This window comes from Brassica napus, chromosome C4 (assembly GCF_020379485.1).
Source record: "Brassica napus cultivar Da-Ae chromosome C4, Da-Ae, whole genome shotgun sequence".
Lineage (NCBI taxonomy): Eukaryota > Viridiplantae > Streptophyta > Magnoliopsida > Brassicales > Brassicaceae > Brassica > Brassica napus.
The window spans coordinates 31,092,997-31,162,783 of record NC_063447.1 but is presented as its reverse complement, the minus strand read 5'-3'; the positions used below and the strand labels follow the sequence as shown (position 1 = coordinate 31,162,783).

At 36.1% G+C, this 69,787-nt stretch overlaps 9 protein-coding genes, 1 non-coding gene and 1 pseudogene across 12 annotated transcripts; 4 read left to right on the top strand and 7 right to left on the bottom strand.

Moving 5' to 3' along the window:
* Positions 1 to 9,146: 9,146 nt before the first annotated feature.
* LOC106396819 (glycine-rich RNA-binding protein 1) lies at positions 9,147 to 10,854 on the top strand. The gene is made up of 2 exons (XM_013837310.3): positions 9,147 to 10,158; positions 10,286 to 10,854. Exons 1-2 carry the CDS (start codon positions 10,122 to 10,124, stop codon positions 10,600 to 10,602), a joined length of 354 nt encoding a protein of 117 aa, XP_013692764.1. The 5' UTR covers positions 9,147 to 10,121; the 3' UTR covers positions 10,603 to 10,854.
* Positions 10,855 to 11,213: 359 nt separating this feature from the next.
* Positions 11,214 to 14,693, top strand: LOC106396818 (guanosine nucleotide diphosphate dissociation inhibitor 2). The gene is made up of 13 exons (XM_013837309.3): positions 11,214 to 11,656; positions 12,029 to 12,091; positions 12,188 to 12,271; positions 12,356 to 12,463; positions 12,555 to 12,727; positions 12,818 to 12,929; positions 13,025 to 13,105; positions 13,208 to 13,270; positions 13,388 to 13,489; positions 13,615 to 13,739; positions 13,987 to 14,197; positions 14,274 to 14,348; positions 14,464 to 14,693. Exons 1-13 carry the CDS (start codon positions 11,570 to 11,572, stop codon positions 14,512 to 14,514), a joined length of 1,335 nt encoding a protein of 444 aa, XP_013692763.1. The 5' UTR covers positions 11,214 to 11,569; the 3' UTR covers positions 14,515 to 14,693.
* Positions 14,694 to 18,488: 3,795 nt separating this feature from the next.
* Positions 18,489 to 18,941, bottom strand: LOC106393319. The gene has a single exon (XM_013834032.1). The coding sequence runs from the start codon at positions 18,939 to 18,941 to the stop codon at positions 18,489 to 18,491; it is 453 nt and encodes a 150-aa protein (XP_013689486.1).
* Positions 18,942 to 19,441: 500 nt separating this feature from the next.
* Positions 19,442 to 19,515, top strand: TRNAV-AAC. Its single transcript has one exon. It is a non-coding gene; the product is annotated as a tRNA-Val (tRNA).
* A 657-nt stretch (positions 19,516 to 20,172) lies between these two features.
* On the bottom strand, positions 20,173 to 23,370 carry LOC106396820 (cysteine protease ATG4b). 3 transcript variants are annotated; one of them, XM_013837314.3, is made up of 10 exons: positions 23,112 to 23,325; positions 22,456 to 22,530; positions 22,125 to 22,355; positions 21,972 to 22,057; positions 21,848 to 21,898; positions 21,386 to 21,765; positions 21,124 to 21,262; positions 20,879 to 20,934; positions 20,724 to 20,794; positions 20,173 to 20,531 (listed from the first exon to the last, which is right to left on the bottom strand). In XM_013837314.3, exons 3-10 carry the CDS (start codon positions 22,330 to 22,332, stop codon positions 20,350 to 20,352), a joined length of 1,173 nt encoding a protein of 390 aa, XP_013692768.1. In that variant the 5' UTR covers positions 22,333 to 22,355; positions 22,456 to 22,530; positions 23,112 to 23,325; the 3' UTR covers positions 20,173 to 20,349. The 3 variants fall into 3 exon arrangements, with proteins under 3 accessions (XP_013692768.1, XP_013692767.1, XP_013692765.1); XM_013837313.3 differs by having other exon boundaries at positions 22,125 to 22,340; XM_013837311.3 differs by having other exon boundaries at positions 22,125 to 22,530; positions 23,112 to 23,370.
* Positions 23,371 to 26,969: 3,599 nt separating this feature from the next.
* Positions 26,970 to 27,308, top strand: LOC125585999 (GATA transcription factor 25-like). Its single transcript, XM_048755759.1, has one exon. The coding sequence runs from the start codon at positions 26,970 to 26,972 to the stop codon at positions 27,306 to 27,308; it is 339 nt and encodes a 112-aa protein (XP_048611716.1).
* A 4,535-nt stretch (positions 27,309 to 31,843) lies between these two features.
* Positions 31,844 to 36,571, bottom strand: LOC106394941 (GDSL esterase/lipase EXL4-like). The gene is made up of 5 exons (XM_013835479.3): positions 36,239 to 36,571; positions 35,973 to 36,103; positions 35,634 to 35,870; positions 35,300 to 35,546; positions 31,844 to 33,961 (listed from the first exon to the last, which is right to left on the bottom strand). Exons 1-5 carry the CDS (start codon positions 36,483 to 36,485, stop codon positions 33,798 to 33,800), a joined length of 1,026 nt encoding a protein of 341 aa, XP_013690933.2. The 5' UTR covers positions 36,486 to 36,571; the 3' UTR covers positions 31,844 to 33,797.
* Positions 36,572 to 37,692: 1,121 nt separating this feature from the next.
* LOC125585998 (uncharacterized mitochondrial protein AtMg00810-like) lies at positions 37,693 to 38,205 on the bottom strand. The gene has a single exon (XM_048755758.1). The coding sequence runs from the start codon at positions 38,203 to 38,205 to the stop codon at positions 37,693 to 37,695; it is 513 nt and encodes a 170-aa protein (XP_048611715.1).
* Positions 38,206 to 46,926: 8,721 nt separating this feature from the next.
* Positions 46,927 to 48,960, bottom strand: LOC106393321 (annotated as a pseudogene).
* On the bottom strand, positions 48,913 to 62,865 carry LOC125575538 (methionine aminopeptidase 2B-like). The gene is made up of 3 exons (XM_048753684.1): positions 59,877 to 62,865; positions 49,270 to 49,381; positions 48,913 to 49,070 (listed from the first exon to the last, which is right to left on the bottom strand). The coding sequence occupies exons 1-3, from the start codon at positions 59,946 to 59,948 to the stop codon at positions 49,021 to 49,023; spliced, it is 234 nt and encodes a 77-aa protein (XP_048609641.1). The 5' UTR covers positions 59,949 to 62,865; the 3' UTR covers positions 48,913 to 49,020.
* On the bottom strand, positions 55,508 to 58,388 carry LOC125585127. Its single transcript, XM_048753683.1, has 2 exons — positions 57,648 to 58,388; positions 55,508 to 57,562 (listed from the first exon to the last, which is right to left on the bottom strand). The coding sequence occupies exon 2, from the start codon at positions 56,569 to 56,571 to the stop codon at positions 55,534 to 55,536; it is 1,038 nt and encodes a 345-aa protein (XP_048609640.1). The 5' UTR covers positions 56,572 to 57,562; positions 57,648 to 58,388; the 3' UTR covers positions 55,508 to 55,533.
* Positions 62,866 to 69,787: the final 6,922 nt, after the last annotated feature.

Sequence of the window (69,787 nt, the reverse complement as noted above, 5' to 3'; positions counted from 1 at the left end):
ATTTTAATATAAATTTGATTTAATTAAACATAAAAATTATATTTAAGAATATGCATGTATATATTTGAAATTATAATCTTAGATAGATTTTTCTATCTATTTATTTTAATTAAATATATTAAATAAATTTGTAAAAGTTGCATATTACCAAAAATTAAAATTAAGCAATATTTATAAAATTTGTAGATATATAAGAAAATAATGATTTTACGATTAATTTTTAATAATTTTCTAAAAAAATTGTATACATTTAAAAAAAAAAATTAGTAATAAAATTGTATAATTTAAAAAATATATAATTATATTATATTTTGAAATTTATAATGCCATATTTGAATATATTTATTTTAATGATGATTTATGAGTTATTCCCATATTCTAAAAAAATTTCAAAAAATATAAATTGACATTAAATGTAATATATGAGTTATTACCATATTTTAAAAAGTTTACCAATAATATAAATTAACATTAAATGCAATTGTTCATGTCATATTAAGCCATAAGACATGTCATCAATTTCAGTAGTCATATCATATTTGTTTTGTGAAATTGATTGTAGAAAGGACATCTGGCAAAATCATTTCGCAAATATAGTTAAGGGGATATATATATATATATATATATATATATATATATATATATATATATATATCAACTTAGAATGTGAAACATATAAAACAGAGTTCCTTAACTTCTTCAAGCATAACACAAGACAATAAATGGTTTATATCAGACCTTGATCAGTTCGTCTTTAATCTCAAGGTACTCTAGGTTCCCTAGTACTTGCTCAGATACAGCATCTGCTTCAACCTTGAATGTGCTGAATATAAGCTCCTTAGTTAAACACCAAATCAAAGAGGTCATGCTAACCAAGCGTGGCCTGTAAATTGAAAACAAAGAGGTCAGTCAGAACATGTACACACCGCACATATCTGAGACTCAAACGGAAAAAGGAGCAACAAACCTGCTGCTGCTGCTGATGTTATCTAGAGACATGTCTTCCTTAGACACCATCCCTTTGGCTGTTCCCTGAAGAGGCTTAGCGCATTCTTTTTGTTTAGCCGGAGAGACTAGACCATCCTTTTCCCCTACTTGAACAGTTCTAAAATTTCCTTTTTTTCCAGGAACTGTTGGTTTGAAGAACAAAACGTAGAAGGACTCTGCCTGAATCCCAGTCACTGGGTGACTGAAGAGTTTGAACATACCCTCTCCGGATCTCTGATCACGTCGACCATTAAGATAGTATACAATATTACTCATGCCAAATCCCCGGACAACTCTGGTTTCACAGGAGTTCCAAACAGACCTGAATGCAGGAGAGCTGACTGTGGGACCATAGAACAGCCAATTCCTCTCTTGTTCCCCCTCTTGAAGATCTCGGTTGAAGTAAGTGTCCGACTGATGCCACAAATTCGTTTCCAACGCAGCAACAGGAAGAAAAGGGACACCACAAGGGATATCAACACATGAATCATGCATAGATGATCTAATAAACACAACAATTAAGATAAAAGCCATAAACGCGTCATAGCACTAATAGAAATAAGCAACCACATCTAAACAAATCTATGTATAGTTTTCAAAACATAAATGAGGTCTGTTAGTTTTAACTACATTACAATTTTAGTGCAATTCAAAACTTTTTTTTCTTTTTTAATATTTACTTTTTTTATAAATGTTAATGTATGTTTCTATAATTAATGAACAGAAATTTGATTATATATATATTGCTTTTCAATTTTTCTACATGTTCGTCAACCGCGAGCTTTGCGAATTGAAAGAAATAAAGATTGGATTTTCTTTTGTCAAATTAAGGTTGACACTAATATTTTTAATCCTTACCAAACAAAAAAAAAATTGTACTTTGAAGAATAGAACAAAAGATTTTACTTTCAAGATATAAAGAAGTCAAATTTTCGGGCTAACACAATATTCTTTCATGGAACTACAACATGCTAATGTTTTTTGTTCAAACCAAAAGTGTCTAGCAATAAATGTTTACTCATTAACTCAACCATTAGTTGCAAAATATAGTGGGAAAATACATGTTAATTAAAAATAAAATAAAATTTGTTGATAGTTGATCAGATGAATTAGTAATGTAACATTGTTTTCTTTTTCATAAAACACCTACTTTATTGAATCAAATCAATATTGCTTTTGCTTGCGTGGACCATGCCATGGTGGTTGGGTGTATCATATATTTTACTAGAGGTGTGTCCGCGCGAACAATATGTATTGTTAGTTGAATGTGTTTTTGATTCGAAAATTAAATGTATCGTGTGTATATGTTAATTGTTTGTGTTCTTGGTGAAGTTAGAGGAGTGGTGGAGATGATATATTTTTTTAGAAGTAGTGTGATTTTTTTCTTCTAGAAGTTTGGCAGTGTTTTTGTTTATATGAGAATATGTTTTGCTATTGAGCATGGATAAATTTTTTTTTTTTTTTGGACAGCAAACAACATTCACAGATTCATATAGACTCTGTAAACCAAGATGGTAACTCTGAATCCATGTGTACGACGAAAGACGGTTGTTGCCGAGCACTACGTGCCAAACTATCCGCCCTAGTTTTCTCCGTCCTAGGTACATGAACAATATCTGAGTTGACGAAACTTCTTCTCAAAAGCTTAATATCTTCCAGGTAGCTTTCAAATACTGGTCATTCCTCTGGTTCTGAAACCATCTTCACCAATAGAGAACAATCCGTTGCAAACGTAACTTGAAACTGTCTTAAATTTCTCATGCATTCCATTGCCCAAATCAATGCCTCCATCTCCGAATGGAGCGGTGAAAGACATGCTCTTACATTCATTGCCCCTCGTAAACCATCACACCCTGGTAATGTACTGAGCCAACCTTGCCCTGAAAATAGATCACTATCTTTCCATGAACCATCTGTGAAGCACCATCTGTGAAGCACCATCTTCCTGTGGTTCCTAAGTTAGGCCTCACTTGTACTTCCTGAGCACACCTATTGTTACTAACCTGTACCTCAGCCCAAAGTGTGGATTCTACTTCTGCTAGTCGAAGTGTTTCCCTGGGATCAATATCAATATTACTGAATACTTTATTATTCCGACCCTTCCAAATGTACCATAATATCCATGCAAACTGATGATCCTCCATCTTTGGATTAACTCTCCAAAATATATGGTTCATATTAGCAAAAAGATAACCAATAGGGAAAAGGTTCGGGTTTGATGGGATTTTAGATAGTGCCCAGACTTGACGAGCTGGGGGACATTCAAAAAACACATGGTTTATTGATTCCTCTGTATCGCCACACCGTGCACAGCAAGTATCTCCTTGTATTCCTCTTGCCCTTAGATTTTTCGTTACCGCTATACAAGCTGATATCAATTGCCATAAAAAATGCTTTAATTTTGGAGGACACTTCACTTTCCAACAAAAAGCATTGAGTATATCATCATTGGGCCCATAGAATTCTGGTGTTTGTTCCTTGTCAAGATAAATCCTTTCCACTTGATACCCTGATTGTACCATGTATTTCCCATTCTTGGTGAAATGCCATCCATTCCTATCCTCCATCCGATTTCTACTCAATGGTATACTTTCAATTATTTTTGCATCGTGTGGATCCACCAAGTCCCTAATTGCCTGTAAATTCCATGTTCGGGATTCCAGATTAATGAGAGAATCCACTGTGAGTTCCGGGTACCTATTATGAAGATTTTTGTTAGCTGGTCTCGGGCGAGTGGATGGGAGCCAGGGATCATTCCATACTGAAATAGATGATCCTGTTCCAACCCTTTTAATTAGTCATTTACAGACTAGAGATCTAGCAGAAGTAATACTCCTCCAGCCATATGACGGGGAATATGAGCGAATCGGATCCAGGGGTGAAGCATTCCTGTAATACTGTCCTTTAAAAACGAGAAAAAAGAGAATTTGGCTTCTCAGTCAGCCGCCACAATTGCTTCCCAAGCATTGTCGTATTAAAATCAGTCAAATCCTTAAAACCTAAACCACCATTATCCTTATGGACACACTTTGTCCCATGATTTCCAATGCATACCTCTTGTACTGCCTCCAAGACTCCACCCAAACTGCGCAACAGCACCCATTAGCTTCTTCACAGTTGTTTTCGGTAACCAATACACAGACATCACATGGTTTGGCAGAGCCGTAACCACCGATTTAATAATCACCTCCTTGCCACCCTTAGTAAAAAATCTAAAAGTCCATCCATTAACCTTATTATTTAACCGATCTTGTACGAAGCCAAACACTTGTACCTTAGAACCTCCTAGGCTTTCTGGCAGGCCTAAATAAGATCTCATTCCACCTAAATTTTGAATTCCCAAAAGATCCCTCAATTCTTGACGACTATCTTCATCGATCTTGTGTCTAAATTGAATTGAGGATTTCTGGAAATTAATCTGTTGTCCAGAGACGGTCTCATATTCCTTTAGAATCCTAAGTATAGTTTGACACTCTTCCTTATTTGCCTTACAGAAGAACAAGCTATCATCTGCGCATAGCAAATGAGAGATTGCAGGGCAAGCTCTTGCCACTTTCATACCAGTTAATTGTTTCATCCGCTCCGCCTTTTTGATATTTGAAATTAACGCATCCGTACACATGATAAATAAATAAGGGGACAAAGGATCCCTTGACGTAATCCCCGCTGGGGAATAATAAGACATCATGGCTGCCCATTGAGAAGCACTCTATATTGAACCGAAGAGACACACTCTCGCAATTTTAATTACAATTTTAATGTGTTTTATATTTTTGATGATTCACACCTTTTTAATATTATTTTTTATAATGATTTTGAAATAAAATTTAAATACATATTTTAGCTGTTAATATGGAATTTAAAACGATTTTTTTAATTTTAAAACCAAATTTTCTATGGCATATTATTGTAAAAAAATATGAAGATGTTTTGTTTTTATTTCACTTTCGGTACATTTATTTTAGAAAGTTTAAAAAATAAGTAAAGTTTGATCTTCTCATAATTAATATATTATTTTTTACATAAGAGTATTTTGAAACATTTTGTACTATTGGTTTTGAATTTGATTTTAAGTTATTTTGATATAATAATCAAATATATGATTTAGCTATTAATCCTTTTCGCATCATTTTTTTTTAAATTAATAAAATTAGTAAAAACTAAATATATATTCTTCTTTTTTTTCTGATCTGCAAAATAAATATATTCATGAATAATATATTAGTCTTTCTAGATTTTGGAATAAAATACAAATGACTACTTTGTATTATAAGTACATTTGACTTATATATTACTGAGTTATTTGCTTCTAAAATTCTAATTCTAATTTATTTTTATTTATTTTGTTTTCTATTTTTTTTTTCTAATTCTAATTTAAATTACAACTTTATAGGGAACCAAGTCGTTTGCTATGTATCCTCAATTCAACGGCACTTCACGCAAGGTCCAAAGGAGGGGTAATAGATTATACAAAACGTAACTCCGAGAAGAGACCAAATGAAGCTTTTATGCTTTTTCAATTTTTTTCTCTCTCGTGTAACTTTGTTTGAAGGCTTTTGTCAGTAAATATGGTTAGTTTGGTGAAGATGCTAGCATAGAATGCCTTCTCGCCGCTCTTGCAGAAGTTGCATTTTTCATTGGTCTTGAAAAGAAAATGTTTCTTCAGTTTTTTTTGTCTACCCAGGTCCCGGGCTTTTGATCACAACTTAAAACACCAAATGAGCAAAACATCTTTCATGCTTTCTTTGTTGCAGTGACATTGTGGAAATGGCGAGATTACATACACATAAAGGTACGTCAGGGAAAATATATGCAGAAAGTGTAGAGCCTGAGTTATCTGATTCTTTTAAAATGTGTTTTGACTTCCAAATTCGTACGCAGGCTGTAAACTTTGGAGCTACCTCAGTAAATATAAAGGTATTGATTAGTGGACTGGATCCAAAAGTGATGAGTTTCAGGACAAGACAATAATTACATCTACAAATATGATGGATGGAAATTCTTTCACACATTTGATCAATAAAAAAAAATTCCTTCAGACATCCAAAGAAGCTAAGTCAAGCCTATATCACAATTTTGAGTGTTTTTCCTCTGCTTACTGGTTAAATCTGATTTGATTATTGCAGGTTGTGCCGCACGAAAGCTAGCTGAAGAGGGCTGTGGAGGATCTGACAAGCATGTATCCAACAAACATAGTCATCTCGGTGAAGCTGATGGTGGTGGTGAAGTGACGTATGAATAGAGCTATAGAAGAAGTTTACACAAACAGAGTTCGGATGAGCCATCATCATCGAAGACAAATAATTTTTTTTTTTAAAACAGATCATAACATTGATAAGAAAACCGGTCTACTAATATTAGAGCTCATCTTCACCAACATGATACTTCTTAGTCAACTCATAGTAAAACACATTAGTAACATTTGTCTCAAACCCCATGTTGTTAGCTTGACTAATCTGAATACCATTGTAATTATTCAATGTTACACGTGACTGTTCACGTCCTTTAGAGATTATTGAGAAGCCTAACATCGCACATATGGTCGTCGTGGAAAACGAACTTGTATTTTCCATACCTACTTGATACAACTACATCTGTGTAGATATCTTTCATTGTTTTCCTGCCTTTGCACATGTATAGTCAGATTCAAGACATAAGTAGAAGACTCGAGAAGTATAAATAAAAAGCAGAACGAACCTTCTCATCTAGGTATGAAGCAATCATAGATTCAGATGTGAACAAATATCTTCTCATCTAATATAACCCTGTCCACCCCATAAGCTCTCCTCTCCACCCTTCTTCAGGTTCCATGCTTGCCAAAAAGGGAGGACCCTGTCACAACAGTCTCCCTGAAATTACCAACCTTTAAATCAGACATAAGCAATTGAGGGTTGGTCATGATCGAAGAGGATCTTACTGAGTTCAGAATTTTAGAAAATTGGGAGAGAAAGAGATATACCGATTCCTCTCTTCAGGTCCATATTTATAATGTATGAATAAGATGACAAACGCTTGGAATCAGGAAGGATAAGGCTGCCGATTCAGAGTTCATCTGATTGAATGCTATCATTATTGCAACCTGGAGATGTTACAGTCACTTGATCGACGACTGGAGATTTCGTCTGGAGATGCAAAGTTCGAAGCTGAGAAGAAGATGAAAACTTAGATTTCAATGGGCTGAATGTTATGTAAAAGCCCAAACGTAATTTCTCTATGATAAAAAAAATGCAAACCAAATGCCCAGTTCAGAAAAGGCACAATCATTCGAAAACTTGAAATTTTAACCATGACATGTGTTACAATTTGCCCCTCTCTCCATGATGACGTGGCAGTAGGAGAAGGGAGAATACTCTACTTTATTGTTATAGATATTTATTTTATTGTAATTTATGGTCATGATCTAATAACTCTTACTTACTCATATAAATTACAGTATTCACAATGTTTGTGAAGGTTATTTGATATGTGATAAATGGATGAGATGTTAAAATTTTACGATATCATACACTTTTTCAAATTGTAGATAGGAAAAGGTAGAAAAAGTATTGGATACTTTGAACCTGATGTGATCAGTTCTTAGTGAAGATTTCAAAGAAATGATATGAAAGATAGATCAATCTATGTCCAGTTGATTCCAACACATAGATGAGAGCATGATTACTTTTTGACTATTAAAGACTTGTGGAAGTTACGTTATAATGAACTAGAAGGTTTGAAAGTCTGTCTTGAAACTGTTGTGCATATTTTTCTAAACAACATTTCGATATACATCAACACATGTGGTTTAATTAAATTTAGTTTTATGTATTTTAAAAATTAAATTAATCAAAAAATTAATTTTATAAAAAATAATTAAAAAGATGCAAAAAGTTCAATTAAAATGTCTTAGGCTTCTCCAATAAGACTCTCTAAAAAATCTCTTAAAAGTAAAAAAAAAAAATATTAAGAAGAAACTCTTTTAAAATTGGAGGAATTTCAATTTTACCACAAATTTGATACCACCTTTAAAATTTACTTTAGATGATAATCATTTTCATAAACATTTTAAGTTTAAGATAAAAACAAATTAATCCTCCTAAATCATTTATAAATGTTTAAGAATAATTTATAAAAAAAATTATGTAAGTTTATAAATTTAATCTCACTCCCTAAATACTAAACCCTAAAATAATATTCATTAAGCCATGATTCCAAATATTATGGTATTTTTATTTGGATCAAGGATTTGAGAGGACTTAATTTTTTTTTCAAATCCCCTCTTATTGTATCTGCCATTTATAAATTTTACTAGATCTCGACCCGCACAACCGCGCGAGTTTTTGTTTTCAATTATAAATTGGTATATATTATAATATATATGTGTCTATCAATTTTTAAAATATAATAAGTTTACGGTATATTTTTTTCATTTAATAGATTCTTTCCAACTTTCACATGTATTTGTATCTTCTTCTATATATATTTTCGGATTATTATTTAAATATTAAAATAGTAACTATATATATAAGGATTAGTAAAATATTGTTTTATTGTCATATTCAAAAATATTGTAACATTTCAAAAATTTAGAAATTTTTTAAAAAATTAAACTTTTCGCTTCACAGATTTATATTATCGAGTAAATAATTAAACATTTAGTTTTTGTTTAATTTTTAAAATAAACCTTATAGTTTAAAATTTGTTTTCATTGGTTTAAGATAGTAAAGATTAATCATTGTTAGATAATATGATTTTTGTTATTTAAAAAAGACTCTTCATAAATTTAAAATTTAACTTCGACAAATATTTAAATAATTAACATATGGAGGTATAGTATTACAACATTAAATTATATCTATTTAATTTATACTATCTATAAATCCAATGTATCATCTATTGTTTAAATTCAATTATTGATAGCCCAATAAAAATTTGTGGCAGACCCAAAATTCAAATGATAAGATTAGAGATTAAATGTAACATGACTTTCTAGGAATATGTCCATTAGTTCCATTTTTTAAAAAATCATACATGAATCAAGGTTGTGACTTCTGTTTTAATATATAAGATATGAAATCCAAACTTATTGGATTAGTCATTTGTAAAAATTCTCCCAAATTTCAGCCTATCGGAAAAAAGAATAGATTTTGTCAATAAAAGCTCTCAAATGAGATTTGGAGGGGTTTAGATGATATTTTATAGTGAAAAAACAATGATCAAAATACAATCTCCTATGTTGGTATTTGAAACTTTTTTAAAAAATAAAAAAAATTTGGTTCACATTTTTAAAAAGAAAACTAAACTGTTTGGAATGAAAATAAAAAATTTATTCGAAAACTGATTTTAAAAAACTTTTATATATTTTATAAAACTATAAAGATATCCACTTATATTAATTTAAAATTTTATTTTATTTTAAATAAATATTTAAAATTTAAAAGATTTTTTCAAAAACTCTAAAAAAATTTCAAAAACCAATAAAGCTAGTAACAATCTTTTTAAGATATAGTCAAATCTCAGATTTTCTTGAATTTACTCAAATCTTAATATTTTTCAAATCCTTGATTCCATAGGCCCCCTTAGTGTATTTTTGAAAACGTTTTAGCCAACATATATGGTAGAACTACGAAAAAATTACACGGAAACATATGTTTTCATTGTCAATTAACACTTACACATATTTTTTACTTGCCATGTACTTTTGTTGAGTAAATTAACCAAAACCCACTTCTAATTTAAACCTCACACTTTCTTTAAAATTTAAAATCTTTATTCATGTCACATATGGCACGGAGGCGGAAACAATAGCAGATGCGGTGGAGAATTGACTTATGGTGGTGGCACATACTAGTGGTTACATGAGTGGATCTGGTGAAGATGGCTGAAGATCAACAAGTGTAGGATCTCATGGTGGTGGAGCTTACGGAAACGGTGAAGGAGGACCTGGAGGTGGATTAGCAGCTGGATGGTATGGAAGAGGTGGTGGAGGAGGAGCTTATGGCTGAGGTATAGCTCATAAAGGTGATCCTGTGTTAATCTCACCGGCAAAAATTCACCGGCGATTGGTGTCTACACCCAACGAAAGTTAATTCCTCTAATTCCGGCAGCTCAGTACCCAAAGCTTATGACGACGACTCCGATTTCCAAATACTTCGATGAACCGTCGCGTTGCGTCGAACAAAATAATGAAAGGTTTCAAGTTTTGTAATTTTATCTCTCGTTCGATGTTGCAAACTAAATTTCACTTATTATGTCCACATCTATCTACTCAAGACAATAACCACTCTTTTTGGCATTTGTTTGTGAAATGAATCTTAAGTCATGAAAGGAAGCTTTCTCAAGCTTATAGACTTTGTGTGGAAACATGGAGAAGTATGGTCTTATGGTGGTGGTGAAAGAGGAAGAGCTGGAGGTGGAACCGTGGAGGTGGATCAGAAGTCGAAAGGTAAGTACAAGGTGACGGTGGAGGAGCTAATGGCGGAAGTGGAGCTTTTGGAGGTGGATATAAAAGTTGTGGTGATGAAAGAAGTGGTTAGCGGTGATGGAGGCAGTGGAGGAGGTTATGGTGGACGTAGAGGAGGAAGTGGATCTTATGGAAGTGGATATGGAAGTTGTGGTGGTGAAATAAGTGGTTAGCGGTCATGGAAGTGTGGAGGGTCTTGTGGTGGTGGTTGGATGCGTATTGTTGTGGTTTTATGCCCATATCTTCTCTGCTCTTCTATGAATATTGCGAGAAAGGCATTTATGGAAGAGAAAAAACAAAAGTAAGTTAAATAGTACACATCAAGTGTAAAGTGCCTAAATATATTAAAGGCCCGTGACAAAATAACATTTTACGTAATTCACTCTTGAAATAATCAATTTCTTTTTAAAATTTTGAGTGGAACACGTGTATTGTGTTTATTAACTTGATAATTAAAAATAAATCAAATACAATTAGATAATCAAAATATTAGTATTTTAGTTTTTAAGAGATTTATATAGTTTTTCATGAATGCTGATATTTCTTTCTTTTCTTTTCTTTTTTGCTAAAAGCTCAAATTTTTTTTTGCTTTTCGTATACTTTTTAAAGATACTTTGAGTTTAGTGTACATTTTTAAAAATAAAGCCACATATTTAGCATTCTAGAAATTTAATAACTGTAAAGGTAAATGTCAAAACACAAAACATAATATTATTATGCTTTACCAAGGTTTTATACCTTTAGAGTTTCTTATCGTTTTGAATCCCCATTTTTTATGTAAGAAAATTAAGTGATTCAAGAAAAATGTATCAAGGTTACTCGCATATATATTTACACTGTTAAAATATATACATTATTTTAATTTTTTAACAAATGGGACAAATCCAATTGAAATAAATTAAAAAATTTACTGTCATGGAATTTCTATTGGCTAGCGCATGATTACAGGATTTCACTGTTAGTCCTTATATCATATTCAATTTGACGATTAGGCCCATTAGAAACCAGATTACAAATTCCACCGCCTATAAGCTAGGCATCATCTATTTTCTTAAGGAGTCTAAATAGACCTCGTCGTCCGTCACTGATCTCCCAACTCATCTCTGCCTGCTCTTCTCGGCGAGACTTTTGGGATCAATCATGGATGAAGAGTACGAGGTTATTGTTCTCGGCACCGGTCTCAAGGAGTGTATCCTCAGCGGTCTCCTCTCCGTCGATGGCGTCAAGGTCCTCTCTCGATCCCTCTTCCCTCGTAGCTTTTTGATTCATGATCTGGTTTGCGTTGATCCGGATTAGAATCTCTAATTTTAATTTGGTATATATGATGATCGGATCTCAAAATCAGACGAGATCTCCGATTGTATCATTTGTATTAGGGTTGATTGATGAATTCAAATGTATAATCCGGTTTAGTATAAACCAAACTGGTTATATAATACGACTTGATATATGTTTGGTTTATGATTTCTTTAGAGATGGGGAGACTTTGTTGTTATGTGAGTTTTCTTGGATCTGATAAGCTTTATTGTTTTGCAAAGGTATTGGTTTTGGTGGTAGACTGATGAGAAGTGTTGTTTTTTGTGGATATTTAATGAGTAGGTGCTTCACATGGACAGGAATGATTACTATGGTGGAGAATCTACATCTCTTAACCTCAACCAGGTTCTTCTTTCTCAGCTTTTTTTTTATAGGTTTTGTGGTGGTTTTATCAGCAGTTACTTTTATTATACGGGTGATTTTTGTTTATTTCATTTGCAGCTTTGGAAGAAGTTCAGGGGAGAAGACAAGGCTCCTGAACATTTAGGTGCTAGCAGGGACTACAACGTTGACATGATGCCTAAGGTATTCTTGTTGGTGCCATTCACTTTCTTTCGTGCTGATTAAATTATATTTAAAGACTCACACTACTTCATTGTGATTGGCCAGTTTATGATGGGAAATGGCAAGCTTGTGCGTACCCTTATTCACACAGACGTTACAAAGTACTTGTCCTTTAAAGCCGTTGATGGAAGCTATGTGTTCGTTAAAGGCAAGGTACAAGCTTCTCATTGGTTGCAGTTTGCAGTTTTTTACAAAATTGTTTTGCTGATGAATCTTTAACTTCTGATGAAATTTTTTCTTACAGGTTCAAAAGGTGCCAGTGACTCCTATGGAGGCCCTCAAGTCTCCGCTCATGGGTATATTTGAGAAACGTCGTGCTGGCAAGTTTTTCAGTTATGTTCAGGATTACGACGAGAAGGACCCGAAGACACACAACGGAATGGATTTGACCAGACTTACAACAAAGGAACTGATTGCGTAAGCTGATTCCCTAATCCCTTCTAAGCTTGATTCTGGTTTTAATGAGTTTCTATTAAGATTTTAACCATTTAGATAACATTTCTGCAGGAAGTTTGGTCTTGATGAGAACACTGTTGACTTTATTGGTCACGCAGTGGCACTTCACACCAATGACCAGCATCTCAATCAACCAGCCTTGGATACTGTAATGAGAATGAAGGTAAAGTTTTGTCAGACTTGTCTCCCTTTTTTAATAGTTCTATGTTTAGTTCTGAAGGAGTTAAGCTGACATTCACGCTTTAAATGGTTGGCTAGCTCTATGCGGAGTCTCTTGCACGTTTCCAAGGAACCTCTCCATATATTTATCCTCTCTATGGGTTGGGAGAACTCCCTCAGGTTTATCTCTCCCTCTGATATTTGCCTTGGTTGCATGAATTTTCCTGATGATTAATTTCTTGATTCTTTTATGACTCTTCTCTATATCATCTCCTTGTTTAGGCATTTGCACGACTTAGTGCTGTCTATGGTGGCACTTATATGTTGAACAAACCTGAGTGCAAGGTATCTCTCTTCCTCCTTTTTATACCATCTTTGTGTTTTTTTTCTTGTGGTCAAGTGTGTGAGAAGGGTGTGAGATGTAGAATAGACTCATATAAATCACTGTTAATATTATGGCAGGTGGAGTTTGATGAGGAAGGAAAGGTTATTGGTGTAACATCTGAGGGAGAGACTGCTAGATGCAAAAAGATTGTGTGTGACCCTTCCTACCTACCAAACAAGGTATTATTAGCATTTTCAAAGCATCGATTATGATTTAAGCTTGTCCTTCCTTTTTTTCTGGTTAGTGGTTATTTGCATTGTGTATGGAATGTTTCATGATACGATGAGTAATCACATTCAAACAGGTTAGAAAGATCGGCAGGGTTGCTCGGGCCATTGCTATTATGAGCCACCCTATTCCAAACACCAATGACTCTCACTCAGTACAAGTCATCATACCTCAGAAGCAGTTGGCCCGTAAATCAGACATGTAAGTTTCTTTTGTATTTTGCTTTTTTAATGTTTTGTGATGCCTAAGCTCCATGTCAATACCATATTGCATATGTTCGTAAGCTTGCTATAAGATTATCTTTCTTTCATATAGTTGGAAACCCTCTTTTGACCACAACTTGATTGCACATCCACGCACAGACATTTTATGTTTTGCCATTTGTTACCATTCTCTTTATTTTTCTCTGTTGGTTCTGATATTCTAAGAGGTCTCTACACACTGACAGGTATGTTTTCTGCTGTTCGTACTCCCACAACGTTGCTCCCAAGGGAAAGTTTATCGCATTTGTGTCGACAGATGCAGAGACTGATAACCCTCAAACTGAACTAAAGGCTGGAATTGATCTATTGGGCCCTGTTGATGAGATATTCTTTGACGTATATGATAGATACGAGCCTGTCAACGAGCCGGCTCTGGACAACTGCTTTATATCAACGGTAAGCTGAGACCCATCTCTAGTTTCTGTATCAGTTGCCTGCTTTAAGTATTTAACGCTTTCATTGGTGATTACAGAGCTATGATGCTACAACACACTTTGAGACAACTGTTGCTGATGTGTTGAACATGTATACTCTTATCACTGGAAAGGTAAACGTTCTGAAATTCCCTATGGATGTATATGTTGAGGTCATGTAAAGAAAAAAATTTGGTTTCCTTTACATCTTTCACATCAATTTTGTGTTCTTAATGTCTTGTGTTGCAGCAACTGGACCTAAGTGTTGATCTGAGTGCAGCAAGTACTGAAGAGGAATGAGGAACCACAAAGAACCGGTGGTTCGTGCTCTCGAGTTGTGGTTTCGACTCTTGCTTTTGTGTCCTTTTTTTCATTATTGTTCTTTTTTTTCGGTTTGAAGACCAAACATACAGATGCTCATGTCTAGTTCCCTTTACTGTTGAATTCCCGGTTAAGATATAACGAAGATCTTTAAGACTTGTTTGCCTCTACTTTGTGTTTACTTACTAGGGAAAATTCCTTTGCTAAAATAATATACGAACTATTTAGGCTTCCCAATTAATACACAGACTAAATTTTGTTACCCATAAAATACGTCAATTTTGACAGCGTTAACTCTGTTTAACAGAGTATTAAGAAGACAGTTAATTTTTTAATCAGACACGTGCTTGAGCGGTGAAAAACTCGGGTATTTTCATAAAATTTCCAAATCGATTGAAAACAAACCCTAATTTCATCTAGCCCCAAATCGATTAAGAACCCTAATTTATTCGAATTCTCTTCTTCTCGAAACTGTGTTTTTCTTCTTCTGTCGCTTTGATCTCCATGTTTTGAGAGAGACAAAGAAGATGAGGTGATTTCGTTTTCTCGAAATTGTGGTCTTTTGACTCTTTAGAACATGTTGCTTTGAATTTGCTTTGATCCTAATTCCTTACTTTGATTGTAGTGAACAAGGGGTAATGAAGATTTCTTTACACTATGGAGGCATAATGGAGCACAAAGATAACAATTTTTTTCTATCGGGGAGGATTTGTCAACAAAGATATTGTTATCGATCCGGTTTACATGACATGGTCAATGTTTGAAGGCTTCTGTGAAGACAATGGGTCAAATGGGTCAGTGAAATATGTTTGGTACAAGCTTCCACAAGAAACTATGGATTTGGTGAGAGCGATTTCCGAACTCACTTCAGATTCGTCTATTAATCAGATGTGTAGTGAAGCTATGAAAGTAGGTGGGGTCGATATTTACATTGAGCAAAACAGAGGTGAAGAAGAAAGGGTTGATGAAGAAGTACAGAATGATGGTGAAGAAGAAAGAGGTGAAGAAGACAGAAGTGAAGAAGATAGAGATGATTAGAGTCACAACAATGGAGAACAGTCAAATGCTGGTGATGAGGCAGAAGAAGAAATCATCGAAGAAGGAGGAGAAGATATTCCATTTCAGTCACTCTTTGAAGATATTCGTGATGAAGAAGTTAGAGGTGAAGCTAATGATGATGAGGAAGTTAGAGGTGGAGCTAATGATGATGAAGAAGAAGAATCTGAGAGACAGTTAAGGGATGTTGAACATCCGGCTCCTGCTGTTGACACTGACAATGAATGGGAAGACTTCAATCGACAGGAAAAGGTCATTTTGAGAACAAGATACAGCAATGAGAAGCCTCCTTACCTGTGGTTAATGCAGACTTTCAAGAGTGGGGGGGAGTTCAAAGATCAGCTGCTGCGCTATGTTCTGAAGACAAACTACGATGTGAAGCTATGTAGATGGGAGAAAACGAAGTTAGGAGCCATTTGCACAAAAGACAAATGCAAGTGGAAGATTTATTGCTCAGTTGAGAAGCCAAACGGGAAGTGGGTGGTGAAATCTTATGTAGATGGACATAACCATATGAAGAGTAGCAAAGCGAGGATGTTGAAGCAGGGTACAATTGCAAGGTTGTATAAGGATGAAGCAAGAAGAAGGCCTGGTATTAAGCAAGGATGAGATAATGATGAGGTACAATCTCTCAGTTTCTAAATGGATATGCACGAAAGTAAGAAGAATGGCTCTAGACTTGGTTATAGAAACTCAGAGGGAACAATTCACCAAACTGTGGGATTACGAGAAGGAGCTTCAGCGTTCAAATGAAAATACGAAGACTGAGATTGTGACTATTCCTCGTGAAGATGGCAAGTTCGTGTTTGATATATTCTACATTTTCTTTGAGAATCTTAGGAGCACATAGAAGCGTTGTTGCCGGCCTATTATAGGACTTGATGGGGCGTTTATGAAATGAGAGTTAAAAGGTGAGATTCTTGCGGCTATTGGACGAGATGCGGATAATAGGATTTATCCTATTGCATGGGCAATAGTTAGAGTCGAAAATAATGCTTCATGGGCTTGGTTTGTTGATAAGTTGAAGTCTGATTTTGATTTGGGGTTAGGAAATGGATTCACTATCATATCTGACAAGCAGAAAGGTTTGATAAATGCTGTTGCAGACCTTCTTCCCGGCGCAGAGCATAGACATTGTGATAGACATATTTTTGCTAATTGGAAGAAGGTTTATGGACAGTCAGAGTATGAGGATTACTTCTGAGCAATTGCATACAGCTTCACTCAAGGTGATTATCATTACAATATGCACGCTTTAGAAGTGTTCGATGCAGCAGCACATGAGGACTTGCTGAAAACAGAACCGAAGACATGGTGTAGAGCGTTTTTCAGTCCACATGCACGATGCGAGGATGTGTGTAACAACCTCTCAGAAAGCTTCAACTGAACAATCAGGGAAGCTCGTAAGTTGCCATTGATTAACATGCTTGAGGAGATTAGGAGACTTGCAATGAAGCGTAACTCTAGAAGGCGTGACAAAACAAGTGGTTGTTCAACTCCATTTCCACCAAACATCATGGAGATTTTTGAGCAAAACCGCAAGCAAGTAAACATCGCACGGTCATTAAAAGAAGTGAAAGCTTGTATGAAGTCACTGAGTTTGACTGTAGCTACTTGGTATGTCTTCCACAACAGCATTGTGCTTGTAATCGATGGGACATCACGGGAATACCTTGTCAGCATGCTATTTATGTCATCAATGAGCATAACAAGGAACCTGCAGAGTGAGTACCTTAACTTCTCTATCATTTGTATTATGGGATTTGTTTGTTTTATATATGTTCTAACTCTCTCTCACTCTCTCTCTCTCTCTCTAGCTATGTTGATAGTTACTATCTGACATCAAGGTGGCAAGACACTTATGAAAACAACATAAAACATGTCAACGGTGAGAGATTGTGGGAGAAGACGGGTAAAGAAACTGTACAAATCCCTGAAAAAATTAGAATGCCAGGACGTCCGAAAAATTATGATAGGATCAAGGAGGCACATGAGTCAAAGACAAATCCAACAAAGGCCACAAGAGAAGGAAGAAGGATGACATGTAGCAACTGTAAGAAAACAGGTCATTACTGTGGAACTTGTACTCTACAAGCTGCTCCTGAACTTCCTAAACGCAAAAGAGGACGACCAAAAAAGACCCCGGTTAGTTACAAGTTGATTTGCATATGTGAAGCTTGTTTATTGATGTGTATGTTAATTCATATATGCTTTTCTTTATGGAGCATTCAAAATGCACCGAAGAGGAAGAGGAATGCTAAAAGCCAGTCCACACCAAATCCGGTCAGCACACAGCCTTCTGTTGATCCACAACCTTCAACTGCTCCACAGCCTTCAAATGCTCCAGCTGCTAGAGGACGTGGCCGTCCCCGGGGAGGAGGGAGAGGGCGTGGTCGCGGTCGCGGACGTGAGCGTGAGCCTCCTGTTCCAAGAGAGTCTGGTTGCTATATTGGTCCTTACTTTGGTCGTGTATTTGATGTATGGGGGCCTACTGCTGTGAGTGATCAGAATTCACAAGGCTCTCAACAACAACCTCAAGACTCTTAGGCTCTATCTCTTTGTTATCCTCTTGTATTGTACTTTTCTCACTTCTAAAACTCCGTAGGATGATCTTCTTTTGGTTGGATGTTTTCTTAAACTTCATCACCTTATGTCACTTCTCTTTAAGATTATCTATGTTATGTTTGCTTTATTTAAGAAAGAAGACGGGAAGAAGACACAAAATATAACAACAACTAAAATAAACTTCATTGATGAAACATGACAAACCGAAACACTCCAACACACATCCATCGTTAATACAAACCAAAACACGCAACACACATCCATCGAAAATACAAACCGAAACAGAAACACAAATCCTAATGAGAGATGACAACAAAAGACACAAACCATAACTACTTCTTCACCATGATAACGGCCATAATGATTATGATAACAATGAAGCCTCCACACGAAAGACCAATGAATTGCCTTAGTAATTTCTCTTTTTCAACTGATGTTATAAGTGCAATTTCAAGTTTCTCTTTCTCCTCTGCGAGTCTGTTCCCTTCCTCCAACAGTAATGCAGTTGAATCTCCAGCTGGGGCTTCTTGAGAAGTTGTCCTAAGCAACTGTTTAAGATTTTTTATTTCTCCTCTCTGACGATCCATCACGCATTCATTTTGCTCCTCCTTATCAACCCAATTGACGAACCCATGAGAATCACACAACCAAAACCTTCGACCCGGATTGTCATCTGTCCATGCCTTCGCCGTACTCATTCGTTTCTTCCAGTAGCATAAGGGACCGCCGAACTTCTTCTTATAGGATGACCTTGCACTTGAACTCAACCCTTCACTCTTAGCCATTGATTTGGGGATTTCTGAGAAAAATAAGTGAAGAACGAAATTAGGGTTTGTTCTCAATTGATTTGGGAATTTTTATGAAGGAACCGAGTTTTTAACAGCTTAAGCACGTGTTCAGTTAAGTAATTAACGTCGTCTTAATACTCTGCTAAACATAGTTAACGCCGTCAAAATTGAAGTGTGAAACCTCCAAAATTCAAAAGTTGATGTATTTTATGGGTAACGAATTTAGTCTGTGTATTAATTGGGAAGCCTAAATAGTTCGTGTATTATTTTAGCAAAAGAAATTTAGTCTATGTATTTTTAAGGAATTTTTCCTATTTATTATTCTCGTTATTACTTTTTAGAATGTACTAATCGCGTATATGAATTTAGTGATGGAATAATTAAGCAAAACTTTAACGAGAATGAATCACTTTGATTCGGTTTGATTTAAATTAATCTGAGAATACGGAATGGAAGTGAATATGTAATTAAAAATTGGTTTTCAACTTTGTTCAAATGGTTTCGTGGTGTAGTTGGTTATCACATCAGTCTAACACACTGAAGGTTTCCGGTTCGAACCCGGGCGAAGCCATTTATTGCTTTTTTCCCAATAAGTTCAAAATGTTAAAATTTTGTAAAAAGTAACGCCGTTGCCGGGTATAAAGATAAAATACTGTTTCTACGGAAAATACCATTTATGGGTATTTCAATCGAGATACCTGAATGTGGTATGAACTCTTTCGCTTGCTCTTGAATCGATTGGAATGGAATGAAAAATTGTGACTTGAACTATTGATCGGGCCGTGTAGAAATATGACTTTATCTGCTACATTGGAATTCACAACCAAATGTGGTCACCCGCGTGACAGGCGGGAATACTTACCACTATACTACAACGAACTTATTTATGTTTTTTCATGAGTGTCTACATTTAATATAACACTTGGAGCAAAAAAATCAAAGACTACGGTTAGTACTAATCCAAATATAGTTTCATTTTTCTTTATAGAAGTAGTAAAAAACATATTTTGCTTCGGTGTCAAATTCAAGTATGATGACTACATTTTCATCATAGGTTTTGTAACTTGTAAGTTGTACCTGAATGTGTCCTCCTTTGGATCTTGTACTCTTCTCTGTCCCTAATGGAGTAATCGGTCTTTGTCCTCTGTTTTTTATTTTACTCTTTCCCTCCTCTGTTTTGGAGTGGTAACTTGATTCCTTTGCCTGTTGGCTTTATGATAATTCAGCGTTTAAAAAAATGTCAACATTCTTCGACGTGGCTGATCATTATCAGTGTTTATTTTATTTTGTTATAGCACAACATCAAATCTTAGTATCCAAGTAGAAAGAATGGTGTGTTTTGAGACGTAAACTGAGATAATTCGGACAAAGTTACAAAATGAAGAGGAATGACTAGTGAAATTGTTCAAAGTAATTGCCAGTCATCTTCATGCTCCTCACCAGATATCTCTGTAGATGATGCCACAGAGCTGGTTTCTGCAATCCCACGCTCACCACCTCTGTGAGATTGAGTCACCGTGAACAATGGAGCGCCGTTGGCGTCTCCTGCTAGCTTCCTTGCTCGTATACAAAAATCATCAAAATCATCTGTTTACCAAAGTAGTAGCAAGTGATATCAGCAAAAAAAAAACTAAATAAACCGGTATTGAGTATAGTGTAACCAAACCAAAAAAAATTAGAATTGAGTTGTTAATACTGGTTTCAGTTTCTATAAGAACGATTAAAAATTTATTGAACCGACACTAAACCGTATCACTAGAAACCAGTACAAGTACAGACCTTTGTCCCGGCAATAGAATCCAAGAGCTAGCGACGGGTCTAGCGACTCCAACGGAACATAACGAAGAGTACTGCAGCAGGTAGGTAGGATAAATAACTAGTGAGAACCATGTAGAGACAGAACTAAATGAGGCTAAAATGATCAATTAACTCACTTGCAATGGTAAGACGATGTGTCAGCATCTTTAGTTTCTTTGTTCACTGTCACTACCTACCAACCATTACCGATAAGAGGCTTAATCAGTGACACCAAAATGTGAGATCAAGCACATGGATGATTAATATCAGTCCCCAAACCAATTAGAGAGTAGATATATTAGTGCGACAGAGACAATATAATAATATCATGAATCAGAGCATGTCACATCAGAGTATTTTAAGTATTTCAGATCAAGAAAACCTGTTGAACATCGTGTGGATCAAGGTAGAAACCTTTGTCTTCTTGAACTCCAACTATGTAAGTCGATGCACCTGGTTTGCCTCCCAAAATTCCCAGGCTTTGAGGGAAAGTGAAAGTAGCTATCAAAGATGGAATGTACCTGAAAACAAATTTAAAACGTTTTAGAAAGATACTAATGATTGCATAGCCAAAATTTCATAATAAGTTACTCCTGCACACAAACTCTATTACCATAACGATCAAATTTGATAACGTCACAAACCTTGGGTTCACTTTGTCAAGTCCAAGAACCAGTGGGACCAAGAGAAGAACTGAAGCCCATTCAGTTTCTCCTTCTGAATATTCCAAACAAGTTTTGGTGACATCTTCTATACAGAGAATTGGAGCTCCACCTCTCTCTCCATCTTCGCTGCCAGAAATGATATGAACAGCCATGGAACACGAACAGTGTTCAACATCAGTTTCTTCTCTTTTCTTCCTGGCTAATGACTCCCATGATCTACAAACAGCATATGGTCCTACCCATGACCCAGCAGCCAAGCCATAAGATTCTCCGGCTAGTATAAGATTGTGAATGGAGAACGCCGAAGCCCCAGAATCACCAAAAAGTTCTAAGATCTCTAAGTATTCCTCTTCAGACGGCTGCATCATCAAACCCCACAAGCTCAATATAGTATTGTATATTCATTTACTAAGACACAGGCTCGAAAACACAACAACTAACCTCAGATTCCTTTTTCCTCCAAGACCTTCCCAGCCTTTGAAATAGCAATGCCTGTTAAAGATGGATCGCATAAGAGAATGTGTAACCTCAAGCTAAAAGATTAAAACTAATCACATAAGCAGACCTGTGCAAAGAGCATTTGTCCGCTTCGAAGCATACAACCCCATCCAACATCACTAGTATACGTTGTCTCTCCAATAGGCTCAAAACCTGTAAAAAAAAAATGAGATTTCTGTGAACACTTAACGCTAGCTTGATTTGAAGTGAATCTACAAACCTCTACGATATGTTATTAATATCAAGGACGAAAAGTCTTGTCTGAAAGCATCCAATACACTGCCAGCATCTGCTTCTTCTGAGGATTCAGCTTCTGAGATTTTATAACAGACACCCAGTAGCCATATCTCACTTGTAGTGCTGGGAATACCGGTCCTACTCGGCCCTAAAACACGATCTTGAAACCTCCTAATCGCCCCACTAGCCATAGAAGAAGCTGTGTTTACAATTACTGTCCAACCGTTAAGTGTGGATCTATCACGTTTCTCATCTGCGGTTGATGATGAAGAACATTTTGAAGGAAGAAATCTATCACACATAGCCTTCATTACCTAGACGTAAAGACCCAAATGCAACATGTCTTGTCTCATAGAAGAAAATCAACCCCAGAGAATCTACCTTTTTGTCTGCAATAAGAAGGATTGAGAGATTAAAAAAAAAAATGCATCAGGATAACTCTGAAGTCTCTAAAAGTCAGATAAAGCACAGACATTTAGAACCTAGAGCCAGACTGATGTAAAAGCAAGCATAAACTCACTCCTCAAAAATCAGAAAAGAACAGAACTTCAACAGGTTCATATCAGCCAAGGAATCATAGAGAATCTAATGAACACAACGATTAAGATAAAAGCCATAAATGCATATCGTAGCTAGTTATTGAACACAAGGAATCATAGAGAATCTAATGAGAACATCAACAGGTTAATACTCGATTCCGATATGTAAAGACATCATGTTGAGAAACTACACAGCACTAATCGAAATTTGAAAATCCGATCATGCAATCGACCAACACAAGAGACCTCTAAATCACTTTCGCCTCGCGGATCTACAGTAATCACAATTGCGTATTGGCAACTCCTTCCTTGTATATACCACAATACACACAAGAGTAGGAGCTATAGGTTAACCCGAAAGCATATGCACAATTCGAGGAACGAGATTGGGACAAGTTTCGAATTCGTAGCAGAATCTAAAGGAGGATCACCTGATGAAACCAAATCGAATCGATCAGGCTGACTAGGTATGAAGGAGATGAGACCTCCGGCGGCGAAGAGACTGCGAATCAACGGAGACGAAGAATAGAATAGAAGAAGTTTGAATTGGGGAAGATCGATTTCGTGTTTTTTAGGGAAAATATATTTGAACAAAAAAAAAAAAAAGGGAAAATATAAAGTTTCGTGTTCTCTTTTTTTTTCTACGTAATTATCTTTTGCTTCGAATCTGAATGATAAACTTAAATTTAATTATTAATTAAAGGGTGCATTACCATAATCTCAGAAAATAATTAAATCTAAGTTAAGGACATATCACATATGCATAATTTATTGTAGAGTTAGGGCCGAATAAACGTGAATGCGACTACGGACTACCTAACAGTATTACTACTATCTCCTCGGCATATTAGACGAAAACCGAACCGAAAAACCGAGACCAAAACCTGATCAAAAATCTGAATGGTTCCTATATTTCAAAATCCTAAAAACAGAAACCGAACCGGGACCGATTCGAGAACTGAACGAATATCCAATTTTTTTTGAATATATTAAAAATATTAATTATTTTTAATTTAGCGTATATAAAATACAATTTATAAATAATAATATCCAAAAAAATTTGAACTAGAATATTTTTGGATTTCGGTGTTTTGGGCTTTAAACCCGAACCAAACCCGATTTATTTATAATATGGTTCCACTTTGGGTTTTATAAAAAAAATAGAAACCCAGTATTACCCGAACCGAACCGATCCAAAAATGTCTGGTTCCTAAATGGTTTCTAAACATCTCAACCCGAATAACCCGGAAACCCAATAAATCGAACCGATCCAAACCGAAAACCCACCCGAATGCCCATCAACTAAAGCCCCCTCCATTCTAAAGATTAGCGGCCTGCATCACTCAACAAAATTACTATTTTACGCTTTGTGCGTAGTATTTAAAAAACCACCATCACAAAACTGCCGCTCACTTTCTTCTTCGCGTCTGTTCACTCTATGATGATCGCATCGCCTCCACCAGTGTTCCATCGTCTTCTTCTTCATTTTCAATTCTATTAGACTTTTGAAAAGTTACAGAGATCTCTCCGCCATTGAATATCTTTGATTGTTCCTTCTATATCTCTTTTTGGCGTAACTTCACCGTGTGTACTTGATTTTCACTCGAAATATCAAAGATCAACATCAATTAAAGGATATTCGATCTATTTCCGTTTTATCCTATCAATCCGGTCTATTTCCATGGCTAAAGACAAGAAGAAGGTACGTTCGATCTTAGTCTTTAGTTCTGCTTAATTATTTCTCTGTTTCGTATTGTCTTTACAGTTTCTTCTGTTTCTTTCATAGGGTTCCGGTCTGAATCGAATCAGGAAAGGGTTCAGAAAGTTTTCTAAAAAGATCGGAGGATCGGACAAATTCAAATCTCCGGATAGATTGAATAAGAGGATGCCTATCTTCATAAAACGCAGTATCTTTTTTTTGATTCGTTACAGATTCATGTTTATGGTTTTAATTTACGGTTTACGCTATTTGTTTTCACTTTATCCTGAGTTTTAAGATATCTACCTGAAGAAGAAATTCAAAAAGAGGGTTATAAAGATCATGGCATATTCTGTTCTTGCTCTTCATCTCCTGGCTCTTCAACTCTATGTGGCAGTGATTGCAATTGTGGGTATGCTCCATATCTGAATCTTGTCTTAATTGTTTCTTGTAGTTTGTATATTTCTTGATGTTTAATATCATTATATTTCATTTTTTACAGGATGCTACTCTCAAGCTGTTCGTCTAGTTGCAACTGCACAAGTGAATGCACTAACAAGCCGTTCCAACAAAGACATATCAAGAAAATGAAACTAGTTCAGGTTTGTATGTTACAAGTTGGATTTCCAAGAATGTTCTACTTCAATATATATATATATATGTTTTTTTTTTTAGACAGAGAAATGTGGATATGGGATTGCAGCAGATGAAGATATTAAATCAGGAGAGTTTATCATCGAATTTGTTGGGGAAGGTGATGTGATTATTGAATTTCTTATACACAATTGTCTTATTGTGCTGCTTACACTGATAAACGAATTTTGACATGTATATATCGAAAATGAATATGTAAATAATGAAAAATCGTATATTATTTGGTGATATATATTTCGTAAATTTTGTTAGAATTTAATTATATACTTAATATTCGTGATGCACGTATCATTAACGTTAAAAAGAAACAGAAAATGTATCATATATTATTAACTAGGGTCGGTCCGCGATTCGCGCGGAATTATTATTTTTAGTTTGTATTAAGATGTGCTATTTTATTAATTTAAGTACAGTTAATTTATTTGTAAGTAATTTTATTTTATTTTGTTTTTTTGCTATACGACATAATCATGAATGAGTTGTATGTTTTTTGAGGTTTTCACCGGCTCTAATATTTGCATAATTCTCAATAAGAAATTGTCGGCTTTGATGAGAGACTGACAGTTCAAACATCAGCCATCCAGTCCTTGGTGCTCAACGCTTCCATTTCTTAAGTTTATAGTCGGGTGATACTCTGTTTTGGTAGAGTAAACTCTATTATTTGTCACGGACAAATATGATGATATCTAAACTATTTTCTGTTTGGCCTTAACTTTTAAACATGGGATTTCAGATTTCGGAATAAGAGATTCATAATGGTATTTCTTTTTTATTCACCTATTTGGTTGCAGAAAAGATCAGTTACCAAGATATTTTTGTTGTCAAGATTTGGAAGACCCATTATCATAAAATTGATTTTTTAAAGAGACATGAAATTTCATTTGAACTAAGATACACTATTCGGATTTTCATTACTTAAAACTTTTACATTGTTTACAGGACTTTTAATCCTAATTTATAGCGTAAACTATATATTTAATATGCACATTTATGTATATTTTTTTATTAGTCAAAGGCTACTGTAAAGAATTTTTCATTTTTAATCATTTGAGTTTTTTTAAAAAATTATTTATATGGGTTAGAAAAATATTTACGACCAAATAAATGAGAATATAATCTCTCCAAAGATTCATTTTATGACAAAAAACTTACAAAAGTTTTGAACGGTTCTGCATTTTTAATCGCAAGACTTGGGAAAAGATGAATGTTTCTTTTTAATGCAAGAGACTTTTAAATTTCTTATACAACACCATAAGAAGTTGATTATCACATACAATTTTTTCTTCAAACGTGATGATTATTAGTAAGGCAAATGTACTTTAGTTCCATACTATAAGAGTATTTTAATTGTTTAATAAACATAATTGAAAAAAGTAATGCAAAAAACAATCCAGCAAGTTGCCACATTTTGAGTTTTTTTTTTTTCACACAAACCATAAATATTTTTGCTTTGTTTTTGTTTTTCAAATAAATGTTTAACCATTCATATTTCTAAATCTTGAGTTATATCTTTATTTTAAAATAAATAACATTATCTTATCTATTAAAACAATAATCTGTTAAAATATTTAAAACTTAATAATGCAAATATAAATGTAAAACATATTAAAACTATAACAAAAAAAAAGTGAGCCTTGATGGGGGCTTTGGAAACATAATTAAACGGCCCAATAGCCAACAGGTGAAAAGTCCAGTGGAGTGAAGTCGTAGGGTGATCTCAGAAGTTGCTGCGATTTATTTACCTCTAAAGTCACCGATCCACGACGGCCAATCCCTCTCCTCCACACGCGTCGATCACCATCTCTCTTTGTACTACTCTTTTCTCCAATTTTCTCTCTCTCTCTCTCTTTTGCAATTAGGGTTATGGTTTTATTCTCCACTCCCATCTCTCGCTTCCAATCAATGTGAAAAGCTCTTCTCTTTTAGGCAGCTTGCGATGTTTGGTCACCATACCCAACCCGAGATTAACCCTAATCAGATCGGTAGCAGCTCCGCCACCGTTGGCGAAGACCATGTCTCTACCTCCGCAACCTCCGCCGGTCACATTCCTTACGACGATATGGACGATATCCCTCATCCCGATTCCATCTACGCTGCCTCCGATTTGATCCCCGATGGCTCTCACTTGGTTCCTCACCGATCCGAGGGCTCTGAATTGCAAGGTTCCCGGCCGATGGAAGGAGCTAATGAGCTAACGATCTCGTTCCGTGGTCAGGTTTACGTTTTCGATGCTGTTGGTCCTGAAAAGGTTAATACTTTGCGTATTGGTAGTTGAAAGTTTTGTCCTTTGTGTTAGAAACGACGAATGGGCTTTATAAAACAAAAAGTCCGAACAGATTATAAAGCTAAATAAATGAAACGGTGATGAGTTTTGTTAAAGTGGACAGGTGTCGCTCCCAGAATGGACGACTTAGTCACGTGGCATCATAGGAGAGAGACAAACATTTCTTTATATATATAGATAGATATATATAGATACACGTAATGTTATATAACATAAATGGTGAATAAGTTTGATAACATTTTGAATATTCTTTAAATAGATTTATTTGCTGGCTGCTTTTAATTAATAATAATTTCTTAAAATTAATGAGTGCCATGAATTTGTAAATAAATCAAAAAGTAATAGTATAATCCTACGAGAGATTCTACTTTAATAGTATAAATTTCTTAAAATTAATGAGTTGCATGACTTTGTAAATAAATCAAAAAGTAAAGGCAGAATTATACGAGGGTTTCTCCTTTAATAGTATAGATATTAGTTCAATGCCTTGATTGGCAGAATAGATGATAAAGCAGTAGCAGTATGCTATAGAAGATGTATGTTTTTGCTAAACTGTTTAATAGAATGATTGGTAGAGCAGTATGAATATCATATTTAAGATTATTATAAAAATTAGTATATAATATAAATTATATTTATTTCGAATGAATATATATATATATATATATAATTAAAAAGATATGTAAGTAATTTAATTTATTTAATAATTTCAAAATTATGTTTATATCAAAAAATTTATTTTAAAATAAATTTTACAATTAAAATATCTATTTTAAAAATAATATTTCATATATAAAATATAATTTAATGTGAAATACTATTTTAAAAAAATATTTTTATTGTAAATTTATTTGTGAAATCAAAATTTTATTTTCTGGATATAAAAGTAATTTTATGATATTATTAAATAAAATAAATTAATTAATTACATATTTTCTTTAATTTTATAAATTATAAATACAAATTCTCTTCTACTAATTACATATTTTCTTTAATTTTATAAATTATAAATACAAATGCTCTTCTACTAAATACCAGAGAGCATTTAGAGATCATTGGTATTTAGTAAATGATTTTCTAATAAAATGTTGATTAGATAGTGTAAAACATAAAGCTAATGTTAATGCTAATCCCTTTTTTATTATTTGAGGAGCATTGTAGAGAACTAATATTTACTTCATGTGTTTATTACAAGTGTGTCATTTCCTACGTGTCAGCACCACAAGCTCTCTCACATCATATATTCAAAAACCCATTGTTAACTAGATTAATTACAAAAATTGTCATTGATCATTAGATTATAATTTGGGTATATACTATAAGCTTATTGAGTATTGACTAACAACATAATTAACCTTGACACTCTTGCGTTTAATGCTTACAACGCATTCATTTTTAAAAGGTTTCATCTTTAAATACGGAAAGATTTCATTGCCATACGCAGAGATTCTTGATCGTTTATTTCATTATCATTCATCATATAGCATGACTACATATATATTTTTTAATCGTGCTTGATGCCGTCCCATGACGATAAGTGGGAAATGAAATCCCTTGTGTACATATGTATATACATATATATATATGTTGCTGCAACTCTTCTCCGTATTATTGCAAGATACCAATCACAATCTCATAGCGACAAATTAAGAAGAACTTGCAAGCAAACTCTTACTTAAAAATGTATTGTAGACGTGTTTATAATTCACATTAGTGATAATACGGTCAATTTGATTTCATTATTTTTCATATGGGGTTTTAAAATCTATTAAAGTTCTTTTTATGCCATCTTTGCACTTGGAATTGGTTCTTTTTATTGCAACTTAAATGATCTAATATATTATATTTTAAAAAGCAGGATTGCAGTTTCATATCTCCTCCTTTGCACGTTAACCATGTTTATCATTTCCATAATTATCAATGCAATATACTATTGGAGATCATTTTATGGTAGTTTAGTGTAAATGAATTCGCATTAAAGGCAACACAATTAAATACATTACCGTTTAGTTTTTTCCATAATTCATGATTCAAATATGTCATTATTGTAACATTAAATATATGAATCAAATTTGGGTAACTATGACCACTCATACCACAAGCAATTTTAAAATATTGAATTGATCATCACGCTAAATATACATCGAATGTAATATATTCCTACAGATGCTATTAGTCAATCATAGCAACAATCAACTTGATTATAGGCAAGTCAATGGCCCGTTTGATTAGTAAAATATTCTCTTCACTTTATTCATGAATATTTTTAGTTGCAAAAGAGGAAATCCTATATATCATGTGGTTATAGAAAATATTCAGAGATGTTATCACTCACTGTGATACTGCCTTACTTGGAAAAGCATAGAAATTAGTATATTAATATAGGAAAGTCTTCGTTTCGAGAGCTTAAATAATGACATATAGGTAGTTTTCATTTATTGATATTCCCTCTGTTTTTTAATATAAGTCGTTTTAGAATTGTGCACATAGATTAAGAAATCATTAATTTTTTTATATTTTCTAAACAAAAACATCATTAATTTTTTACCTAACCACAAATCAACCAATAATAAAATATAAGGTATATTATCATTGGTCATATAACATTAAGTGTTAATAAATTTTACATAGAAAACCGAAAACGTCATATAATTTGGAACATAAAAATTTCTCTAAAACGACTTATATAAAAAAACGGAAGGAGTATATATTATCATTCATTTGTTGACTATTTCATTAATGACCTAAGAGTATTGGTACCTATATATAACAGAGGTCGTTTATGCTTCAACACTACCATACAATCTGAAATCATGTGTTGTTTCCAAGATTGAACCGATCAATGATTGTAACTACATTTTTCTAGCCAACTTCCAATGGATCATTCGTGGTCTTTCTCATCCAAAGTTTTGTGTTGGTATGTTTATGATATTTTGTTTATGTGTATAAACTCATTTTGTTACTAAAATATACACTATTTATATTCTTTTTTAATATGGAGTTATATTTTATTTCAGTATGATTATATTCTTTTTTAATATGGAGTTATATTTTATTTCAGTATGAAATTGTTCCCTTTTAATGATAACAACTATTTATTTTAAGTTTACTATTGTCTTTTAAATGTTCAAGTATCAGCTTTATTCTCCATGCGATTGTTATTAAATTTCAGATTGTATGGTAAAAGAATAAGAATAAATTAAAAACATTTTTTTAAAAAATAAAAGATAAATTAAAATAGGCTCATATGTATTTTGAGTCATAATCAATATCAAGGTTCAGTAACGAGCCTCTTTTACAAATTAGAGTCCTAATCACCCAACTAAATTTGTATATTAACATTATTTAGTTTTTTCTCTTTTTCTTTCCAAACTAATATTATTTACTTCAATTTATTTTTATTCTTTTACAATCTTTATGTACTCCAGAACCAGTATAATTTTAATAAAATATAACGATACAACTTTGATAATAGGAAAATTACTGTTTTTCGACCATAATAAGATTATCGTTACCCGGATATTTCAGTATACTTTTTTTTTTACTGAAACTTCAGTTAACTTTCAATCCAAATTGGTTTTCTTTGCATTAATGTATAATATGCCACTTTTTCTTTTAACCCTTTTTAGTAGCTAATGATTAAAATTTATAATCTCTTTTAATCCATTCACTCTGCGTAGGGCGCGGATCATCACCTAGTACTTTACCTAGTCTCCACAAATTTACATGAGACTACTAGTGTTTATTTATACTAAAAATTCTTCTTTTTAATTAGGTTAAGTATTTCTTATTTTAAAATCATATTTTTATCAACTTTGTGTTTCATGTGTTTTTTTTTCATTTGTTTTTCGTGATTTAGGAATCCCCTATATATTAAAAGAGAAGCATTACAATATTTTAATGATGACAAGTGTAATTATTAGAATGCTTTTAAAAGTCACTAGAAAAATATGTTGGTCTATTAATCATATATTATATATTTCTCATTCAACTAACCATAAAATTAATTAACAATCTACAATAATATTTTTCCTTCTTTCCTTAAATAAAAGTTACAAAATTACCAAAATGAATAAAATATATTGGCAATTAATGATTTTAATAATAAATATTTAATAATAATTTACACATCCTCCATTATTTTTACTGTTATATTATTAAAACAAATTAAACAATCACATCCACCATATAATAAAAAGTTAAAAAACGACTATAAATTTATCCATATATGTTATATTTTGAATTTTTAAAAACAATTATAAATTACGAAAACTGTTAAAAGTATCACATTGAAAATTTTGTGATCAATTATTTAAAATTTTGTTATAATAAGATAGAAATGTTCATAAAATCATATGTGTAAAAATCATATTAAAAGATATTCAGATCATCTCCCCCCCCCCCCGACCTTATCCTCTCCACAGCCTCTCGTTTACTTTTTAGATCTGAGTTCAAACTCCGGCGACCGGACGGCGCGTGTGCGCGCGTTCTGGCGCCGGAAGTCTTCCTCTTCTCTTTTTTAGTTATGTCTTTGCTTCTCTTTGGTCTCAGCTATTCTGTCGTCTTGCTTTCGGCTCTGGCATGGCGTGTATCTCCGGTTAATCATCCGCTTGTGTGGAGCGACGATTCCGGCGGTTACCAGCTTCACCTGGAGTCAAGGTACGGTGGTGTGGGCTGTTTCTTCAGGCGGAGTCGGCGTTGAAGGGTCAGCCTTTGACTGCTTCGATGGGTGGTGTGAAAACGAAGCTCCTCTGTTTATTCTGTGATGTTCTGATGGTGTAGATCTGTAGCCTACCCTTGGTGTAGGCATGTGAATGTGAAACATGAAAAAGGGTCATTCCTCTGTCTTTGATGAGGTACGGCTTTTTGAAACAGTGGAGCATGGTCCTTTTCAAGCCTTGTTCCCAATTGATGCAGTCATAATTTTCTGGTTTTGGTCTTTAAGGATGGTCTCGGTGTTGGTACCAGAACTTGGTTCTGGTGTTTTCTTTTTTTCTTATGTATGTTTATCGGATGTTAGTGTTTAGTGATCTGTTAGTTGGAGCGCGTCTCAGTCTCGTTGGTTGGAGTTTGACAGTTCTGTTGCAGTTTTCTTTTCTTGGTGTGGTTGCTGCAGTGATCTCTCGTCGGTCTGTTTTGATAATGCTTGTATCCGTAAGGTGATTTGATTGACGAGGCTTAGTTGTGTGGAGGTTTATGGTGGGCTTCTATCTAGGTGCAAAGTGTGCGTGAGAGAGTATGTTCATGCCGTATCCGAAAGATGTGTTGATCGTGAAGCGATCCTGCTTGTCGGGTTGTGAAGTCTTGGTTTTTGTTTTCGTGTGTGGATGCCGGCAGGCCATAGGCGGCAACGATAAATCCGAGTTGAGAAGACATGGTGTCTTGGTGTTCTATAAGTTGATGGTATCGTTTGGTGGGCCGAGGGCAGCAACAATATATTCAGATTAATGTCTTCTGCTATTTAGGAGGATGCTGCAATGAATTGTCTTATGTTCTATGAATTGTTTTATGTTCTTGAGTAGATCGGTCTAAGTTTATGTGTCTTATTTGTGGTTTATAGTTTCTTGTCCTGCTTGGTATGTTCGTAAGCTACCCCGATGTGGGTTTTAGTCGCCTTTTCTTGGGCTCTTGTGTTTGGGGATGTCCTGTTATCCGCCGGTTGATGTATCCAATGTTGTATTCTTTCGTTGAATGAAATATTATCAGATGGAAAAAAAAACTATATACCATATAAAAACATAAATATTTTAATTTAAAAATTTGCATTGAACAAGTATTAAGAACTTAATGTTTTAATTTCGAATTTTTGCATTGAAATTTCAAGAAATATTATAAATTATTAAAAATATTGAAAATTGCACACAAAAAGTTTTGTTATTAATGGTTTAAATTTCTGTCTAAATTGGAAATGATCATAAAATATATGATTATGAAGTTTTATTTTATAGATAGTAATATTAAAAATATAATATATAACTATGTTAATATTATTTAAATTTAATTACATACCATGCAAAATAAAGAAAATTATTGTTTAAATTTATTTACCAAACTAAAGTGATTTTTTTATTTATGTGGTTGTGTAAATTTAATTATATATGTAACATTTAAATAGTTTCTAGATTATTCAATATAATTTATTTTATAATATGTAAAACGTTAAACAAATAATAAATCGTAAAATAATTTGTATATAAAATATTCATCCCTCGTAAGGCATAAGTCTTAAACTAGTTACTAAAAATTTTAATAATTAGTTTAATAAAAAGTTTAATATATAAAATATATGTTTAGATGCACCAACCTATTTTCTAAGTATTCTAAAAATCATCGTATTGATTGTTATCGTGGCTACAAAAAATATTACATTGCTTCTCAATTATTATATAAGGGATTAACGATTTTGGTTGTTTATTATTATTTATTTTGGTACGCAGTTGGTGATTAAGATTACAACAATATATGATCGTAAGACTAAAATTAGGCAAGGCCTTTCTTGATATCCTGGACCAGCTTTTTGGAAATGGTTTTGTAGGCTTTCTCCGAAGGATGAACAAAGTCATAGAAGACGTGATTATGAGGATTTGGGCAAGGTATTATCGCTGTAGGCATACAACAACACCCATTGTTCGCATTACTAAATCCTGCAACAATGTAAGAACATGATACGTCACTAGTAAATAGATTTTGCATAATGCTTTGTAATTAATATTACGTTTGTTTAATAATGTAAGATATTATGCATAAATGTACAAGATTAATAAATTTAGTGTTCTCTATAAAACGTCATTATAGAAAATAAATTAAAATAATAAAATAACTGTAAAATATAATTGGCTGAATAGTTTCTAATAAAATTAAAATTAAATATCTAAATTCCTTACAATTTGAAAAACCAAATTTTTTCTATGAGAAATTTTGTGTTTACCACTTTCATGGTACTATTATTCATTTTTACCACCATTAAAAGAACATTTTCAAAAGTATCTTCTTCATTAAGTGGTAAAAGACGCTTATACCATTGTTCTATATATATATATAAAACAAATAATTATTTAAATAAATAAATAGTTAAAAATTGAATTTTTTTCCGAATTTTTTTTTCAAAATTTCTTTTTGAAAATCAAAAATTATGTTTGAAACTATTTTTTAAATATTTTTAGGTATTTATTTATATATTTATTACATTCTTAAATTTACACCAAAAACTCTACCCCACCACTCAACTCTAAACCCTAAATCCATATTAGTTAACCCTAAGAGTATAAATGTCTTTTACCTTTTATTTAAAATGAGGGTAAAATTGATTAGTATAAACATGAAAAGTGGTACTGTGAATGTGGTATTTGTGGCAATTTTCTCCTTTTTTTCTAAAACATCATATACAGTAAAAACTTTATAAATTAATGATGTTGGGACTATGATATTTTATTAATTTATAGAGTTATTAATTTACAAAAAAAATTCCTTTTTTAAGATTTTTTTTCTATTTTTAAATATTTTTATTTTAAAAATAAGAAAATAGGTTATTTTATGTATATACATTAATTAAATTTTAGAAATAAGACTTTTATATTGTTTTATTGTATTATTGGGTGTATATTTTTATGTTTCCTAGAATTCAAAAGTGGTTTTATATATAATTTTATTAAATATTATCAAAATATATTGAAATTTTAAGAAAAATAGAGATAATTTCATTGTGAATATAAAACCAACAATATAATTTTTAGTTTGTACTTATATAATATATATATATATATATATATATATAGATAGATTATTAATTACATAAAACATTCTAAAAATTATTATTTTATCGATTTGTGTCTTATTTTGAACCGGCGCAACTCGGAACCAGATAAATTTATTAATTTATAGTGTTTATTAATTTATAGAGTTTGTATTATGAAATGAAAGGAGCATGTCACACTGAATGAACAGATCAATGAGTATAAATGATAAATGCCGCCTAAACGTACCGTATTTTCTATAATTTTTTATGACATCCATAAGAGTGTTGAACATGTCGACATAGACAAACTTTGAACCACGAAAACCGGCTTCGTTTGGCCAAGTTTTAACACCATTCCTCAATTTTCCGTTGTAATCTTCAGCTAATATATTTGCGAATAAGTTACATCTACCGACGATTCTTGTCATAGGCAAACATCCCAACGGTATCACTCCCATCACTGCAAATTTTCTGGCTCCTTGATCATATATTTGCTTCATACATGACCACAACAAATGTGAACAATATATACATTCTTCATACTACTAGTTCATGAATAAAATATTAGAGTTTTGTCTTACTTTCATAAAATTTTTGTTCCAGCCAGTTAGTTTAGTGGTGTACATACCACGAGTCACAATTCCTCGCATGAGTGCAGATCGAGTCATGAAAAACGAGATTCCGATATCATTATTTCCTTGAGAAACAAGATACACTGCGTTTGCAATGATCGAACTTGCTTGTGTAGGAGCTACGACCTTTAGCTTCATTATGTACTTTTTGTAATCACTTATTTGGTCGCCCGGCTTTAAAACTCTCTAACCAAACCGCCACACATATAATTTTTATTAGAAAATGTTAGGTAAGACATCCGATAACATTTTTAACCATAGTAACAAGTTCGTTATCCTTATATTCACCATTAGTCTAGATGTAACAGGGTCGACTCCTGCACCACCTGATGCGAAACAAACACCAGTTTTAAGGTCGCTTGGAGCAATGAAAACCTTACGAGCAGCTGGCAAAGTTTTTTTAATTCCCAAACCCTCGGCTGCCACAACCCAAAAAAATAAAAAATGTAATGTTGAATAATAACATTTATGTTGGCTGAAACTTGATCTTATTGCATGGATAGTTGACCATAAAAAAAAAAGAATTATAATAGATCATGATAGTATATATATACCAATTACATCGGAGAAAACTCTTCCATTTCCGAATCTTCCCGTCGGCAGTTTCATAGTGTAGCTTCTCCCATATGGCCAGATATTTCCTTTCATAAACGTCAGGAGAAAATTGTTGTTACCGGTATCAAGTATTGAATCTCCAAAAGCCAAAAGCGCAGGAAATGAACCATTCGCAGCTACGGTCGACAAGAAATAAATGGAAATAAATGCTAACACCAATATTTTTTTCCTACTCACATCTAACATTACGTTAATTTTGTTTTTCCCAACAAGAGTTTAGATTCTTCTACGTTTTTTTAGAGAATTCCGTTAATGATAATATAGAGAATTCCGTTAATGATAATATAGAGAATTCAGTTTTTTTTTTTTTGAAGTGGTTTTCTAACTATTTTTAGACGTTTAATCTTTGTTTGTCGATGGAAGCTAAAAATGCATGGGACTAGTGAGTACACACACGATGAATGTGATCATTTCATTTAATACATGTCGCCATGTTGACTAATTCATCCCCACGAGGTTGAAGTGGGTCAAATTAACAACAAGTTTCGTAAGAAGATAATAATTCCATAAATCTGATTAGAAATACATAAATAATTATTCAGTTAATAAATTTCGACATGTTGACTCTTTCTTCCCCACCTGATTGAGGCGGATCAAACTACAAAATTTCTCCAAAAAATGAAACGAGCGAATTTTTAAACAATACAAACGATATATGTATAGAATCTAGGTTTCTTATAACTTGATCGCATGAACTCAATAATAAGAATTAGTCTCTTATTAACTCTTATTAATATCTTAAGAAAAATCTCTCAAACCTTTAAACTCTTAAAACTCATAAAATTCATAAGTTATGCAACAACTTTGCATCTCTTTATACAGAGATTAGATAACTCCTAATCTCTATGAACTTAACATATTTCCTTCTTCTTTCCTAATTTTTTTTACTAACAATAACCCAATAGGATTAGGTCTTTAACTTATATCTCAAATTTCCTTTTCGTTCAAGATTAATCCAACACCTCCCCCTCCCCCCAAAACTTGAACTTCCCATTTGATAGATCTTCAACGCCAATTAGACTTCTCATCTCTTTGTATCGTATTCTCCCAAATGCTTTGGTTAAGATATCAGCTCGCTGTTTAGTTCCTGGTACGTGTTTTACTTCGATCAAATCATTATCCACGCATTCTCGTATGAAGTGGTAGCATTGATTCATTTAAATAAAGGATGTGGTAGCGTCGATGAATATGTTTGTTCGTCCATGAAACACCATATTCTTGGCGAGAACTATAGCAAATTTGTTATCAATTTGTGTAACAACTTTCTCACATGCTTTGCCGATTATGTCACCAATAAGTTCTGAAGCCAAATAGCCTGCTTATTCGCCTCTGTTGCTGCCATAAATTCTGATTCGCAAGATGATAGAACAATTGTTTCTTGTTTCTGAGAGCATCATGTGATCGGTGAGCTCGAGTAGTAGAAGACATGACCGGTTGTGCTTCTGCCATCATCTTCATCAACATTGTGACTACTGTCACTAAATCCCACAAGTTTCATCTCACTTGCTCCACCGAAAAAAAGTCCATGCGTCAAAGTACCTTGCAAATACCTTAAAACATGTTTCATAGCCGTACCATGATATTGCTTAGGTTCTCGCATATATCTGCTCAGAAATCCGACACCATAAGAAATATCAGGGCGAGTATGCAGCAAGTATCTAAGACATCCAATGCTCCTTCTGTAGTTCATCTCATCTATGCTGTTTTCATCGCGAGACTTAGAAAGATTTAGACTCAGGGCCATGGGTATGTGAACCGCATTACAATCCTTCATCTCGGTTTCTTCTAAGATCTTCTTAGCATATCTTTCTTGTCTCAAAGTGATTACATCCTTATGTTGATCTACCTCAATACCAAGATAATAGGTAAGCTTTCCTAAGTCACTCTTCCCAAATTTTGCAGACATTCCTCTTTTAAACTTGTCGATTAGATCAAGGCTTGTTCCCGTGATTAGTAGGCCATGTTCGGAACTAAGCTAGGCGCTAGTCGGGCGGCAATCCCGGACCTAGAGAGTTACCAAAAAGTCAGGACTAGGCCGAGTATACACGGAGACTATTTTTAATACTTTTTAATTATAAATATACGTATTATATTTCACATGTAAACATTAAACGTAAAACACCGTAGTCCAGTGGCGCGGTATGCGGTTGTCATTTTAAGAGGTCCAGAGTTCGATTCTTCTATGTCGCTTTAAATCTGCGATTAGTCGGTTACGTAATCGATTAATCAGGTTTTATACAAATAATCAGATTTCCAATTAATTGTACCGATTTGGTCAAAATCGTGGTGGTTGACCACAGTCGAACGCCTAGGCGACACCTAGTCGGAAACTAGTCGGCTAGGTGCCCGCGTTTTAGAACATGGTTAGTAGGACATCGACATATACTGCTACAAGAAGTAGATGTTCCTTTTCTTGTCTACAGTAGAGTGTTGGTTCCTTGGAGCACTTAACGAATTTTAGCTCTCTGAGTAGTTTATTCAATTTCTCATTCCATGGGGCTTGATGCAAATCATAGAGTGCTTTCTCAAGTTTATACACCTTAGTCTCCTTTCTTTTGATCTCATAACTCTCTGGTTGCAAAACATAAACTTCCTCTTTCAAGTCACCATGAAAGAATGCAATTTTAACATCCATGTGGTGCACTTCCCACCCCTTTGAAGCTGCTAGAAAAAGAATGAGTTGCACCGTCTCCATGTGTGCCACTGGTGCAAAAACCTCATCAAAACTGATACCATGCCTTTGTATATAGCTCTTTGCTACTAGCCTTGCTTTATACTTGTTAATGATGCCATCGAATTTCGCTTTATTTTAAAAACTCACTTGAGACCAATGCCTTAGCTCCATCTGGAAGATTAACCAAGTCCCAAGTTTCATTTTTAACTATTGAAGCAATCTCGTCTTTGCAAGCTTCTCGCCATACCTCCTTCTCATTCGCTTCCATAAAGCTCCATGGCTCATCTTTTATATTTAGCAGTAGACGTTCTCCCTCAAGCTCAGCTAGTAGAATATAATCATCTAAATAGCTTGGTTGCTTTCTTTTCATGTTGATCTTCTTAATGTTGCTTGAGTTTGATCTTCTATTTCGTCGAATTCATCATGGTTTATTGGCTCAGTATTGTGAGCTTTGATTACTCCTTCTTCATCGACTGTGTTGTTTGACCCATTCGCATAACTATTTTATTCGTTTATGTCATTATTACCGGAATCACCAAGATCAACTCCTTCATGTTGAGTGAAACCTTTGGCCACTAGTCTGGATTTACGTCTCTCCACTTTTCCATCAGCACGATACTTCGTCGTAGATACCCACTTACATCCTACAACATTCTTTCCAGGAGGCGATGAAACAACAGTCCATGTTCTATTATCCTCCATAGCCTGTAGTTCGTCATCTGTAGCTTTCTGAAACTCAGGTGACAACATGGCTTATTTAAAAGTGGTTGGTTCATCTTCATGACAATAGGAAAGAAGATATTGTTGGTATGTGGGTTTAAACTTGTTAAAGGTATCAACTGAAGCAAGCGGGTAAAGACAATCGGGTAAAGGAGGAGGTGAATTATGAATGAAAGAACAGTGATAGTCAGATAAGTAACCTGGAGTCCTCGCAGTGCGTTGAGGTCTGGCACGAAGAAGCTGACTTTGCCCAGTCAATTGTGGGACAGTCTCACGCAAAATGTTTAAATAAGGAGGATGAGATGAATGAGATGCATGAGGAGTATGCAACACTGAATCTAATGCAACATGAGTGAAAGTAGGTAATATTGTACGAGAGAAAAAATCAGTGGATGGTGTAGCAGTAGGAGAATCCTTAAAAGGGAAAACATGCTCTTTAAAAATAACATTCCGGGAAACAGAAACAACATTAATAGCAAGGTTCAAGACTTTAAACCCCTTATAACCCGTAGGATAACCCATAAATACGCACGGATCAGCACGAGGAGTGAATTTATTTCTATCCTTGATCAACGTAGAAACATAGCAAAGACAACCAAAGGATCTCAAACAATCATAACCATGAAGTTCCTTAGCTAGCAGTTCATACAAAGACTTTTTATGCAACAAGAGTGAAGGTGTTCTATTTATGAGAAACACCACAGTAGAAATGCAATCAGTCCAGTAAACAAGCGGTATATTAGACTGAAAAAGTAATGCACGTGCAACATTCAAGATGTGTTGATGTTTCCGTTCTATTACAGAGTTTTGTTGTGGAATGTATGCACAGGTAAACTTATGAACCATGCCATGATTTTTAACAATATCAGTGAATGCAAGCTCAGGAGCATTGTCAGTTCTTATAGATTTAATAACCGCATTGTATTGTGTAGAAACATGTTGAATAAAGCTTGGAAAGACTTTGATAACATCACTTTTATTACAAAGGAAAAATATCCAAGTTACACAGGTATAATCATCTACCAAAGTGAGAAAGTATCTATAACCCTCAATTGACTCAACAGAAAATGGACCCTACACATCCATATGGACAAGATCAAACGGAGAAGAAGACAGATGATTATGAGATGTAAAAGGTAATCTTTTCTGCTTAGCTAGAAGACAGACGCGACAATGATCAATATCAGACTCAGAAGACTTAGACAAAGGTAAAATACCAAGAATGCACTGTAACTTGAGAGCCGATGGATGTCCTAGGAGTTGATACCACATATGTCCATCAACCGACAAGGATCCACAAACGTTGAGAGTAGTAAAGCTTGCATCAAGAATGTATAGGTTGCTGAAAATATTTCTTAGGTTCTCCCATATATCTACTCAGAAATCCGACACCATAAGAAATATCAGGGCGAGTATGCAGCAAGTATCTAAGACATCCAATGCTCCTTCTGTAGTTCATCTCATCTATGCTGTTTTCATCGTGAGACTTAGAAAGATTTAGACTCGGGGCCATGGGTATGTGAACCGCATTACAATCCTTCATCTCGGTTTCTTCTAAGATCTTCTTAGCATATCTTTCTTGTCTCAAAATGATTCCATCCTTATGTTGATCTACCTCAATACCAAGATAATAGGTAAGCTTTCCTAAGTCACTCTTCCCAAATTTTGCAGACATTCCTCTTTTAAACTTGTCGATTAGATCAAGGCTTGTTCCCGTGATTAGTAGGCCATGTTCGGAACTAATCTAGGCTCTAGTCGGGCGGCAATCCCGGACCTAGAGAGTTACCAAAAAGTCAGGACTAGGCCGAGTATACACGGAGACTATTTTTAATACTTTTTAATTATAAATATACGTATTATATTTCACATGTGAACATTAAACGTAAAACATCGTAGTCCAGTGGCGCGGTATGCGGTTGTCGTTTTAAGAGGTCCAGAGTTCGATTCTTCTATGTCGCTTTAAATCTGCGATTAGTCAGTTATGTAATCGATTAATCAGGTTTTATACAAATAATCAGATTTCCAATTAATTGTACCGATTTGGTCAAAATCGTGGTGGTTGACCACAGTCGAACGCCTAGGCGACACCTAGTCGGAAACTAGTCGGCTAGGTGCCAGCGTTTTAGAACATGGTTAGTAGGACATCGACATATACTGCTACAAGAAGTAGATGTTCCTTTTCTTGTCTACAGTAGAGTGTTGGTTCCTTAGAGCACTTAACGAATTTTAGCTCTCTGAGTAGTTTATTCAATTTCTCATTCCATGGGGCTTGATGCAAATCATAGAGTGCTTTCTTAAGTTTATACACCTTAGTCTCCTTTCTTTTGATCTCATAACTCTCTGGTTGCAAAACATAAACTTCCTCTTTCAAGTCACCATGAAAGAATGCAATTTTAACATCCATGTGGTGCATTTCCCACCCCTTTGAAGCTGCTAGAAAAAAAATGAGTTGCACCATCTCCATGTGTGCCACTGGTGCAAAAACCTCATCAAAATTGATACCATGCCTTTGTATATAGCTCTTTTCTACTAGCCTTGCTTTATACTTGTTAATGCTGCCATCGAATTTCGCTTTATTTTAAAAACTCACTTGAGACCAATGCCTTAGCTCCATCTGGAAGATCAACCAAGTCCCAAGTTTCATTTTTAACTATTAAAGCAATCTCGTTTTTGCAAGCTTCTCGCCATACCTCCTTCTCATTCCCTTCCATAAAGCTCCATGGCTCATCTTTTATATTTAGCAGTAGACGTTCTCCCTCAAGCTCAACTAGTAGAATATAATCATCTAAATAGCTTGGTTGCTTTCTTTTCATGTTGATCTTCTTAATGTTGCTTGAGTTTGATCTTCTATTTCATCGAATTCATCATGGTTTATTGGCTCAGTATTGTGAGCTTTGATTACTCTTTCTTCATCGACTGTGTTGTCTGACCCATTCGCATAACTATTTTATTCGTTTATGCCATTATTACCGAAATCACCAAGATCAACTCCTTCATGTTGAGTGAAACCTTTGGCCACTAGTCTGGATTTACGTCTCTCCACTTTTACATCAGCACGATACTTCGTCGTAGATACCCACTTACATCCTACAACATTCTTTCCAGGAGGCGATGAAACAACAGTCCATGTTCTATTATCCTCCATAGCCTGTAGTTCGTCATCTGTAGCTTTCTGAAACTCAGGTGACAACATGGCTTATTTAAAAGTGGTTGGTTCATCTTCATGACAATAGGAAAGAAGATATTGTTGGTATGTGGGTTTAAACTTGTTAAAGGTATCAACTGAAGCAAGCGGGTAAAGAAAATCGGGTAAAGGAGGAGGTGAATTATGAATGAAAGAACAGTGATAGTCAGATAAGTAATCTGGAGTCCTCGCAGTGCGTTGAGGTCTGGCACGAAGAAGATGACTTTGCCCAGTCAATTGTGGGACAGTCTCACGCAAAATGTTTAAATAAGGAGGATGAGATGAATGAGATGCATCAGGAGTATGCAACACTGAATCTAATGCAACATGAGTGAAAGTAGGTAATATTGTACGAGAGAACAAATCAGTGGATGGTGTAGCAGTAGGAGAATCCTTAAAAGGGAAAACATGTTCTTTAAAAATAACATTCCGGGAAACAGAAACAACATTAATAGCAAGGTTCAAGACTTTAAACCCCTTATAACCCGTAGGATAACCCATAAATACGCAAGGATCAGCACGAGGAGTGAATTTATTCCTATCCTTGATCAACGTAGAAACATAGCAAAGACAACCAAAGGATCTCAAACAATCATAGCCGGGAAGTTTCTTAGCTAGCAGTTCATACAAAGACTTTTTATGCAGCAAGAGTGAAGGTGTTCTATTTATGAGAAACACCACAGTAGAAGCGCAATCAGTCCAGTAAACAAGCGGTATATTAGACTGAAAAAGTAATGCACGTGCAACATTCAAGATGTGTTGATGTTTCCGTTCTACTACAGAGTTTTGTTGTGGAGTGTATGCACAGGTAAACTGATGAACCATGCCATGATTTTTAACAATATCAGTGAATGCAAGCTCAGGAGCATTGTCAGTTCTTATAGATTTAATAACCGCATTGTATTGTGTAGAAACATGTTGAATAAAGCTTGGAAAGACTTTGATAACATCACTTTTATTACAAAGGAAAAATATCCAAGTTACACGGGTATAATCATCTACCAAAGTGAGAAAGTATCTATAACCCTCAATTGACTCAACAGAAAATGGACCCTACACATCCATATGGACAAGATCAGACGGAGAAGAAGACAGATGATTATGAGATGTAAAAGGTAATCTTTTCTGCTTAGCTAGAAGACAGACGCGACAATGATCAATATCAGACTCAGAAGACTTAGACAAAGGTAAAATACCAAGAATGCACTGTAACTTGAGAGCCGATGGATGTCCTAGGCGTTGATGCCACATATGTCCATCAACCGACAAGGATCCACAAACGTTGAAAGTAGTAAAGCTTGCATCAAGAATGTATAGGTTGCTGAAAATATTTCCTCTACCAATCGTCAATCCCCGAGTAGATTCCTGAACGAGACAATGATCCAAATAGAAATGAGCAGAGCAATTGTTATCACGAATCAAGCAGTTGATACTGATGAGGTTGAAATGAAAAGAGGGAACGTAAAGAACATTATGTAAGACAATGCTAGATGAAATGTGAATGATGCCTATATGAGTGATATGTTCTTTGAAACCATTAGACAATGAGACTATAACACCATTGACCGGAGAAAGATCAGTAAAACATGCAATATCATAACACACATGCATGGTTGCTCCACTGTTAAAAATCCAAGAACCACGAGGGAGAGTATTGTATAAAGAAGAAAGACATTGATGATGATAGGTGAGTGTTTGGTCTTCATAACGAAGGTTAGAGGAAAAAGAAAGAATAATACCAGATGTGGATTGGGGAGTTGTGTAACCACCTTCTGTAACAGAAGCTTGTTGAATCCGGACTACATGCTCAGAAGATCGAACCTGACGTTGCAAATGCTGGAGGAGAGATTGCACCTGATCCGGATTGAGCATGTTAAGATCAAGTGGAAGTGTAGGAGCACCCGTGACATTTGCTACTGTGTTAGATTGCAGATAGGCCGGAGCATTAGCATTAGGATGCTGAGTATAAGCACCAGGGTAACGAGGAGCTTGACTCTGTTGACCCTTCTGTCCACGAGGTGAAAAGCCTTGGCTCTGTTGATTCTGATGACCCTTGTGAGTGTTATTGGGACCCTTGTAACCAGGAGGATAGCCATGTATCTTGAAATATTTTTGGATCACATGACCAAGCTGCCCACAGTATGTACGGACAGGACGTTGGCGAGGGCGATAAGATTGTTGATGGGGAGCTGCAAGCACCAATTATCAGCAAAAATATCAGGCTGCGGAGAAGGAGTATGAGAACCAATCGCCTGAAAGATCACATTGTCACTCTTTGAAGAAGGCTTCATAGTCTTTTGACGTTCATCTTGAGTAATCATGTTGAACACATCTTCAAGCAAAGGTAATGGCTTAATCATCAATATCTGACGCCTACTGGTCTCATAAGATTCATTCAATCTCTATCTCCTCTTATATCCACTACTCACTGTAGTTATTGACGAAAAGACTTGTGAAGAAAGGCTTTTGAAGATGAAGCATAAGGTCGAGACAAACTTCTACTTGTGTCAGATAAACTGGAACATGGTGATTGATGCTACTTACAGGGGGAATAAATCAAGATACTTCAGTCATAGCTGCAACCCTAACACATAGATACAAAAGTGGTTTGTTAACTATCTTCTCACTTTTTCTTCTGATCAGAGTAACATTTTTTGTATCCATTAGGATAATTGATGGAGAGACAAGGGTTGGAATCTTTGCCATATGTTACATAACCAAAGGAGAGCACTTGACATATGATTACCACTAAGAACATTTCCTTGTTTGAATTACTTTATAGTATAGTATTTAGATGTGACACTAATAAATATAGCATAGGTTTGTTCAGTTTGGTGCAGATCAAGATTGCTACTATGGTGCAGTAGGTTGTAGAAAGATGCTAGGTGCAAAAGCCAGTAAAGCTAAAAACATACCCTCTGATGAAGCTGTGAACCTAACTGCATGTAAAGGAGTGAGTGACCTGGAAAGCCCCCAAGGTTAGATTGAAATTCAAAACTATATGATGAAATGATTACATTAATGGTACTGTTAAATAGGTTTTTGAGTTCATGCCTCAGGGTTATTTTTGTAACAGTTACAAACTTGCTTTACTATCTATTTTGTTATGCTGTTTGGTTAGGTGAAAAAGACTAGAGGCAGACACGCCGCATGTTAGTATCAATACTTCAATCTCAATTTTCGACAAGCTTCTCAGTTCAAAGGTAAGGGAAAACAATTTGGATGCCTTAGGACAATCTCAGAACAATTGTGGCGAAAGGAAAACATGTTGCCCCAACTGCATTGGTGTGGTTTTCATGTTGGCACGTCCCACGAACAAGAGGTAAATTTTATTTCTCTCATCTAAATGCTCATTGACCCACCTCTTTAGTCCCTCGTACCCTGCAGATTTAGTATTTCTTGGACTCTTGGTTTTACGTCTTTTGACTGTATATTTAATATTCTCAGGTGTTTTGGCATCATCAGACAATTTGATGAGGTTTCAAAAAAGCACTTGGTAGGTGCAAGACTTAACCTCTGTTTTGTTATTGACCATCTATGTCACATTCAAGAAATCTATGACATAACAGTTTGTATTAGTCCAGGTCACGTACGAGGACGGTGTTACCAAGGCTATTGACATGTCCAGAGAAGTTTGGAAGCTCATAATTGTTTAATATTGCTTCAGCCTTATTCTTTACCATTTAATTTCTCTTGAATCGTTGAAAGTTTGTTTTTACCGGGGGGATTCGTGCTACAGTAACCAACCAAACTGCCTCGATTGGGAAAAAATGTGTGTAAACTTTGTTGTTGTATCCAACTCGTACAGTGTAATGACAGTATATATACACGTAGAGTATTTTGAACCAAAGCGGTGTTGATGAGTGTGTTATTACAACCAATAACCGGTTTGTTCGGTCTGCAACTCCAGTGGCAGTAGGTTAGTGTGTTGGTTGCTACCCACGCGCCGGTGATGTGGGCCCTAGCTCACCTAGCCTCTTCACCACTTCTCTTCCCATATATTCATTTTGTATGTAAAGGAAACTTCTTTTCCCCTCAAAGCAAGAAGCTTCACACTAATGTTCAACATGCATTGAATGTTTTCTTAAAAGGTATCAAAAGAAACAAGTAGTGTGCAGTCTTAAGAACAGAGTGTGTGAGAGCAAACGAACAGAGCAAAAAAAAACAGAGGATTTCTGAATCAGTAATCATCTCCCTTGGAAACAACTTCTTTGCAAGTAGGTCGCAATAAAATAGTGTGCTCATACTGTGATACATAGCTTCCCTTCACATCACACAGAGGAGGATACGGCTGAAAACAAAACACAGAGAACAAGATTCGTAACCATTTTATTCTCATCAACCTCATTTTACACTAGTGTATGATTGGTCTAAGAAGAATGTTGTTACCTGAACAATCCCAGCATCGCACAAATACTTTAGCGCCATCAAGTATTTAGTTTCACCAATACGGTCCAAATAACGTCTGCAGAAGGCTAGAGTCGAGAAGTTGTTGTTGATAGTTACAAGGAGTTGTTTTGCTCTAGGCAACCTCAAGGGGACATGACCAACGTCAAAGTTCTTCATGTAGTGGCTACATTCTAAATCTTCTCTCACATATCCTTTCTCTGCAATACAACCACAACCAGAAGATCAAATCATTGGTGGAATCCCAAAGATTGCAGTGGGTGACTTTTTTTACTTTACCAGTTGATCCAAATGTTTCAAATGGCATAGAATTCACCCTCTTCCATCTTTGTTTGCTCGCCTCCTTTAACTATAGGAACTGATTTGCCAGCATGTATCTGGTAAGGTCCAATGCTATGCCCATTCAGGTTCCTGATACTTTTAACTGCAAGAAAGAACAAAACGGGTTAAGGTTTATTACATCAGACAGTGTTTATTAGATTTGACATTGGATGTTCAGTACCTGGGAAGACCTTTCCATTGATCTCAACTTCATAAGACTTCATGACTTCTTGAATTGCAGCACCAATGTCGCAGAGACGAACATCTATTCAAGCTTCCTGAACCAGCCAAGAAACATAACAAGGAGGTTAAAGTGTAATAAATATGCGGTTTCTAACAAGTCAACCCCTAAAAGAATGTCACTCATAAGCTCAAAAACACTACAAACAAAGAAAGAACAATCAGCACCTTGATACCGGTATAAGTAGCTTCACGGGAGGCTGCTAGGAGAGGATCATACATAGGATTGAACACAACTGTAAATGCACAGTCAACAATATGTCCTGCAAATAAATAAATAAATGTTAATTTCAATCTGAAATTATACAGACGAAAGAGGAAACTTGCAGTTCTACCATCAATATGTGTTCCAAAATCCAGTTTCATAACATCATCATACTGAAGTGCAGTCTTGTCTCCTGAGTTTGGTGTCCAATGAGCAGCAACCCTGGAAATTAAAAATTCATTAGAGAAACAAGACTACTAAAGAAGAATAGTTGATAGAAAGAGAGAGTTATAGCGAACCAATTCAATGAGCATCCTGTAGGGAAAGCAATACCAGCTTTGAGGCCATTCTCTGATATCAGCTTACGAACAGTATCCTCAAGTGTCTCGCATATATCAGTCATCAACATTCATGGCTTCACTATGCTTCTCACATATTTTCTAACCTGAGAAATTATTTTTAAAAAAAAATATTTAAAAAGAGTAATAATCTATGGTTGTCATTTAATCAGTTAAAAAGGGATCAAACCTGGCGATGGACTTCTGCAGCTTGACGTACAGAGTTGTATATAGGCTTCTCCAAACGCTCCAACTCTCTCTTCTCTTCAGATGTTGATCTCCACAAATTGCTACATTACAGAGACCAAGACCATACTCTTCAAAAGTCCGTACAAAGAGTGTGATAACGTTAAGGAAGTGAAGAGTCTTGACAAGACAAAGACTCAACAGATGAAAAGACAAAATCTATTCCACAATATCTAAAGCTATTGCGTTGTATGAAACTTACTCACCCTTGTACTGTTGGATTTCACCTTCAGGAAACTCTCCAGACGGGAAAAGCTTAACGACAGGGATTGTAGGTGGGTCAGTCTGTTGAGGCTTCTTCCTGCAAACATTAAGCAAGAGACCATCACTACAACAAACACCAAAACTAGCAGATTTGAAAGAAAAAGACAGAATAAAAACACTTCTTACTTGCTTTTACTCTTCTTTTTCTTCGTCTTCTTCGTTGAAGTCTCACCTTAAAATGAAACATGCAATATATCAATCAACCATAACACTCATGAACTCAGTGATTGGATCAATCTAAAACCATCAAACCCTGTAACACAGAGAGATAGCTAAAGCATACTTTTTTAATCCTAATGGGTACATGAAACAGAGTCGCAAAAAGCTCAAAACTACATGATCAAACAGAACACCAAGAATAAAGTATTCACCTTTGCTTCCTTCTTCTTCTTCTGCTGCCACATCTTCTTCGTTCTCATTGTTTGCATCTTCTGTAATCTCTAGCTTCTTCGAAAGCTCTGACTCTAACTGTTCCTCTTTCCCCATGTGTAGAGGATGGATTTGACCATGCCACAAGGCCCGAGGAATAGGAAGGCCTGGCCCGAATTAGGAGGAGCGACGGCTCGATCGGTCGGCTCGAGAGTCAGGTCTCTCGGCTTGACTCTTGAGTACTTTTAGTTGATCATCATCGACTGAAGTATGTTCGGCTCAGCGGCTGCTCGGATGCCTACGGGCTTCTCGGCCCAGCAGAGGAGGCCCACCAAGATGGCGTAAATTAGGTCAAGGGCGAGGCACCAGGACGCCTATATAAGGGAAAGGAGAGACGACGAGAAGACCATCCGAAATCATTGACTAACACTTGGCGGCTAGATTAGGGTTTTCACATTTGCTTCATCTCGCCGTTAGTTGTACTTTTCCGGTAGCTTATCGAGCCACCGACTTTCTTTCTGTCGCGTTCTCTTCTTTTCCCTTGTAACCGATTGAACGTTCTTTCTCCGACCATTAATAAGACGTCTTTGTTTAAACCCACATCTTATTTATTACCGTTTCTCGATCAAACAGTTGGCGCCCACCGTGGTCGCCAGCACTCCTCCGGTGGAAATACCACTCAGAAGCGAGGCTACGTTAGCTCGGTCGATGATGAGGAATCTCCAAAATCAGCGGCTATCACGCGAGAGAAAGGCTGGAACCACTGGGATCGAGACTCTGCTCCGAAGCAATCAACCCCAACCGAACCAGCGAGTTCAAATTCCGAGGAGCCAAAAAAATGGTGCCTCTACCACAAAAGGGATTCCCATGACACGAAGGAATGCAAGGTCCTCATCGGGCAGTTTTTCGACGGGATCACTAATGGGACAATCCAAATGCCCACTTCTCCTACGACGCCGAAAAACACTAAAAGCTGGAGTAAGAACAAGGAGAAGAAGGCACAAAAGTCCCAAAAGAACACGGCCCCGAGTGAGGAAAGAGCAAGCCCTGAGCGCACTCCCATCAACAACGTCGGCCCCGCCAACGATTCATCAGAAGACGAACACCCGCGTCGCCGGCGACGAGTGGAAGTCATACTCTCTCGCCCTTGCAACTCCTCTGATGACGACGTCCCGACAGTGCAACCAGATCTGCACGATAAATTGAACAGCAAGGATAAGCAGTCTCTCGCTCCCTCGAAAGCAGATAAAGACCTACGCGTTCTATTGAAGCGAAAAAACGCCGCGAACGTAAACACAGGAACAACCGACCTCCGTGCGACAATCTCAAAATGCAGCGCTCGGAGAGTCGGTCAAACTGGTGACCTTCGTGACCAGCTCAATTCGAAGGCCGACGACCTGCGAATCCAACTCAACCGTTCGAAAGGATCCGATCTGCGACGACGCCTTGAGTCAAAAAAGAAACAGCCCACATAAATTCCTACATTCGAGAACACAGCCGACGATTTGAGGAAGCAACTCGAATCAATGCGAGCTACCCGAGCCCCGCACATCAGTGTCATAATGGGCGGATCACCACCTTGCGGTGACTCGGTTCGAGCCGTCAAAGATTACAAACGTCAAGCAACCACCTCTCAGAAGTGGCCTTCTCCAGTCGAAAATGATCACCAGATCACTTTTTCGGCACTAGACACCAAGGGTGTCCACATGCCACATAACGATCCCCTCCCCGTCGACCTTGACATTGGCGAATGTCTGGTCGCAAAAGTCCTTATTGATACCGGCAGCTCAGTCGATCTCATCTTTTGCGACACACTCGACAAAATGGGAGTTGATTTAAAAGATATGAAGCCTTCCTCTCGCACGCTCACCGGCTTCAACGGAGCCTCGGAGCAAATGATAGGGACAATTCGCCTTCCAGTTTACGCAGGCGGTATAACCCGCACCGTCAAGTTCTCCGTCATCCGCGCCAAAGCACCCTATAATGCCATACTCGAAACACCATGGCTGCATTCCATGAAAGCTGTCCCTTCGACTTATCATCAGTGCATCAAGTTTCCGGGAAAAGATGGTAAAACTCAGACGATTCGGGGCGATCAACAAGCCGCAAGAGAACTACTGATCGCAACTGTAAAGATGCAGCAGCAAGCTTCCCTTGTCAACTCCATCAGTAAACCACTCAACAAGATATACCCTCAGAAGGAGGAAGTTCGCGAAGTCGCAATTGATGAATCCGACCCGACGAAAATCATCCGAGTTGGCGTCTACCTGTCCGACGACGTATGTTCACAGATCATCTCTTTCATCAAAGACAACGCCTCGACGTTCGCCTGGAAGACTTCCGACATGAAGGGGATCGACCCTGCAGTTACCTCTCATGAACTGCACGTCGATCCGACGTTCAAACCCATCCGACAGAAGCGACGAAAACTCGGTCCAGAACGATCTAAAGCCGTAAACGAAGAAGTCGACAGGCTCCTCGACGCGGGTTTCATAACCGAAGTCCGATACCCCGAATGGTTGGCTAACCCGGTTGTCGTCAAAAAGAAAAACGGCAGATGGCGCATATGCGTCGACTTCATGGACCTCAACAAGGCGTGCCCAAAGGACAGTTACCCACTCCCTCATATCGATCGTCTCGTCGAATCAACTGCTGGTAACGAACTCCTAACCTTCATGGACGCTTTCTCGGGATACAACCAGATCTTGATGCATCCCGACGATCGCGAGAAGACGGCATTCATCACCGACAGAGGGACCTACTGCTACAAGGTGATGCCCTTCGGGCTAAAGAATGCCGGCGCGACTTATCAGCGACTCGTCAACCGAATGTTCGCCGATCAGCTAGGCAACACCATGGAAGTGTACATCGACGACATGTTAGTCAAATCGCTCAAGGCCGACGATCACCTAAACAACTTACGCGACTGCTTCAAGATCTTGAATGACTACGGGATGAAGCTCAACCCGGCCAAGTGTACCTTCGGTGTCACTTCGGGAGAATTCCTCGGCTACATCGTCACTCAACGAGGAATCGAGGCTAACCCCAAGCAGATCTCGGCGATCCTCGATCTTCCAAGCCCAAAGAACAGCCGCGAAGTACAGCGACTAACCGGACGGATAGCAGCTCTCAACAGGTTCATCTCGCGATCAACCGATAAGTGTCTTCCCTTCTACGAGCTACTAAGGGGCAACAAGAGGTTCGTTTGGGACGAGAAATGCGAAGAGGCGTTCAATCAACTAAAGCATTACCTCACAACCCCCCCAGTACTATCAAAGCCAGAAGCCGGCGACACATTGTCTCTCTACATAGCCGTCACATCCTCCTCTGTCAGCAGCGTGCTCATTCGAGAAGATCGGGGAGAACAGAAACCAATCTTTTACACAAGTAAAAGAATGACAGAGCCGGAGACGAGATACCCAACACTCGAAAAAATGGCCTTAGCTGTCGTTACCTCGGCCAGGAAATTGCGACCCTACTTTCAGTCGCACACGATTGAAGTGCTCTCCAACCAACCACTCCGAACGGTTATGCAGAATACCAACCAGTCAGGACGATTGACTAAATGGGCGATGGAGCTGAGCGAACACGACATCGTGTACAAGAATCACACAGCAGCAAAGTCACAGGTTCTTGCAGACTTCTTGATCGAGTTAACACCAGAGTTGGAGCAAGACCTTATCCTACCAAGTTTGAACTGGATCCTCCACGTTGATGGTTCATCGACGAGTAAAGGGTCGGGGGCAGGAGTGCAACTGCAATCACCAACAGGAGAACTCATCCGGCAGTCATTCGGTTTTGGTTTTGCGGCGTCAAACAACGAAGCTGAGTACGAGTCCCTCATCGCAGGGCTCCGTCTCGCCAAGGCAGTAAAGGCCAAAAGGATCAGCGCTTACTGCGACTCTCAACTTGTTGTAAGCCAGTACCTCGGCGATTACGACGTCCGCAACGAAAGGATGGACGCCTACCTCAAACTCGTCCAAGACCTCACGCGAGACTTCGAGTTCTTCGAACTCACGAAGGTTCCTCGCGGAGAAAATGTCTGTGCCGACGCCCTCGCTGCTCTAGGAAGCAAGCTACACGATCAAGTCAAGAGGACAATCCCAATCCATAAAATCGAGAAACCGAGCATCGACACGAAGGCGGAACAGACTGCAATCGCAGCAGCGATTAGCGAAGCAATGGACATCGACGAAGCGGAACCTCCTTCGCAGGACGATCAGCCAACAGATTGGCGCAAGGAACTCATCGATTACCTCGCTGAAGGTTTATTGCCCACCGAGAAATGGGACGCGCGGCGACTGAAGCGATGTAGTGCACACTACGTTGTCATGGACGGGGAACTACACCGATGGACCGCGACGAAGGTGCTACTCAAATGTATCTCCGGCGAAGAAACGAGACTAGTCATGGCCGAAACACATGAAGGAGCAGCAGGCAATCACTCGGGGGGACGAGCTCTTGCATTAAAAGTGAAGAATCTGGGATTCTACTGGCCAACCATGAACGCCGACTGCGAGAAATACGTGCGCAAGTGCGACAAATGCCAGCGTCATGCTCCCACCTTACACAGCCCAACGCAGTTCCTTCATACCCTGACTGCTCCATACCCATTCATGCGATGGGGAATGGACATCATCGGTCCAATGCCGGCATCTCGCCAAAAGAAGTTCATCCTGGTCCTCACAGACTACTTCACCAAGTGGGTCGAAGCCGAAGCCTATGCCAACATCACCGACAAGGAGGTGCAAAATTTCGTCTGGAAGAACATAATCTGCCGACACGGGCTCCCATACGAGATCATAACAGACAACGGTTCGCAATTCATCTCGCATCATTTCAAGGGATTCTGCGACAGATGGCGAATTCGACTCAACATGTCGACCCCGAGAAACCCGCAGAGTAACGGCCAAGCTGAGTCGACGAACAAGACCATCATCGACGGTCTGAAGAAACGACTCGACTTAAAGAAGGGTTGCTGGGCGGATGAACTAGATGGTGTCCTGTGGTCCCACAGAACAACTCCTCGCGGAGCGACGAAGGCCACGCCCTTCTCAATGGCCTACGGCGTCGAGGCAATGGCTCCCGCAGAAGTGAATGTGACGAGTTTGCGCCGATCACGAATGCCGCAAAACGTCGAACTCAACCGTGACATGCTGCTCGACGCACTCGACGACATCGAGGAAAAGCGCGACCAAGCACTGCTCCGTATCCAAAATTACCAGCATCAAATCGAGAGCTACTACAACCAGAAGGTTAAGTCGCGTCCCCTCGAAATGGGAAATCTTGTTTTAAGAAAGGTCTTCGAAAATACTAAGGAGTGGAAAGCCGGCAAGCTTGGAGCCAACTGGGAAGGACCATACAAGATAGTCGAAGTCATCAAACCAGGAGTATACCGCCTCGAGACTTCAACAGGCGAAGCAGTACCGAGAGCTTGGAACTCCAAACATCTCCGCCTCTTCCATCCTTAGTCAAAACGAACACTTTACCGAGTAAATGCGCCACTAAGGCCACTTTTACTCGGTCCCCTAAAAAAAATAAAAAAAAAAATAACCGAGTAAATGCGCCTCAAAAGCCACTTTTACTCGCAATCTAAGAACTACGAATGGCTTGATTCCCACAAAGGGATATGTAGGCAGCCCAAAAAAAAAAGGGGTCCAGCCGAAATAAAAAAAAAAAATACAAACCCCCTCCCCGAGGAATCGACCTCCGAAGCAGATGATCACTTAAGCGGTGCCGACGCGAGCACGTCCCGGCTTCTCGAACAAGCGTATCGGTACTCGCGTCCCACGATGGATATGTCCTGATCAGACACGTATTCACGGGGGTCGACCATGTTGCGATTTAAACCAACACGACCGAGACAATGACTCCAACTCACCCTGTAATTTACTAAAGTAATGTTTGGCCCACCGAACGCTTGAAAATTACGCTAGGGTCGATTTGGAACCGTCAACGTCGAGGACGTATAACTAAACTCAAACGACGAACGATCGCGAGTCAAAGAAATCGACCGAGACAACGTCATAACGAGCCCAAAACTACAATGATTCGATATCTCGAATACAGTTATACCAAACAAATAGTCACTTCAAATCTTGACAAATCATGCATTTGATAGACGAGTACAATAAAAGACAAACAGATAATACGATTCGAAGAGTTGTAACGGAAGAACAACAAAGCAAAAGCCTCGAAAGGCAAAAGTCTAGAAGGCAACAACATAAATCCTCTGAGACTCAAAAGAAAACAACAAACAAGGAAAACTAAGCTTCCCGATCACTCTCGCAATCATTAAGGGCGGAAAGCTCCGAAGCCCTGACGCTCGATTCGCGGGCAATCGGAGAGACTTGCACCGCAGCATCCTCCGACACCTCGCCAGTGTTTTCCTCGCCATCCCGATGAGACTCTTCTGGAGGCAGCGAATCGCGACCCTCGACTGAAGTGTCCGAAAGCACGAGGACAGGAACGTTATTTCCATCGACTCGGGCTCCTCGACCAGGCACCCCTTCCTCAAGAACAGTCAAAGGGTTTTCGATAGGAAGCGTCGGTTCCTCGCGCCTTTCTCCGACCGGAAAAGTACACGAGACATGCAGATTCGCCGCGGTCTCCGGGTCAATTAAGCCAGCGTTGGAACCATACGGATCGAGACCCGCCAGAATCCGAGCATCCACAAACTGAGATTCCAACACGAGAGGAGAGAGTATAAAATCGCTTTCAGGGATCTCGCCAATCTTCAGCTGCTCAGCCTCTTGTTCGTACTTCCTCTCGTACTCGACGAACATATCGATAGAGGCTTGCGGTATGTCGTTCCCGGCTCCTTTCAAGGCCTCGAGGCACTTCCTAGTCCCGAAGGCTTGGCTGTGAAGTAACCGAGCCTCGTCGTAAGGACCCCGACGCTCCTCTCGAGAACGAATCCTGGCGAAGCAACGACTAGCCTTGGCGGTCATTTCCGCCTCAACCCTCCCCCTTTCTCTCGTCACCTCCAAGATTCTGGAGTCTCTCAGACGTTTCATCTCTCGCTCGTGCGTGGCAGCGAGCGAAGCCTTCTCGCTCTCGAGGTCAGCATTCTTCTGTTCAAGCTCGCGGATGGTTCTTCGAGACGACTCCAGCGCGGCTTTAAACTCATCGCGCCGAGCAACGGTGCGAGCCATCACCCCGTCGAGCTTCTGCAGATTGGCCCTTGACTCGTTCAGTTGACGAGCAGAAACCTCTTCCTTCTCAGCAAACTCTTTCTTGGCCAGCTCGAGCTCCCCCAAGGCTCCTTTAAGCGCCGTGTCGTATTTATCAATCACGACATTCATCGTGCTATCACCCTGAACACGCGACACAATGGAAATCGTGAGAGGTTAGGAGTCAAGGAATTTAAAAAAAAAAGGACCAAGCCGTTTACCAGCAGTTTGGCCCTTGCAGCTTCTTCGTATTCACCCCCGAAGATAAGGTCCTTCACAGCAGGAAGAGGTTTCGCCCTCCCTCTTAGTTGACAGAGAAACTCCCCACATTTCTCTGGAACGTACACTAAGGGAGCCGGTCCCTCATAATGGAAGTCGACTTTATCGGGAAAACTGAATCCGGGAGCCCTCCTTAGGATAGCCGAGCCACGGGAAGAAGTACCGATCTGGACGGCCCCTCCTCCGACGGGAACTGGAGTTCTCTCGCGAGGAAACGTCAGGACAGGAGACCGCCTTTCATCATCGTCTTCGTCGTTTCCCCTCCTTATCAGGAGTGGCGACCCTTCGCTATCTTCCTCGGAATCACCCGAGCAGGCGGCGTTAAGAGAAGTCTCGCGTTCCCCTCCTTCGCTTACTCCCTCCTCGTCATTCCGTCCCCCCGAGGCTTCAGCCCCAGAACCCCCCTCTTCGGGCTGAATTTCTTCTCCTCGAGCATCCTCTTCCTCTTGCTCGATCTGCTCGTCAGCATCTTCCAACTGCTCGCCGGTGGACTTCTTCTTTGTCCTTTTCTTCTTGCTCTTCTTCCGGGGCTCACTGGAAGGAGGGACATCACTTGTCTCCTCAGTACTCCTCCCGGCTCCCGAACCATCGCCTCTTTTTCTTTTCTTGCCCTTCCCCGCACTTCTGGCATCGGAAGGGAAAACCTCGTCAGAACGAGGAACCGCCGTTGAGGGCCCTTCCCCGCTAGTCAGCCCCAGCTGGGCCGCTATTATTGCGCTCAAATCAGGAAGAGTGCCCATCTTCTTCGCCTCGGTGATTTGTTTTTGGATGTCTCTCGGGAAGATGTCCACCAGTCGCTTAGCACGAATGGGAAGAACGGTCGGAAGGTCGGATCTCCACTCTCCTGAAAACATAAGGCAGAAGGGTCAGGACGCGACAGAAAAACTTGCGACTAAAAGAGCACTGTCTAGAGGTGCGAGAGAACGTACTTCGAGCGATTCGATCCTTAAGCTCACGGATCCTTTCGACGGAGATCTCAGACCAACGATAGACTCGAAGCAGAGCGACGGCGCGAACACTCCTCAAGAAATCTTCGGGATAAGCTGGGGAGGTAGGATGGCCAACTGCATACAAAGCAAAAAAATGGTTGGTTAGAATCGACAAATCGCTTACGGTTCGCGACAGAGTATTCTACCGCAAGAACGGTTCCAAAGAACTCGGTAATCATCTTGGGGAGGCTCCTCGAAGGCCGAGCTGTCGGACTTAAGGAAGAAGTAGGAGCGCTGCCAATTTTGCGTCTTATTAGGATGACCGGCACACACATTGCAGTTCGGTCGCATCTTCACCGAGTAAGTGCCATCTTTCATGTCGGTTATCGAGGTCATCTCCTCGAACGACCTAACGCTCATCGGCATGTCGATCTGCTCCGCCAAAACCGACAAAGTGACCGCTAGACGCAGCGAGCCATTCAGCAGCTGACTGATCGCGAGATCTCGACGTCTGGCGTATGCTGTGATCAGTCGCGGGATGGGGAACCAGCAACGAGTGTCTTCCTGAAAATAGGATTCATACACCGTCTGGTACCCCATCGGAGGAGACCAGGGTCTCTGCGTTTCCGTAGGCACAAGGAAGGTCACGCCTACGGCACCCGCGGCCCGAAGAACCCTCTTCACGCTTCCAAGAGTCGACTTTGTCTCCTCTACGCCTTCCCAGTCCTGACCGGCCAAGAAGGCAGGACGCAATAAATTGGGATGGAGTTGAGGAAGCTCTTCGAAAATCCCATCGGGGTAAAAAGTGGTCGGGAAGAACTCGGCCTCAGAATCATCGTCCTCCGAGAGACCAACCTCCGCAGGTCGAGCTCTCAGAGTGATCGAGTCAACGGGCATTGCCCCGCTCTGCCCGTCTCTCGAACATTCCATTGCATCCTCTCGCAACGACGTTCTGACATCCTTCTCTCGCGAGTCTCGCAGCATCCGCAACCAGAAGTCGATGAGAGCGGGATAGATTCGCCGTGTCCATCATTGCCGCGCGATGAATCGCCTCCGGATCACCGACACGACCCCCGTCGGGATTCCTAGTCAGATTCGACGTCGCTGCGACTGCCTTTCCCTTCTGTTGCTTCGATAGCCTCTGACCCGACGACATTGCAGAACGGAACGGTGAAGAATGTTTCGAATGAATCTAACAACGCTTAGAGAGATAAAGGATAGAGAGAGAAAGTACCTTTGATCGCGGAGAAAAACTTGAAGAAATGAAGGGGGGTCTGCGTATTTATAAGGAAAAGAGAGAGGGGGGAACTCGAGGCGACATCATTAGGTCTATTCGGGCCCAAACGGGCCTCGAAATCCGCCCTAGAAACCCAGCGGACCCTCGCGACGTTTCGACTTCTCGGTTCATTAAAAAAAAAAGAGATGGGGGGGAATTCGAGGTGTCGTCATTAAGCCTAAACGGGCCTAAATGGGCCTTGAAACTCTCCCAAATGTCCAGTGAACCCTCGCGACGAACCCTTCCTGCGACACGACGACCAAAAGAAGAGATAAAAGCCTCTACTGCTCGCTTTCGAGAGAACAACGCAGTGCGACTCATCGACCAACCGTTCCAACCTTCCGACAGGCCTTCTATTCCCTCAAACCTCCAAACCTTAGAATCCATCACGAGCTGGAAAGCACTCCGCTCACTAATGGACTAGGGGGGGGGACTTACTGTAGAGGATGGATTTGACCATCCCACAAGGCCCGAGGAATAGGAAGGCCTGGCCCGAATTAGGAGGAGCGACGGCTCGATCGGTCGGCTCGAGAGTCAGGTCTCTCGGCTTGACTCTTGAGTACTTTTAGTTGATCATCATCGACTGAAGTACGTTTGGCTCAGCGGCTGCTCGGATGCCTACGGGCTTCTCGGCCCAGCAGAGGAGGCCCACCAAGACGGCGTAAATTAGGTCAAGGGCGAGGCACCAGGACGCCTATATAAGGGAAAGGAGAGACGACGAGAAGACCATCCGAAATCATTGACTAACACTTGGCGGCTAGATTAGGGTTTTCACCTTTGCTTCATCTCGCCGTTAGTTGTACTTTTCCGGTAGCTTATCGAGCCACCGACTTTCTTTCTGTCGCGTTCTCTTCTTTTCCCTTGTAACCGATTGAACGTTCTTTCTCCGACCATTAATAAGACGTCTTTGTTTAAACCCACATCTTATTTATTACCGTTTCTCGATCAAACACCTTGGAGGAGGAGTCAGCGCCGCCATTCTCCACCACTGGAGCTACAACGACTTCAGGGTTTTCATTCGCCATCGTAATCAATTCTTCGCTGAGGATCGGAGAAAAGCTAATTGTATATGAAGAAGAAGCAAACAAGTTATTACAAGTCTCACACAGCCTCCGACACTTCTTCCGTCTTTTGTTTCTATAAACCCTCAGAGTTTTGGGAATTTACACAATTGCACTCTTAGTACTTATTATTATTTACAGTAAAAACCTATTATTATGTATTATGCCAACACAGTTCCCCATCTTTATTGGGTGAAACGCTCAAATGCTCTTAATGAGGCAAAATTCATTATGTCGTACTATTACATACTTTTCGTTTATTTCATACTCTTCGAAAACATTGTCAATGTATAAATTACCCTTTTTGGCTAAACCAATCAAAATCATTCTCTCTCCTACTCTATCTTGTTCCTTTCTCTCTCAACTATAGATTTCCAATCCATATTTGTTCAGCCTCCATTCAATTTGGCATTCATCTACTCCATTAATTCATTCGTGAAGAATTAGAAACTTTAACTTCAAATTCGTATTCATAATTAACTAATTGAGCATGGGTCCCGATCTATTTGGATAATTAAAACCACTAGTATAATCATAATAGATTAGTATTTTGATTTAAAGAATTAGAAAATCTAGTAAAACTTGGTACGAACAAAACAATATAACTATGTATAGTTATGTATAACTATAATCGTACAACCTATATAACTAAGTAAAACTTTACTAGCAAAACTGTATAACGAGGTAAAATTTTTACTGGATAAACTGTATAACTTGGTATAACTAATATTGGTAAAACTGTATAACTTGGTAAAAAATTTTGGTTAAACCGTGCAACTTATTTTAACTTGATTGTTAATCATTTTGATTTTTATAGGAGACGACGAGTTCTTTCACAAACATACATTTTGATCATGAAAGATACTATAATAAACCTGGAGATGGTCATGAATGGATTCCAAACGCATGTAGTTTGTATGCTAGCGGATAGGATATGCAGAAAGATGACCATAAATCCATGTACAAAGGCTGAATTTGAGTTATATTTCATTGTTAGTAAAATCTAAGAAGCAATTGAAGAAGCATAACAACAGCTTAAGGTGACTGAGTCAGTGGAAGATGTTATTCGAGATAGAGACAATGTAGGTATTGTTTTGAATAATGTTATTCGAGATAAAGACAATGTAGGTATTGTTTTGAATAACTTGGAGAGCATGGATAACCTTGTGACAATGCTGATATATTTGAATATGTTGAGCTTCCACATTTTGTACATTAAATTCGATGTGTGATGGAATTGGAAGATGGTATGCGTATTGAGATCGGTTAAGGGTTTCTAAATAAAGAAAATGTGAAAGAATTAGTTGATTGAGCATCACACCATAACTGTTTGGAATTATTATTTTGAACTGTAGATATGTGTGAGCTCCGAATATTAAGAATTCTGATTTATTTCGATTAAAACATAAAGTGCATACTTGCTCTTAAAAAAGTTTAACTTCGAGAACCAGAAGGATATGCACACCACGATTAATTGCATCTATTCTTCAAGATGATTCTTCAAGATGATCTAAGTAAAACTTAGTAAAGCTGATAAAATACAAAAAAAAAATTAAAAATAAAAAAATTCTAAACTTGTTTGGTTATTTACAAGTATTATGCTTATTATTTGTTTGTATTTTTCTGATTTAAATTCAAAATAATTATAGTCAAAATTGTCATCACTCAGCTGTGTACTATTTATAATAGAGCAAATACCTTGTTCTTTTATGCCTTTTTTCTTTGTATTGACATTGTGACATTACAAAACTTATATATACGACGAAATTAATTCTATTACAACATGATTTGATGAGAAATGATTGTAGGAAACTAAATATAAGTGGTATAACTATAATATAAGTTTTAGAGTACAATAAAACTAAAAAAAAAATGTCAAAAATATAAAAGTAAAACTTTGAAGATTTTTGTAAAACTACAAACTTGGTAAAACTTCGACCCCAAAAATGCTGTAAAAAAATTTTCCGCCCAAATTTCAGAAATTTTCCCTTCCAAAATTCTATTTTTTCCAGACCCAGAAACGAAGTCGGTAACTATAATTGCCTTAATTTTTAGGATTTTATCATTTCTACTATCTTCTCAATCCTCTCAACCCATTTTCTCTCATCTCAGTTTCCCTTTTCCATCTTTCTTCACCTAATGGGCAATCTTCAGATTCTTTCCAAAAAAATGGTGGTCAATCAAGAGTCAAAACTCTAAGGCCATTTATTAAGTGCTAATGCAGCGGCAATGATATCATCAGAAGTTCTATAAATCTGATCCAAATCCTTATCGCCAATACTATTGATGTCTCTGTTTGGTTTCTCAAACGACAGTGCGGAAGAAAAATATTAATAGTTGTCTTATTCCTACTGTCATAGTATTTTGAGATTTTGGTTGTACAATTAATCATAACTTCTATCAAATTAATTCAGTGACGAACTTTTTAAGTTTTTGAAGTTTAACAAATGAAAAACAAAAACTTTGACATGACAAAGTTTACCAAATTATACAAACAGATAATACTTAACCAATGTTATCCTAAGTTACACCAAGTTCTACGAACATAAATAACAAACCAAGTACCATAAACACAAACAACAAAGTTAGTGGCTACTATGAAGACTGAGAAACCCTATAGTGCAAGGAAAATAATGATAGTTCTATGATGTCTTATTTCTAGCAGTTAAAGAATTTAGATGTATAACTAATCAAAACTTGTATAACCTTAATGGAATGTAAAGTTTTCCAAGTTTTAACAAATTTACACAAACAGAAATATGAAACTTTGACAAATTTTTACCGAGTTAAACAAACACAAAACAAAGTAATCTCAAAATCTACAAAGTGACAAACAAAAATGGAAAACTTTCGCAAAGTTTTACCGAGTTACACAAATATAAATAACAAAGTTTTTACCAAGTTACCAAGTTACCAAGTTACAAAAACAAAAATGGTTGAGAATGATTGATTTTTTTTTTCTTTGTCACTTGTATTGGTTGCCGATGGTTGATTTTTTCTTCATTGCTTTTTTCTCGCTTTGCTGATCCTCATGATATTTTTCCACTATCACTTCTACCATGTTTATCTCCTAGACGTTTATCCACACTATATTTTCATCTCTCCACTACCTAAACCACCATCTTTTTTACTTTGTTCTATGTCTCTACCATCAGAGGTCGGATGGTTTCATTTTCGTTCTTTGAAAGCAGCACTTCATAGAAAAATGTAACTATCAAATTAAGTCATCATCATAAAATTCACAAAGTATTACTAAATTATACAATCTAAACTAGTTAAATTTTTACTAAGTTGTACAAAGTTTTATAGTTTTATCAAGTTTTACTAAGTTATACCATTCAGGGTTCTTTTTTTCTTCTCTTTCGATGGTTAATTCGTGATTTGTTATTTCGTTATTTTTTCTGGAGAAAAGTTTGATTTGTCTTTTATTTGAAGATTATTCTTTCTCATGTGATAAAAAGATGAAAGAAAACAAGATTGATTTGTTTCGGTGAAGAAATAGAAAGAATGAGTAAAACTTAAAAATACTTAGTTATGTCTAGATTTATATGTCTGGATCCAAGTTTAACGGGTGGGTATGGTTTGGGTGTGGATAATCCGTCTGGTAAATTTTTAAATAAATAGATTTCGCCTGGTTTGTAGGTCTTTTAATAATTTTCGTGATTTAAATAAATATTAAATTAAAAAGGAAAAAGGAGAGGAGTATCTGAGAATTTTGTTTTTCCAATTAAGAGCACTACAACAATTGATTCATCCTTATTGGGCCTTACCGGTAATTATTATTTACTGTAAAAACCTATTATCTATCTTATTAAAGTAGAAGTACTTTAAATTTTTGGTTGGCAACATAGATAGCAATTAAAAAAATATAGTGTTGTTTGGAAACATAGATAACAATATATTAAAGAAAAAAAGTAATGGGCTTATATTATCAAGAAAAATTGGAAATTCATTATATTATGAAAACTATATATATGAGCCAACTTTAACATATACGAAAATGGCTGGCCCAATCTAATTATCTAAAAACATCTTTGTCTAAAATAATCGTAAAACAAAATTTAAATTTTATATACATATTTTAAATCAAAATATTAATTTAAAATTCATTTATATCAAAAATTGATTCAAAAATATACATTCAAAAATTGATTTTACTAAAAAAAAAATTTATAACCATTATAAAAATGTTTTAAATATATTTAAGAAAAATTTAATACAAAGCAATTTCAAACACCAACATAAATTATGATTTTTATATTTCATATAAGTTTTTAAAATATAATATATATGATCATTTATATGACGGTACGCATAAAATACTATTAATTATATGATTACTTATATGATGGTAGGTAAAAAACATGATTAATTATATGATGACACATATATGATATTTAATAGTGACATGAAAAAATAAATAACAACGTATTTTTGCAATATTATATCATCTATCTTATTAAAGTAGAAGTACTGTTGGGAATGTTTGGAAACAAGAATAACATAACTGAAATGAAATATAATGTTGTTTGAAAATATGGATAGCAGTATATTAAAAAAAGGAAAAATTGCATTTTAAACTCTGAGAGTGTCACATTCTCGCACTTTAAACACTGAATGTTTTTTACTAGCACTTTAAACCTTGAAACTGACATTGTTATCATAACAAACCTTGTTTACCAAGCCAACTATGTGACCTGTACTCTTCATTTTGTGATGACGCGTAGGTTTTTTTCTTTTTCTTTTTAAAAAAAAATAAAAAAATAAAAAACATTGAAATTTCAAAAAAAATCGAAAAAATTCGATTTTTTTGAAAAATTAAAAAATATAAAAATTCAAAAATTATAAAGATAACATTTCAATATTAAAAATAAAATAATTTTTTTTAAAAAAATTAAACCAATTATAAACCAAAAAATATATATATATAATAACTTGAATGGTGATACTAGATTCTGTTTTTTTGGTTTTTATTTTTTTAAAATTTTTTTATTTATTAATACTTAAGTTATTAAATTTTTGTGAAACTAGAAAAAATCTCATAAACCACTTAAAATATTTTTGACCTTAACTAAAATATTGTAAGTTAGTTTGAAATATAATTAAAAGATATAGAGGTATGCCTCTAGATTTGTATATGTTAGGTTTTGGTATGCGTTGAGCTTTTTAGATAAGTAACATATATTTTAGTTTCTCTAAAGTTTAATTAGTTATTTATTTAATTTCAAAGTTATTTACTATTTTAAAGAACTTCACGTATAAGTTAATTTATTTTTAAACAAACTTAAAATTACTAAAATAAATATCATTTTGATAAATAATGCCAATAATAGGATTAATTTTGAAAATTTAACAAGTTAAGTATTAATAAATAAAAAAATTTAAAAAAATCAAAAACCAAAAAAACAGAATCTAGAATTACCATTCAAGTTATTATATTATATATATTTATTGGTTTATAATTGGATTAATTTTAAAAAATATTTATTTTATTTTTATTTTGAAATGTTTTTTATATTGTTTTTGAATTTTTACATTTTTTTCCATTTTTTCATATTTTTTTCGAATTTTCTATGTATTTTATTTTTTATTTTTAAAAAAAAACCAGACACGTCAACACAAAATGAACAGTACAAGTCATGTAGTTGACTTGGAGGTTTTTTATAATAAAAATGTCACTTTCAAGGTTGAAAGTGCTAGTTAATAACGTTCAGTGTTTAAAGTGCTAGAATGTGACACTCTCAGTGTTTAAAATGCGATTTTCCCTTAAAAAAATGGGCATATGTAATTAAAAAAAATTGAAGTCCATTATATTTTTATAAATTATTTGTTTGGATCAGATTTAAAATATACAAAACTAACCCAATCTAAATTTTTTTTTGTGCAACTGGTCCAATCTAATTAACTAAAAATATTTTGTCTAAATTAATCATTAAACAAAATTCAAAACAAAAATTGATTCAAAAATATACATGTATTCAAAAATTGTTTTTTACTAATGTATTTTCCAATAACCATTATAAAATTGTTTTCAATATATATAAAAAATACAATACAAAGGAACCAATAAATTGAGTAAACCTTCTTTCTAATTTTTTTTATGGACCACCGAAATAGAATTAGATATACAATACTAGAAATAGCTATAATATTTGAGTTACAATATCAAATAAAAATTAATACAAAAAAATTAATATATGAATGTATTAGTATTCCTTTATTCGTATTACAAATACAATAATAGTCAAACAATAATATATAACGGGGCCATAATTTTTAAAATCCAACAATTACCAATTAGTTATGAATTTATAATGTTCTTACAAATTAAATCAAACACCAGTGCGGACGTACGGATCAAGATCTAGTTATGTATTATGCCAACCACTTCAGGGTTTTCATCCTTTAATGTGTTAAGCTTGTCGAAATGGAGGGAGATTGAAGAAGAGAAAGAAAATTAAAGGATGAAAGTTGTCCAAGAAAAAAAAAAGAAATTAAAGGATTTAACCTCGATTATGTTCATTACAATGATTTTTTTCTTTTTTGGAACAATCTATCTTATTAAAGTAGAAGTGTCTTTAAGAATTGTTTGGAAACAAGAATAGCAATAAAAAAGAATATAATATTGTTAGGAAACATGTATAGCAGTATATTAAGAAAAAATGGGGAAAATCGCATTTTAAACACTGAAAGTGTCAATTTCTAGCACTTTAAACACTGAAGTTTTTTGACTAGCACTTTAAACCTTCAAATTGACATTTTTATCATAATAAACCTCCAAAAGACGTTTTCTTGTTCAAAACAAAATTTTAAAAAATGTAGAAATTCAAAAAACATAAAAATTAAAATTAAAATTTCAAACTTAAAAATAAAGTAAAATATTAACAAATTCAAAAATAAAATCTAAAATTAAAATGTCAAATTTTAAAAAAAAAATTAATTTTTTTTTAAATTCTAAAATGAGATCTAAAATTAAAAATTCAAACTTAAAAATTAAAATTGTAAAAAAAATTGTAAATATTTAACCAAAAAATTATATTTATTTTAAAATTCTATCCAATTAAAGTGACTGTCACTTATGATGATATCAAAACTTGCCTCCATCAAAAACAATATATCAAAACTTGCTACCATCAAAAATGTTTTTTTTTATAATCTGAATATTCAGACACCTTACATAACCCGACTAGCGCCTAAGTACACTTCGCAGAAAGGGGCCGCCAATTTCACCCCATGTTAATTGATGGTGACGACACGCAGGGCTAATAATTGTCTCAAATAGATTATATTGAGTTTTGTTCCAAAAAGATTTTCTTAGAAAGAAAATGACCAAAAATATTTCATTAAAGATGCAAAAAATCTTATGCTCTAAATATATAAATACAAATAAATAAAGAAAAATTTCAAATTATTATTTTTAAAATATTTTAGATCTTATTTTAGAATTTTTTTTAAAATTTTATTTTCGTTTTTAAATTTGACATTTTAATTTTAGATCTTCTTTTTGAATTTTTAATATTTTATTTTATTTTATTTTTAAGTTTGAAATTTTAATATTTATGTTTTTTGAAATTTTAATTTTTTTGAATTTTCTTTTTGAATTTTTTTAATTTTTTCCAATTTCATTCGAATTTTTCTGTATTTTTACGTATTTTTATTTTATTTTTTATTTTTAAGAAAAAAAAAGAAACCGACACGTCATTATTTTAACCTGTAAAATGAACAGTATCGGTTGTCTATGAACTGGAAAATGTCGTTGGAGGTTGATTATGATAAAAATGTCACTTTGAAGGTTTAAAGTGCTAGTCAAAAAATTTCAGTGTTTAAAGTGCTAGAAATTGACACTCTCAGTGTTTAAAATGCGATTTTCCCGAAATAAATGTAATGGACTTATGTTATTAAGAAAAATTGGAAGTCCATTATATTATATTACAAAGTAATGGGCTTATGTTATTAAGAAAAATTGGAAGTCCATTATATTATATTACAAAATAATGGGCTTATGTTACTTAATATACATATTTCAAATCAAAATAATAATTTAAAATTAATTTATATCAAAATTTCATTAAAAAATATGCATATATTCAAAAATTGAACTTTACTAAAATATTTTCCTATAAAAATTATAAAAAAAAGTTTTCAATACATATAAGAAAAATACAATACAAAGCCCAATTTCAAACACCAACTTAAATTATTGTTTTTATATTTCTCATTAAAATTTTAAAATGTAATATAATTATTTATATGATGGTACATATAAAATACCATTAATTATATTATTATTTATATGATGACACATATACTCCATCCGTTTCAAAATGTTACATATTTTAGATTTTTTACACATTTTAATAAAACATATTAAATTTGTATATTTTTTCTGTTATCTTTTCCCATAATTTTAAGCAAATAAAAATTCAATAAGAATTATGTTTTTTTAAGTTTGCAATTAGTTAATAAAACATGCATTGAAAATGAAAAATAGAACTTTTTGAAACAATTTTTTTCTCTAGAATATGTAACTTTATGAAATGGAGGGAGTATGATATATAATAGTGACTAGGGGTGGGCGTTCGGATACCCATTCAGGTTCAGTTTGGGTCTCTTTATGCTTTGGGTTTTCGTGGTTCGGATATTTGCGGGTTCGGTTTGGATTGAAATAACATATTTAAATTATTTTAAAAATTTTAAAATGGGAAATTGCCAAAAATACCATTTTCAAAGTACCGCTTTTCATGTTAACACTAACCACTTTTACCCTCATCTTTAATGAAGGGTAAAAAACATTTATAACCTTTTGATTACCTTTGACAAAAAAAAACATATGGTTAACTAATCTAAACTTAAAACATCAGCTCTAAACTCTAAATCATCTAACTCTAAACCCTAAACAATGAAACATCAACTCTAAACCCTAAACTCCGAAACTTCAACTCTAAACCCTAAGCCCTAAAACTTCAAATCTAAACCCTAAAACATCAACTCTAAACCCTAAACGTAAACCCTAAACCCTAAACCTAAACTTAAAACATCAACTTTAAACCCTAAATCATCAACTCTAAACCCTAAACCATGAAACATCAACTCTAAACCCTAAATCATCAATTCTAAACCCTAAACCCTGAAACATAAACCCTAAACCCTAAACCTTCAAATCAAAACCCTAAAATATCAACTCTAAACCCTAAACGTAAACCTTATATTTTTCTGTAATTCGAACCCTAAACCCTAAACCTTCAAATCTAAACCCTAAAACATCATCTCTAAACCCTAAGCGTAAACCCTAAACCCTAAATCTTCAAATCTAAACCGTAAAACATCAACTCTAGGGTTTTAGGGTTTAGGGTTTAGGATTTAGGGTTTAGGGTTTAGAGTTGAAGGTTTAGGGTTTAGGGTTTAGAGTTGATATTTTAGGGTTTAGGGTTAATTTTTAGGGTTTAGGGTTTAGAGTTTACTTTTTAGGGTTTAGGGTTTAGTGTTGATAGTTTAGGGTTTAGTGTTGATGGTTTAGGGTTTAGAGTTGAAGTTTAGGGTTTAGGGTTTAGAGTTGATGTTTTAGCGTTTAGAGTTGAAGGTTTAGGGTTTAGGGTTTAGAGTTGATGTTTCAGAGTTTAGAGTTAAAGGTTTAGGGTTTAGGGTTTAGAGTTGATGTTTCGGGGTTTAGAGATTAGAGTTGATGTTTCAGGGTTTAAGGTTTATTTAAAAAAAAAAAAGGTTTAGGATTGATGTTTAAGGGTTTAGGGTTCGTATTTAAAAAAAAATAGAGTTTAGGAGTGATGATTTAGGGTTTAGAGTGG

Coding starts and splice junctions, on each gene's coding strand:
- LOC125575538 (XM_048753684.1), bottom strand. CDS start 59,948: ATGGCGAATGAAAACCCTGAAGTCGTTGTAGCTCCAGTGGTGGAGAAT. Junction 49,382..59,876: donor GCGCTGACTCCTCCTCCAAG/GTGTTTGATCGA, acceptor CCTCTACACATG/GGGAAAGAGGAACAGTTAGA. Junction 49,071..49,269: donor AGAAGAAGAAGGAAGCAAAG/GTGAATACTTTA, acceptor TTTCATTTTAAG/GTGAGACTTCAACGAAGAAG.
- LOC106396818 (XM_013837309.3), top strand. CDS start 11,570: ATGGATGAAGAGTACGAGGTTATTGTTCTCGGCACCGGTCTCAAGGAG. Junction 12,728..12,817: donor ACAACAAAGGAACTGATTGC/GTAAGCTGATTC, acceptor ACATTTCTGCAG/GAAGTTTGGTCTTGATGAGA. Junction 13,271..13,387: donor TGAACAAACCTGAGTGCAAG/GTATCTCTCTTC, acceptor ATATTATGGCAG/GTGGAGTTTGATGAGGAAGG.
- LOC125585999 (XM_048755759.1), top strand. CDS start 26,970: ATGTTTGGTCACCATACCCAACCCGAGATTAACCCTAATCAGATCGGT.
- LOC125585998 (XM_048755758.1), bottom strand. CDS start 38,205: ATGTCTGCAAAATTTGGGAAGAGTGACTTAGGAAAGCTTACCTATTAT.
- LOC125585127 (XM_048753683.1), bottom strand. CDS start 56,571: ATGAATGTCGTGATTGATAAATACGACACGGCGCTTAAAGGAGCCTTG.
- LOC106393319 (XM_013834032.1), bottom strand. CDS start 18,941: ATGGCTAAGAGTGAAGGGTTGAGTTCAAGTGCAAGGTCATCCTATAAG.
- LOC106394941 (XM_013835479.3), bottom strand. CDS start 36,485: ATGTTAGATGTGAGTAGGAAAAAAATATTGGTGTTAGCATTTATTTCC. Junction 35,871..35,972: donor CTGTTACATCTAGACTAATG/GTGAATATAAGG, acceptor CGGTTTGGTTAG/AGAGTTTTAAAGCCGGGCGA. Junction 35,547..35,633: donor GGAACAAAAATTTTATGAAA/GTAAGACAAAAC, acceptor TCATGTATGAAG/CAAATATATGATCAAGGAGC.
- LOC106396819 (XM_013837310.3), top strand. CDS start 10,122: ATGAACCGTCGCGTTGCGTCGAACAAAATAATGAAAG. Junction 10,159..10,285: donor GTCGAACAAAATAATGAAAG/GTTTCAAGTTTT, acceptor ATGAATCTTAAG/TCATGAAAGGAAGCTTTCTC.
- LOC106396820 (XM_013837311.3), bottom strand. CDS start 22,452: ATGAAGGCTATGTGTGATAGATTTCTTCCTTCAAAATGTTCTTCATCA. Junction 21,263..21,385: donor CTTGACAAAGTGAACCCAAG/GTTTGTGACGTT, acceptor ATTTGTTTTCAG/GTACATTCCATCTTTGATAG. Junction 20,532..20,723: donor ATTCTATTGCCGGGACAAAG/GTCTGTACTTGT, acceptor TTTGGTAAACAG/ATGATTTTGATGATTTTTGT.